The 72,089-nt window shown below is 37.8% G+C and overlaps 2 protein-coding genes and 1 long non-coding RNA gene across 3 annotated transcripts; all 3 read left to right on the top strand.

Annotated features, from left to right (window-relative positions):
• The first annotated feature begins 14,206 nt into the window (after window positions 1-14,206).
• LOC131165306 (uncharacterized) lies at window positions 14,207-20,939 on the top strand. The gene is made up of 2 exons (XR_009139531.1): window positions 14,207-14,356; window positions 20,871-20,939. It is a non-coding gene; the product is annotated as an uncharacterized LOC131165306 (long non-coding RNA).
• Window positions 14,250-17,565, top strand: LOC131165305 (scarecrow-like protein 14). The gene is made up of 2 exons (XM_058122965.1): window positions 14,250-17,076; window positions 17,161-17,565. The coding sequence occupies exon 1, from the start codon at window positions 14,700-14,702 to the stop codon at window positions 16,947-16,949; it is 2,250 nt and encodes a 749-aa protein (XP_057978948.1). The 5' UTR covers window positions 14,250-14,699; the 3' UTR covers window positions 16,950-17,076; window positions 17,161-17,565.
• Window positions 20,940-28,366: 7,427 nt separating the features above from the next.
• Window positions 28,367-53,211, top strand: LOC131166490 (scarecrow-like protein 30). Its single transcript, XM_058125091.1, has 5 exons — window positions 28,367-28,560; window positions 45,304-45,451; window positions 49,318-49,447; window positions 50,537-50,624; window positions 51,177-53,211. The coding sequence occupies exons 1-5, from the start codon at window positions 28,367-28,369 to the stop codon at window positions 53,209-53,211; spliced, it is 2,595 nt and encodes an 864-aa protein (XP_057981074.1).
• The last annotated feature ends 18,878 nt before the right edge of the window (window positions 53,212-72,089 follow it).

Below are 72,089 nucleotides of genomic sequence, written 5' to 3'. Positions count from 1 at the left end.
ATCATGAAAAATGTACTCATAACTATATATATATATATATATATATATATATATATATATGAGACACCTCTCAGTTAAGAGATACATTATTATATCATGTGTTGGTAACATGAGTTTTAATGTATCATAACACATTCATTAAATAATTAATTTAATTGAAAAATCATGAAAAATGTACTCATAACTATATATATACATATTTGAAACCATATATTTTTCTCAAAATAATGCTCGTGCTCAATAAGTTTCTTTGTGTATGAATTACAATGTCTATTAATGTAGAATTATCATGTTTGTAATGAGGAATCAACTTGAGTGGACATTCTTATATCACCATCATGTAATAACCCCACATGACTGGGCTGTGCAGCCTGAAAGCGGGACTTAATGGCTGGCCTACTAGGCTAAGTCAAATTGTACGCGTCTGTAGTACGATTGACCTACCGCAGCCTAGTCCGGACCCAGGGGCTATCTACATCTTTCCGCCAGCCCATCGATTCCATACCCAAACCACTTCTCCCTAGTAGTATTCGGTTGCCACTCATTCACCAGCAATGACGTACCGTGCTCTCTGTACATCAGTGCCGTCCATCAGGGTTCTCAATTTCTACATCTCAGTTATAAAACGGTTATTTCTATCATTTCATTCCCGATATACATACTGTATCACATATCTTAGTATAAAAAATTTCATAGCTCTGTATTGCGCCGTATAAAACGTTTCATCCACATATTCTTAATTATTAAAATCATATTTTATCATTTCACAATATCTGCCATATTTTCAATATTTCCCATAAACCAGTATAAATCACATTTTATCATAAAATATTCCCACATGTTTATTGTACAGTAACAAAACCATTTCTCACGTCACACAAATTTTAAGTAATATTTTATAATATAATAATTGCCCAGAAAAATATAAATATCTGTCTGTATATACATTGTAATTCATAATTCTGTAAAATCTGATGAAACATATTTCTGCATAACTACTGTAAATAATAGTAATCTGAAAACTGTAGGATTTCTGTACTGATCTGATATTGTCTTATGCCATACAACTAAATAAATAAATATTCCATATTCTGAAGACTGTATCTTCTAATATATGAATAATTTGCGTACTGGATAATAATCTGGAAAAATATATAATTTACTGATAAACATTCCAAAATTTCTAGCACAGCATATTTTCCTTACTTATCTGACTGGGAGGTTTGCCTCTAATTCAATCCTCACGCCCTCGGCGTACCAACCTCAAAATCTTGTAATTATATATATACAAATTTCCCAGTAAAACACTAAATTTCCCAGAAAATCGTCATACTCACATTTCCTAAATCTACCTATTTGTAATTTCCTAAATTATAATTTACTTGGGTTCCTGGAAAAATAACCGCTGAGGTCCTCAACCCATGCCTGCAGAGTCCCAAAAACACTCTAATCCTGAAATCATAACACCCTAATTTTACTCCACAAAATACTAGTATATTCTCATACAACACAAAATCTGGGCACAGATAAACCTGGTAATACTGGAAATACCAAAATAATCTACTTACCCTGAAATTGGGATGATGCCTAAACTTCTCAAATCAACATTCTACTCCGATTAGGTTGTAGAGAATCTCCCCAGGAACACCGTGGTAGCTTCTGATAGTCAAACTAGGGAGAAACGAAGCTGGAAATCTAGAGAGAAGGAGCAAGCACTGAATTCTAGTGAGAGAAAGGGGAAGAAGACGAATTTTTTGCTGAAAAAGTGAATTTTTTGCTATATATAGATGGTTGGCCATGCGGCTTGTCGACGAACCACGTTGTCTCCTTGACGAGACCAAGAAAGAGGTTCGTCTACGAACACATAACCCTCGTCGACGAATCTCAGGCCTTGAAATTAGCCCTCTCGGTAAATTCTCATTGACGAGACACATGTCCCTCTCGACATGCCCAAGAAGAATGCTTGTCGACGAACGCTCTGCACTTCGTCGACGAGACCTTGCTGAGTCCCCCCTTTGAAATTTCCTTTTCTTTCTTTCCTTTTATTATTTAATTGCAATAATTCTTTGGGTCTCTACATTTGTCGTTCAGGATTTCTTCTTCGACAATGCCTGAACTTCATTGATGAAACACAGAAGGGCGTTCGTCGACAAAAACAGGGGATTTGTTGGCGAAGCCTATTGTTCTGCCCTCTTTAAATTCCTTTACTTATTTTCTTATATATATCTTTTATTTTATGGGTTCGGGTTTCTATAGTGGTGAATAAGTTTCTCTCTAATCCAGGAAGACATCATTGGGAAGCCGTCAACTAGATTTTCAAATACTTACGGGGTACATTGGGATATGACATCATGTTCAGAAAGCAGCATGGTTGTCCTTCAATTATAGGGTTTGTTAATGCTGATTATGTTGGAGATATGGATGACAGAAGGTATACAACGGGTTATGTCTTTACCCTTGTAGGAGGACCTATATGTTGGAGATGCATGGTTTAATCTCTGGTAGGGTTGTCTACAGCTGAGGCGGAATATATGGCAGTTGCTGAAACTGCAAAGGAAGCCTTATGACTTATCGATTTAGTCAAAAAGCTGGGATTGTAGCAAGATGGAGTGGTGCTGCAATGTGATAGTTAGAGTGCCATTTACGTGGTGAAGAATCAGGTATACCATGCTAAAACTAAACATATTGATGTGAGGTTCCACAGAGTTCGAGAGTTGATTACTTCATATGAACATGTGTTGGAGAAGGTTCACACTTCTAAAAATGCAGCTGATATGTTGACAAAATCGATTACTTCTAAGAAGTTTAAGCATTACTTGGACTTACTCCATGTCTCCAATTGATATAAGAGAGACAAACCCAACGGAGTGGTTCAAGTTCAAGGTGGAGCAGTTAGACATGTTTTTCGGGATTCTCCTAAGGGGCGTATAATTGCCAAGGTGGAGATTGTTGCTTATAGTATGACTCTTATACTTCATGGGTTTATCAACAAAGGGAGGAAAAACATGTGGATGGTTCTTGGTGCAGAGTAGCAGCAGGGACTCGTCGACGAATCCCCTGTCCTCGTTGACGAGGAGATCTAGAGAGCAAGAAAAACTTAGAGTTTCTGAGATATCGAAAGCAGAAAAATGGGTTTGTCGACAAGTGGACAAACTAGTCGACGAGTGTCCTTTGTCTCGTCGATGAATCCTCTGTTCTCGTCAATGAGTAGTTCTGGGCTGCGAGCAGTTTTTTGAATTTTGAATTTGAACATTGGGGTGGTTGGGTAATTGGAGGAAAAACTCCGAGGGATTGTTATATACGTTATTCTGGGCGTGTATTGACAGAGAGAGTGATCATTTGTGAAGTGTATTGTGTATTATGATATTTTCTTAGTGAAATTCTTGTGTCATTACTTTTGTGGATGTAGGCTTTGCCGAACCACGTAAATCTTATTGTCGTGCTTGTTATTTCTTGTTTACTAGTTGTGATTGATTTTCTTGTTGCGTTTTTATTTAGTTGTACATCCTTTATCCGATCCTTATTTACAACATCATGATTAAAATAAAAAAAAAAAAGTACAAAATAATACAAATTAAAAGTACTATCATAAATATAAGAATTTTTATAATTATTTTATTTAATTATTATATTTCAAAATTCACGAACACTTTTATTGTATGTGATAATTGAAAATTAGTAAAAGTATTTTGTGATATTATTTTTTAATATTTAAAATTATATAAATATTTTATTTTTAATTATATTAGTTTGATTATTTTAATTTAATTTTAATTAGGAAGAATGTATAAAATAAATGACTTAATAAAAATAGTTAACTTTGAATATTAAAATATTCAATCGACAGATTGTCAAAATAACTGAAAATAATAAAGTTAAATTTTAAAATTTTGACGAACATTTAAAAATAAATAATAAAAAAATAAGTAATGTAAATAATAAATTTTATAATTTATATTTTCATTGTAAATAAACTAATTGAAAATTAAAAATAAAAACGTTACCAAACAGACTCTAATTAAGGGCGGCACCTCCTAACTTTATTATAAAATCCCTTATTTATGGCAGAAGAATACCGTGATTCAAATCTTGAGACTTTGGGACAAAAAAATCAAACTCTAAGACCCTAGAACTAACTTAACCAACATAATCAAAACCAATAAACCAATGATCAGCAATCGAACAAAAAACTAAGAACTAAACAACTATAAGTGGAAAACAAACAAAATTCCGAAAGATAACACAAAACATCACGAGCACAAATAAGGAAATCCCAACAAATTCAATCAAATCATTCCCCTGATTTGCTGTGGAAGATCTTCCTGACAACTATATGATCGAAAAATACCAAATTCACCCTATTTGGCAAAGAAATCTGTACTTTTATTTGTCTCCCTGTAAACATGTTCCACTTTGAACTGTATGCCTCTCAATGTTAGCATAAGCTCTTCCCACAATTCCCATAAGTTCCAAACTGAGTACTTCCCAGAATTTTTCCATTGAACCAACAAAGCAGAGTCACATGCAATTTTTACTTGATCAAATCTGAGATCTTTACACAGATTAATCCCTAAAATGGTTGCCTTCAGTTCAGCCATGTTATTTGTTCCATAACTCAATAATGAGGAAAAACTGCTTTAAATAAACCTTTTTCATCTCTTGTCATGCCTCCACTACCGCAATTACCTGGGTTACCTCTACAGCTCCCATCCACATTCAACTTAACCCAACCTATCCCAAGTTTGCACCATCTGACTACACGAGGAAGATGAACCCTCACATTTTTTTACTTGAATATCCAAATCACGAAGGACTGGAATATCTGTGTAAGAAGCAGGTGCACATTTATTTAATTTGTCCAAAATGGATCTCAGCCAATATTTAATATCAAGCCACACAGTTCTCACCAAATCATAAATTGATTCCATCCTGGCTCTACATCGACGAGTCTAGAGTCTCCAAATGATGAGACTAGGTATGAGACCTACTAAAATGCCTAATTGTGAGGCCCATCTTGCACAACTAAACCAGACATTAACTTTGCCTTTCAATGTACTCGTTGCCATACAACTAACACCCAATGCCACTGCTGCTTGTTTCCAAACCTCCTGAGCAAAAGATCTAGTGCAAAACACATGGTCTAGAGATTCAATCTTGGCATTTGAACAACAATCACATCGAGAGGCCATCTGAACACTTATTTCTTTAATACGAGTATCAACCGGAAGACAAGCGAACCAAGACTTCCACATACAAATTGACACCCTTTTTGGCAACATAGGATGCCAGATCCATTTTGCAACTGAGAATTCCTCTTTACGCTCCCTTATAATTTCCCAAGCACTTGCCTTGGTGAATTTTCCATCTGTTGAAGGTTTCCAAATTACTATATCTGGACCCTCCTTGCAAGAAATAGTAGAGTTCATTACTTCCTCAGCTTGATCTTCACCCAACAGATCCACTAATAAATCAACATTCCACTCATCTCTATCCCAATAATCTCGTGTTCGTAGCTTATGGTTATTGATTTCCTGAACCTTAGCACAAAGGGGACCGAAGTCTAACCATCGATCAAACTAGAAAGAAGCTGACCCTTCTTTAATTTGAACACGGACATGCTCTAAAACTTCAGGAATCACATGAACAAACAATCTCCAAAATCTGGTTCCTTTATCTAGTTTCATTTCTCTCAAGTGGTGTTTCTTATACAAATACTTGGCTTTAAAGAATTGAGTCCACAGATTATCCATAGTTAACAATCTCCACACAAACTTCATATACAATGATTTTTTTACCTCCCCCAAATCCTTAATACCCAAACCACCCTCACAAACAAGCTTACATGTATTCGATTAGGAACACCAATTCCTTTTCTTACTACACTCCAAAAAAAATTCGATAACATAGATTTTATCTTTGTGAAGAAAGTATTAGGAATGTCCAATATCGCCAATTAATGAACCGCCATTGATGATAATACATGCTTAATTAAAATTAGGCGGCCCCCTTGAGATAAAAGCTTAAATTTCCAAGCCGCTATCTTTTTCCTCAATTTCTCAATTAAGGGCTCTAAAATACGGGTCGTAAGATGACCCGATACCAAAGGAATACCCAATTATGTAGCAGGGAAATCTCCTTCCGCAAAGCCAGTCGTCCTTAACAAAGATCTCTTCCGAGCATAAGAAATTCTCTTTGACAAAAAAATACTTGACTTTTCTTTATTTATCAATTGACTAGACCAATCCTCATATTTCTTCAGTCTTAATAAGCATTCGAATGGAACTTCTCTTACCATTGGAAAAAATAAGAATGTCATCCGCATAGAGAAGGTGAGATACCAAAGGTGCCCCACGAGGATGATAGTAAGCCCCTATCTTATTCTCTATAAAATTTTTCTTGAGAAGCCGAGAGAGAACTTCCTATAAAATAATAAATAGATAAGGAGATAGAGGATCTCCTTGGCAAAGCCCTTGAGAAGGTTTAAAGAAACCTTTATAAGTGTCATTCATCATAATGGAGAACCAAGGAGAGGAAACACATTTCGCCACTAAACCACATAATCTTCGTGAGAATCCAAAGTTTTTCAGAACCAAGTTTAAAAAATCCCAATCGACCCTATCATATGCCTTAGCCATGTCCATTTGATCATTACATTTCCACAATTAGATTTCTTATACAGAGAATGAACCATTTCTTGAGTCAAAGAAATATTTTCAAATATACTTCTACCAGGAATGAAAGCTCTCTATTCTGGAGAAATCAATGCAGACAATAAACCTGTCATCCTTGCAACAATAATTTTTGAAAAATTTTTGTAGATAACACTACAAAGACTAATAGGCCTAAACTTGTCAAAACCCTGAGGGTTCTGAACTTTTGGGATTAGAACAATGTAAGATGTCGAATAAAATCTAGGAAAATGAGACCCTGCAAAAAAATCTATAGCTGCATCGATCACGTCTTCTTTTATAATATCCCAGCAATGATGGAAAAAAGCCGAACCAAAACCATCCGGACCTGAGCTACTATTTCTCGGGATAGAAAGAATAGCGTCCCTTACCTCCACCTCGGACGGATCAGGAAAAGATCAATATTCTCCTCTTCAGAAACCATATGAGATATTATATCAATAAGGTTAGCTGTTCGACTGGGGCCTACACCTATTAAGAAAGTTCGAAAATACCTTACTGCATCCTCATGAACAACCTCTATAGAATCCAACACTTCTCCATTCGGAAGTTTCAATGAACGAATCATAGTCTTCTTCCTCCTTTGGTTCACAAATGCATGAAAGAACTTTGTATTGTTATCCCCCGCCTCCAACCATTTCTTTTTGGCTAACTAAGAAATACGAATCTCCTCCCTCTTTTCCCATGCTTCCAAATTGAGTTTAGTAAGGAAAAAATCTTCCTCCATTTCTGGCGAATATCCTTCCTGAAGTTGAGCCTCTAGAACCTCCATACTTTCCTCCAAATTTTTAATGTTCTGTTGTACATGTCCAAAAACCTGTTTGTTCCAATTTCAAATTGCAACTTTCGTATGTTTCAATTTACCAGCAAGTCTAACTATACCCGAGCCATGAGACTCCTCCCTCCAGGATTTTTCACGCAAGACTTAAAAGACTGGTGCAAGTTCCACATATTCTGATACTTGAAGGGAGAAGGACCATACCGATGCAAATTTCTATGAAGTCGAATAATCAATGGGTTATGATATGAAGTCCTCCTCTTTCCATACTCAAAATAAATATTTGGAAAAACTTGGAGAAGATTCAAATTATAGAGCACCCTATCCAATTTTGGCCAACTCCGAGAATTCCCACTGTGACCATTACACCAAAACATGTTACTGCCAATACCAACCAAATCCATAAGACCACAGTTGTCCAAGCAAGTATTAAATTCCTCCATAGCCGATAACGGCCTCATATGACCACCAATACATTCTGAATCTGAACAGATGATATTAAAATCTCCCGCCACTAACCAAGGGAAATTATCCCTCTTTACAAACTCCAAATCATTCCAAAGTTCCCGGCGATCTGTTTAACGACATTTAGCATAAACAAATGAAACCAAGAAAATCTGGTCCACAGAACAAAAAAAACCCGAAATAACTTGAGTAGACATATGTTGTAACTCAAAATGCACTTCCTCTTCCCAAAACATCCAAATTTTACCCCCCCCCAACTGAAGCATTTGCACAAAAATTTGAAAAATTTAAAAAGTCAGCCTATTGTGACATCAGACTTTCATCAGAAAATGGCTATGAAAGAACCAAAATAGAAGGCGAAAATGTCCTCATTAACTTATGTAAACAATTTTTTGAAATGCCTAAACCCCGTAGGTTCCACACTAGAATTGTATTAATCATAAATCAAGTTTCTTTGGACGGGTAATAAATAAAAAATAATAAATAAAATAGTTAATCCAAACCCATGGGTAACGAGAACACCTGTCATACACAACGGAACCTAGGCAGCAGTAAATGTAAATCATCATTCTCATAACCACAAAATATATAATACCAGAGTTAACTATATTCCAAAACACTGTATTTATATTCAATCTCCTAAAAATACAAAAATATCACTAGGATCCCACACCAAAAGTCTTCTGACCCTAGTTCAAACTTACCCTCCTAACAAGGTAGCACAATAGACTCAACGGCAGCCACAGTCCACCGGTCTTTCTAGGTTTCCTGAAAATTTTTTAAGTTTGAGGGTAAGACACTTCTCGGTAAGGGAAAATAAACTAAATGTAGCTGTGTGACAATAAGAATATTTAGTGCTATAATACATATACAGTACATTTCATGAGTTGAAAAACATTCATCATAACATACTGAATAATCGTATACTTTCATAGTTTCTAATAATTCATACTGATCATGAAATATCTGATATAACTGTAATACTGAAAATTTACCCAGGATGTATAGCTAGCTTATGTCATGTATTACCTCTCATGATGGGTTGTGTAGCCCTAAGGCGGGACCCGACAATGGCTGGTTTACCACTGCCGAATAAAAAATGTCTGTAAGTACGATGAGCCTGCCACACCCTGGTCCAGACTGCTAGGTGGACGTCTACAACTCTACACTGAAAGTCACATCGACTATCCATCTCCCACCCCCTTGTGGGGTGGTTAGCACAAGTCTGAACATAGATATCTGATCTGTATAGCAACGGTATTGTGCCCCTGTAACTGAACTGCATCTAGGTTCTAATAATACATAATACATGATAATATACAGTTTAACGTAAATAGATTGATAGTATGATCTGTAACAACATAAAAACATACGACCTCGAATCGTTTACTTTTACATCTATGGCCTTGCGCCAAAATTATACATATGGCCTTGCGCCGAAATCATATATCATACATGGCCTTGCACCGTCTATCAATCACGGCCTTGCGCCGAACATTTCATAAATATCGTTTTGAATAAATAATTCATTTATCATTTATTTGAAATCATAATGTACTGCATTATCTCATAATCTATAAAAACATGCTTTATTCGTAAAATTTCCGTAACATAATACTTTTCAGGTAAAATAATATTCATGCCATACAATGCTGAATAAACCGTACATTCCATTCTAAAAATCATATTTCTTGGCATATCACTCTAATATATATACTTTTTAATATAATAACAGTATTTTTCCAAACATACATTATTATCAATCACTTCATATATATTATACATGCTTCCTGAAAATAAATTTGTTTATAAATAATAATAATATAGTTTGCATGAAAAATAACTGCTTTAGTTTATTCCCCTACCTGACACTAAGAAGAAATCCTCCTAAAAATCCACTCGTCCTACACCCGCAGGGTTCCCCGTTCAACACCCTGAATCCAACAATTCTCAAAACAAAACTTTGGAATTTTTTTGTGAATAACATTTCATATAACTACGGTAAGACCAAATTTTGCATAAAAAGCCTTACCTTAACTCAGGGATGAATTTCAACTCAGTCCCACCAACGATCCGTTCCGGTAGATTTGAAGAGAACTTCCCAGGAGCATCGTGGTGGCCTCAGATCGTCGATCTGGCGAACAACGGAGCCGAAATCGAAGAGAGAGGAGAGAGAAACAGTAGGGAGGAGAGAGAGTGAGGTTTTTATGATTTTTCTACGTAAAAATCTAAGGTTTGGGCTATTTATACTATGGGCTTTGTCGACAAGCCATGTCACCTCGTCAACGAGGTCAAGAGGCAATTCGTCGACGAACTCTCCCCTTCGTTGACGAAATTCAGAGTCGCCCAAAACATCTCTTAGTATCTTCTCATCAATGAGACGCACCCTCGTTAACGTGCCCAAGTGCAACGTCATCGACGAACACTTCGCCTGCTGCCTCCTTCTGTTTCTGCTTCCCATTTCCCTTTCTCTTATTATTTAAATACCATTATTCTTCAAGTCATTACAACATGGATCTATCAATTCTCTCTGAACTTCCTTATAGAGACCCAAAATCGAAATAAGCTGGGTTTGTCGACGAAGGAGTCACGTTCGTCGACGAGCTGTGTAGCGGATTCGTTGACGAAGACTCCACCTCGTCGACGAGTTGGACTTGGTCAAAGGCCCTATAAATATCCATTTTGGTTGCTTAGAAGTTAAGTTTCTTCCCTAAGGCTCTCTCTCTCTCTCTCTACCAACGAAATTTCTCTCTCTCTCTCTCTCTCTCTCTCTCTCTCTAAGAATCTTCGCCATTCGATGCCCATTTCTAAAAATAGAAGTTCCTGTGCGGATTAGAGGAGGAAGTTCTACAACTTTAGCAGATCAGATCGTTATTTTGAGGATTTTTGGGTTTTCCCAAAAATCGGGGTAAGGATTTGATTTCAATTTTGATTGAATATTTGGATAGTAGTCGAAATTATAGTAAAATTATATTTTGTGGTTTTTAGGTTTTAAGGATCCCGGGTTGTCAGTTTGGATAGTTTCGTATGAAGTTTCGTTTCGAGGTTAAGGTAAGGGGAAATTGATTACAACAACAATTTTTTGGAAAACTAAACCGCTAAAAAGCTAGTTTATACTTATATATATATGATTTAACTGCTTATTTGCTAAATTCTACCGAGTAGAAATGCCGGTTTTACGATTTTTCAGTTTTTGGTAAAAACAAGGATTTCGGCGTATGATCTCCAAACTTTACAAAAATCACTTATTTGCATTTAAACTGTAGTAGGAGACACTTAAATCTTTTACTTTTCCATTTAAATGGTGGTTACTGAACTTTTTATCATTTAGCGGGTTTTGGATTAAACTTGTGTGATATATATTGAAATGGAAATGTATAAACATTTTATACTTCATATATATGAGATATGGGAATGGAGTTCCAATTTTTTATATTAAGAATGTGGAAAACAGAGGCCGGTGATACACCGAACTGTATCAGTAAACAAAAAGGGGTAAACTGAGTGGATATGCACTGGTTTGAACCCGATGTGATTATCTGAATTTGCGAAAATACTAGAATTGCACAGGTTACTATATTTTGCTATAAATTGTATATATGATACTGGAACCACAACTTGTGACCAAAAGAAGTCGAAAGAAACTTCAGTAAAAGGGGTTAAAAGATACTCCAGTGCCGGGGTTGAAATAAACTCCTAGGGCTAGGTACCGATGCTGACAGTACATTGCAACCATACATGAGAAATCAGTATGGGTACGTTAGATGGTCGACCTGCGAGGAGTTAGTAAGCTGCTGGTAAAAATAAACCAGGGGGCGGTCGGACTATAAAAGATGCTTGACTTTTTCTGCACGAACAGGACACTGTCAGAGGGAATCAATGCACAACTCGTGCCACGGGGTAAATAGGCAAATTGTCATATCAAGCTGGAGGTGTTCTAATAATCATATGCATGATTTAAATACTTGATGTGCAGATAAATGTTATATTTTACAGTATTATAAACAAATGTTTCAAGCGTATGAGTTTGTATGAAAATATGCATATATGCAGTCACATACTATTGTAACACTTTCTTCCTTACTAAGAGGTGTCTCACCCTATTATACAATCTTTGTTTTTAGGTCCATTAGTACGTCGGTCCTAGTAACTAAAGGGACTGGGGAGGTTGTATTTTGGTTTAACTTACGTAAGCATTTGAATCATGTATTAAACTTAGATGAAGGTCCTTTTTGGAGGATTGTCATAACATGATTTATTCTATGTCTGGATTTATGTTCTTGTGGATGTATTAGTAAGCTCTGGTATAAGTCTAGTAAAAATCCCAATGAGTGTTTATGTTTTTCCGCAATATTTACATTGTAATTATGTATGGTTTACACCCGTAGGTCCCTATTTAGGGCGGGTTGTCTATGTATCTTGAACAAGTACATGTATTTGGTATTTGAGTTAACGGTGCTGGTCTGTATAAAGAGTCGGGTCGTTACATCCTTCCCTTTATCCAATTTCTTCACATGCCAAACTTCTTGTCGATTTTCTTGTCTACCATTTTCCATATCCTTACTTCTATCCCTAATTTTCTATTTCTTTTCACCCCCTCGGCATACCACCTTTGAATGCCCCTATCTATAACATTTCTCACAATAAAATCCTTGCTTTTCGTACCTCACTTCTTGCCAAATTTTATAATTTGCAGAAACAACAATTGGGAAAACATCCACTTGATTTTCCAATAAATCCATCTCCACACACATTCTCGCACCCGTAGCCCTAGTTTGATTAAGCATAGCATTGTCAGTTCCCAGGTATCGACCAAACCTCGTGGCTAGAATTTGTAAACAATCAGGCCTGTACATGTGCATCAGAAGACCAGAGAGAAATAACCATTAAGGGGCCAAGGATGGTTCCTGCTTCAGGTTGAAATCCTTTGTCCATTGAAAAAAACGAAACAGAAATCCAGACAAAATCCTTCCTTCACGAGACCATCCATGAAGAAAATCTCGTTCATTCTTCATCTAAACTAGTACGTGAAAATCATCCATGAAACTAAAAGAAGGGATCTCCAAAAGGCCCCATGACTTTATGATATTCAAACGGACAACGTCAATGGATGGTCTAGAGCACAAAAATTTCAAAACCAACACAAACCAAAAATCTTCCGCCGCTTTGTTCATCTCAGTCTCAGAGAATATAAAACCAATATCTCCATCTACATCAACTGGATATCTCATGGCTAGTTTGAAAAAGGAAGATGATAGGTTAACAGCATGAGGACGTGATACTACATGGGCATACGACAAAGGTCTTGAACCACCTTTCGAAAGAGGCCCCACTGGTGGAGAATCCCCCAAAGTGCTGGCAGGCACCGCCATCGACTCCTAGACAGTAGGCGACTTACTTCAAAGAAAACTGAAGAGAGACATACCTGATAATGTTTCAGAGTACCGGTAGAAGAAAGCTTACCGAAATTCAAAGTCCTGGAAAACCAGCAGGCGGCGAAGTGGCTTCAAAATAGACTTGATAAAGTAGTTTGGGTCGGATAATCCGTGATGGATTAGATGAATTATTGGGTGAGAATATTACAATTCATATTCGACTTATTTAAGTTGCAGATTTATGACGGTTCAAATTAAATAATTCATGGTGGATGACAGATAATTCGTCATTCTCATCCCTTATATAATTTTTTTTTACCATCTGATAAACACTTTATTTTTTAACATAATAACTGAAGTTATTTTAAAATTATAATTTGATAAAATATTAAACATTTAATAACTAATCAAAAAATTATATATACTTTTTATTTTTCAAAACATGAATTTAGAAACTTTTATTTTGATAACAAAGCTAAGTATTTAGATTTGAATTTGAATGTGGGCATAGGGTAGAATTAAGAGATGCATACAATGGTGCAAAAGTTGAGAATGTGAGACTAGACATCAATCAATAGAGTTTATGTTAATTGAATTGATGCCTAATAAGCATTAGCATATATAATTATCAATAATTTTAAATATTAGTTGTTAGCGTATAGGTCCCAACTAATAAAACTTATGCTAATTGAATTGATATCTAATAAGCATGAGTATACGAGATTATCAATAAATTTAAACATTAGTTGTTCACAAATTGCAATATATATAAGATAAAATTTTAAATTCGCGCCAACTGATTTATTTAGAGACAAATAAGAAGTTTAAACTTATTTAATATGCGAATGGCTATAAATTAATTTAAGCGGATAATTAACAATTTTAATCCACTGGGTCTACTTCAATTCTTCAAAAGAGGAGGCAATGGAGCGAGCGGGCCTTGTGCCGAACGCGCTCTCTCACTCTCTCTCAGGTTTGGGGTAGCGGTCCGGCATTTTATCATCACAATCGTCGTCATCGTGTTCTTCTTCTTCTCCAAACTGCGTTAAGTACGTATATTCAGAGTTTGAATATATTGATTTGCTTTCTGTATATGCTTAGAGCCCTATAAAACAGTGATGGTTTCTATTTGCACTTCAGTGGCCTCTGATAAAATCTGCTGCTTGAAGATTCAATTTTTTTTATTTCCTAAATTCACTTGTACCACGATGCACTTTAGTTCTTGCACTGTATAATTGTTGGTGGTTGTTGTTGATGATGCATGAAGAGAGCTAGCATTTGCGATTGCCTTTGTTGACTGTTGAAAATGATGTAAAATTGGGAGAGGATTCGTGTTGATTTTCACAGTTTAGGATTTGGGTTTTGTCATTCTGAGAAATTTTTACAAAACAAATGGCCATGGATCCAAAGTTTAGGATATGTAATGGGTCTATGAGTGGAGCCAATTTTAATGACGATACCATTTCGGTTCTCTCTGATGTGAATCATGTAAACGGGTTCACACTCGAACATACTTCAATAGATAGAAACTTAGTGGATCCTCCTCTGTTTTCCCCTGATCCAAATCCTAGTAATTTAGTCACGGGTCTGGTCAGCCATCAGGGAGAATTTTGTGAGGATAGTGACTTTAATGATGTAGTACTCAACTACATAGACCAGATCCTCATGGAGGAAGACATGGAGGAGAAGAATTGCATGTTTCAGGAGTCTTGGGCGGCGCTTCAAGCTGCTGAGAAATCATTCTATGAGGTTATTGGCGAGAAGTATCCTCCTTCACCCAAAGACCAGTTCACGTATGATCAAAATTTTGAGAGCCCAGACGAAAACTATGGTGGGAATTACAGTGAATGCAACACTAGTAGCTGTTATGGCAGTAACAACTCGGAAGATCCTTGGTGGAATTGCAATTTTGGTGAAGATACATCTGGGTCTGCAGAGAATACCCCTGCTGACTGGACTTTGCAATCATCGTTCAGTTTGCTGCGAAGCAGTGAGCCCAATATTGCAGATGGGTTTGTGGATTCTCAAGCAAACTGTTTATGGGATACTGATGTTTTTAGTCAGAGCGAGACTGGTCAGGGATTAAGTGGAGGGGTTGATGAAGCAAGCAATTTCCTTCCAAGTGCAGGTGGGGCTTTTGCTAATTTGAATGAAAATGTGTTGTTGCATAGTGAGCCAATTGAAGAAGCTGAGAATGTGGTAGTGGACGCAGAGAAGCATGGGAGTGGGTACTCCATGGAAGGGTCTAAGGGAAGGAAGAACCTTCATCTTGAGGACGTGGATTTAGAGTCTGAGAGGAGTACCAAGCAATCGGCTGTTTATACTGAATCAACTGTGAGAACTGAAATGTTTGATATGATGTTGTTAGGCATCCGAGAGAATGGTATAGCCATTCTACGTGATGCCTTGCAGAATAGAATAAGCAAGAATATGCAGCAGAATGGTCAGCTGAAAGCATCTAATGGTAGAAAGAACCATGGTAAGAAACGGGGAGTTAGGAGGAATGTGGTGGACTTGAGAACTCTTTTAATGCTCTGTGCTCAAGCTTTCGCAGCTGATGATCGAAGAACTGCAGATGAGCTACTAGTGCAGATCAGACAGCATTCTTCTCCCACTGGGGATGGGATGCAGAGATTGGCCTACTATTTTGCTAATGGCCTCGAGACACGAATAGCTGGCTCTAGAACTCAGTTCAATGCTGTCCCGTTTGGCAGGGCATCAGCTGCTGACATCTTGAAAGCTCACTATCTATTTCTTGCTGTGTGCCCATATTCTAAACTTGCAAGCTTCTTCTCAAATAAGACAATTATGCAGGTGGCTGAGAAAGCAACAAGGCTCCACATTATTGATTTTGGAATCTCATATGGTTTCCAATGGCCTTCCTTCATAGAACAGCTCTCATCTAGACCTGGTGGACCTCCAAAGCTACGTATTACTGGGGTTGATTTTCCCTTACCTGGTTTCAAACCAGCAGAAAAGATTGAGGAGACAGGGCATCGCTTAGCCAATTATGCACAAAGTTTCAAAGTTCCGTTTGAGTTCAACGCCTTAGCCAAAAAATGGGAAACAATTCAGATGGATGATATCAAGTTTGACACTGATGAGGTGCTTGTCGTGAATTGTCTATTTCGATTAAAATGCCTACTAGATGAGAGCGTGATGTTGGAGAGTCCAAAGGATATTGTTCTTAGACTAATCAGGAAGATGAATCCAAATGTTTTCATACTGGGTATTGTGAATGCTGCCTATGGCGTTCCCTTCTTTGGCACGCGATTTCGAGAGGCTCTGTTCCACTATTCTGCTCTGTTTGATATGTTTGAAACTATTGTGCCCCGCGACATTCCAGAGAGAATGCTGGTTGAGAAGGAGATGCAGGGGGTGGAGATAATGAATATCCTTGCATGCGAAGGATCAGCAAGGATTGAGAGGCCAGAGACGTATAAGCAGTGGCAGATCCGAAATCAGAGAGCTGGGTTTAGGCAGCTCCCTTTGAACAAGGAGATCGTTAGGATTGGAAAGGAGTGGGTAACGTCGTCAGGCTATCACAAGGATTTTGTAGTTGATGTAGATGGCCAGTGGTTACTGCAAGGATGGAAGGGTCGAATTATGAATGGGCTGTCTTCTTGGGAGCCTGTTCATTAATCTAATACCTGTTCATTGTTACTTGTGTAGGGCAAGATCATGATTTATCCTCATGGCAGATTTCCTCCTTTTCGTGCTCTATATGAGCTGCGGAGCTGGCATAGACTTGCTCTTTTGTGCATTTGTGGTATTGAGTTCTCTCTCTCTCTCTCTCTCTCTCTCTCTCTCTCTCTTATCCTGCTGCTGTACTCATTTAAGAACTTCTCACTAGGCTCAGTGGGAGAGGATTTTTGCTGCTGCAGTGGCGCCTTGTCGATCATCTGTGAAGAACCATGTTTTCCATATTATGGGGGCTGTGGCATACATGGGTCCGTTGGAAGAAAGATGAATTTCTCTATCTAATTTTTGTATGTCGGAAGATGGGAGATGATGGTATTGGGAAAAAAATGGGCGTCATTGGCATTTTGACACCTGCATTGTAGAACTAGTGATCATTCGTAGTGAGTCTGTGGAAATGTAAACAAAGCTTTGAGGAATTCTCACAGCTGAATGCACAGCTTAAGAAATTTTCAGTTTATGGCTTTATGCTGCTAGTTGGTGTTATGGCAGCACTGTTGCCCTGCCTTTGGATGGGCATGGGATTAATGTGATGACTGACTAGTGCTTAGTGTGTGTTTCCTCCTAATTGTTTCCTCCTTTTTTCTTTTGTTTGTTCATTCCCCGGTTGGGTAGGCGTGCTCCTTGCTCTATTTAGGAGTGGTAAAACGGGTCAAAACTAAACAGGTGACCTGTGATCCATCTGTCTAAACCGGGTTTGAGTTTAATACAAGTTGATCCGTTTATAAATAGATCAATCTGGACCCAACTTGTTCATTAAATGGGTTAGGCGGACTCGGGTCGGGTATGCGTTTATCTTACAATATATATATATTTAAATGAATCCTATCACAATGTCCCGGAGAAGGGTCTGGAATGATGAGAGATAATAGATATTGAAATATGAATAAATTCGCCACTAACCTATTATTTACCTTGGTGCGGTTAGAACCCTTATTTACTACTCATTGATTGGTCTCTAAACTATTCTTAGGCCAAGGAACCAGTAGTCTCAATTTGCTTTACCAGAATCGAGATCGGGAGTTCGGTTATGTGAGGGGAAGACACTAGCACCTACACACCTATTCTACGAACGGTACCTATTTAATTATGTATTATCCCTAATTTGAATTTGATGGCCTTTAATTAACTCCCATTTAAATAAATAATTAAATTAATAAATAAACAAATAAACAAATAATCAAATAAAATAAATAAATAAATACTATTTTTTAAAAAAAAAAAGAAAAAAGAAAAATCAAAATGCGATTTAAGAATGTCTAATACAACCTCCAAACGAGGGGATCTTGTTAGATAAACCCCTCTTAGAGCTAATACAGGTGAAGTTTGAAATGTCTCTTTACTCTTTTTGAAATTATTGGGATGCACCCACACAAAAACAAGTAAAGTCATCAACTTTACGAGGCCTACTTATGAGCTCGTCGACGAACTCCCTGTGTTGTCGATGAGGCCCTGTATAAAACTTCCGGGTTATTACGTCTAAAGTGTAACGTTGTCGACGAAGCCTGCTGCCTCCTTCTGTTTCCATTTCCCTCCCTCTTATTATTTAAATATCATTCTTCTTCGAGTCGTTACAGTCCTACCAATCCTTATGGGTTAGATCAAACCCCCTCAGGCTACACCTAGAATACAATCAGTGAGTATGAAATTTTACGTACAATTCAAGTGCTTCTGAACTAAGCAACTATGTATCGATTCAGCACAGTATAATCGATGCACACCAATAATGTAAGAACTATAAGTTCAGTGCTTTATGGGTGCAATCAACACTCAATATAATGTCTATGTTCAATCAAGTGCAATAAGTGTATCAATAAGCTAATCTTTGAAACTATGTATAGATGTAAATGTCAATCATAGTTTAGGGTTTCAAAGATTTCTACCAAGAGTAATCAAAATACCTCTAAAAATATTTTCTCAATATTCACGTACAAGAGATACTAAAAAAAATTAACTTGTGAAAAGATTTTTGCACACCCAAAAATAGAGTCTTGCAATAATGATGCAAAGACTCACTAGTTAAGAGATTTTCCTACACACAAATTTATTAAATAAAATCGGAGGAAAAACCTTATGCTCAGCTCTCAATCCAAAAATCAAACATACAACACAATGAGAGTTTCTTAGCAAATGTGAACGAAATTGCGTACTAAGGATATACTGTTAGTGAAGGTACTGTGGCGGAATCACGCAATAGAGGAGGCTTCTTGGGAGTTAGATACAAAATTACATTAGAAATACCCATAGCTTTTCAGAGAGGTTTAACCCCAGATAGATCAGTAGGCAACACAGGTAAGTGTTAGTTTTATTTGCAGGTCAGATAAGGTAGGTGTGTTTAGTTTGTTAGTGGTTTATGGTTTCTGTATATGAATGGCCTTGGGGGAGTTTGGTATGATATTGTAATCTCCCAAGACATTATATGTAATCATGGTATTCCTCCACCATAAATGAGGATATTTAAAAAACTTGGGATGAGACCGCTATGTGGGTGGTTACCGACTCTTTTGTAAAAATGGGTTGTGAGTTAAGGATGTGATTGGTGGTAGTTAGCAAATTTCAAGGACAAAATTTTTATAAAGGAGGGGGGGGGGGGAGGAATTGTAGAAACCCGAACCCAAAAAATAAGGAAATAAATAAGAAAATAAGTAAGGAAATTTTTTTAAAGACAAATAGCAGGATTTGTCGACGAAGTCCCTTTTGCATGTCATCGACGAAATTCAGGTGTCATCGACAAGGAAATGTCGAGAGGAATTTCAGGCTTAGGGATCGTCGACAAACCCCTCCTTTCGTTGACGAACATCCTTCTACAGTTCGTCGACGAAGGCACCATTTCGTCGATGAATGTGACCGGGTCAACGGTCTACAAATAAGAATTTTCATTTCTTCTTCATTAAGAAATCATATTTCTCTTTCTCTCTCTCTCTAGATTGGCGCCCCTCACTCTCTCTCTAGGATTCTTCGTCATTCGTCGCTCGAATTGACGATCGGAGGTTACCACGAGGATCTGGGGGAAATTCTTTACAAGTCTCGGGGAATGGATTATTGAACGGGGTCTGTAAGAACCCAAAATATGAAAAATGGGTTTAAATATTAAGAGAGGGGCAAAATTGGAAATTGCCCAAGTTAAAGGGCTATAAAAGGAAATTCTCTTTTCTTCAAAGCTAAGCAAACTTAGATTTTTATTTCTCTCTCTCTAAACCTCTCCCTACTCCTTCTCTTTAGAATTCTTCGCCGATCGTTGACGGAATCAGAAAATGGAAGCTACCACGAGGATTGTAGAAGGATTCTCTGCAACTTCTACAAATCGAAATCTCGTTTCGGAGATTTTCGAGTTTCGAGGTAAAATCAAGGTAAGGCTCGGTTTTCAATTCTGATCCGGTAGATTTGTAGGTAGCTGTCTTGTGAACATATTCTATACTGTGATTTGTAGGTTTTAAAACTCGGTTAGCTATTTAAGGACCTTGGAGTTTGGGATTTGCTTACGGGGTTAAGGTAAGGGGAACTATGTTTATATTGGTTATTTTTGAAATCGGACTCGGTGGAACTGTGGTCCACAGTCCTATGTGTGTTTTGGTTACTCATTTGGGGGGGATCTAACGGGAAAAATTATGAGTTTTTCATTATTACAGTTTTGGGAAAAATGGGGCGACGGGCTGAATCCCGGGTTTTGTTGAAAATCGAGTATATGTGTGATTTATACTGTGATATTGGGATGACTGTGCCTTGACTTTGTTTAAACTGTATTTTTTTGGAAAACCATGATTTAGATTACCGAATGAGTGTGGTTTGTTGGGTTATATGAGCATGCATGTGTGTGTGATATGTTGAAATGCTAATAAGAACGCGGTTCCGAAATTGTTCCAGGTACTAAGAGTATCCGGCTCTATATCCGAGGGCGTGAGCCTATTCCGGAAGATCAGGCCAAAGGGTGTGGATCCACCAGTTTAGCGCCGGTACGATGTCATGGGAGTCGGGGACTAGCCATGTGCCGGTGGCGCTGTGTTCACGGGTTGGTTACGGGCCAACGCCGTATGTAGCAGGTTTGCTTTGGGTCGAAGAGTGTGACGACACTGAGGATTACTGATCATGTGTATGTATTGTGACAGTGCTGTGTATAAATGGCCTCCGTATGTGTGCATGTATGCACTGTGTAAATTAGTATTGGAATGCATTTAACTGCGTGTATGTTGTATCATGATAACACTCAAATGCCACACACCGATATAATCTGTATTCTTCCTTACTGAGAGGTGTCTCACCCCTGCTGTACGTACATTTTTACAGGTCGTTTAGGTAACCGGAACTAGCTTCCTGGTGTAGGGAGTGTAGTGGCCGGTGTACCGCGTTTAGCGCTAGGTAAGTGCTAGGACTGTAATTTTGGTGGGTTGCCATTTTGGGATGTGTTGGGCACCCGTTTGTACGTTTTTGATAGAGCATTGTGTCTGCTCTTGTATAGACTCTGGTATGGTACTACATATGTATATAGATGACCTTTTTTCACTGCGTATATGATTGTGTTTGGATGTGTTTAGGGTGCCTAGGAATCCCACTGGGTCGGACCCTCATCTTTTGTACTGTATCTGTGGTGATTTGTATGATACAGGGACAGGTTAGATTACATTTTCACCCCTGGGTCCTATTTCGGGGTTCGGGGCGTGACAGGGTCTTTCCAGGTATCACCCCAAAGTTGAGCTAAGGGTAGAAATGAGTTGTTTATCTAGCGTATAATTGTTTAAATGGGGTGTATGGGCCTGGGGGTGTTTAATGGCTATTGTTTTGGGGAAATGTGTTTTCAGGGTTTTGGAGGCCGTGTTGCCGTGGGTTGGGCTTAGGATCATTGTAGGAACTCTCTTAGTAAACATGTAAGGGGATTAAGTTAAGTAAGGAGTTTTATTAAAGTTGAACAGATTAAAATGCTATATATGTATATTTATGTTTTTAGTTGTTATTTCGAAAACCAACTGTTCAAAATGGACTTTTCAAACCTAGGATATATAATATGGTATTTTGAGTAAAAATGAACAGTGGAAAGTTGGTTTGGCATTATAAACTAAATATATTGTGTTTCTCTGTTGTCTACGGGCTATGTTTAAAATACTGAAAGTGTGTGGCAAGTAAAAGATTTTATGGTTTATTGTAAAACTGAATTTGGGAATGATTGTGAAATATACTGGAACTGCTTGTGAAATACTAGAACTGTTTGTGAAAATGCAGGGATTTGATATAGCGGTTGTGAACTGGGTTTTATATAACGACTGGGGACCGGGATGTGATATAGCGGCTATGAGCTGAGTTTTAAATGAAGGTCGAGGGCCGAGATTATGTTCAGTGGCTATGAGCTGAGATGTATATGATGGTCGGGGGCCGAGTTTTATAATATGACTGATTTTTTTACGTAATGAGTTTGAAATACAGTTTTTATTACTTAAATTGCATGATATGTTTTAAGAACCCTAAGGACCAGTTATGTTATGAGCACGGTACCGTTGCTAGAGATTCAGTATTTGACCATGTGCGCTCACACTGTTCTGGATAGAAGTGTAGGATGGTCTCAGCCGATTGGCTTTAGTAGAGGGTGTACCTTCCCTGGCAATCTGAACCAGAAAATGGTAAGGCAATCGGACCCGCAAACAAGTTACGAATGCATGCAGTCGGTGTTAGCAACAGATAAATGATTTTGTCTGGGTTGATCCCTCAAGGCTCAGTCGAGCCTTCGGGCGGCACAACTCGTTCCGTGGGGGAAGTAAATGGTATTTAGTCTCAGGGAGTTTCTTTCATGCATATTTGTAGATTTATGTAAATTATGTTATTTATTTACTGAATTGTTTATACCATGGAAACGAAATGAATATTTTCAACTGTGTAAAGTGAGTATAAAGTAAATAACTATTTTCGGTGAAATGGAGGATAAATGTTTTCTGTAAACACTAAATGCATGTTGATCACACACTGATATTAACTTAATCTGCCTTACTAAGAAGTGTCTCATCCCAATATACAAATTATCTTTTCAGAATCATCTCGAGGTCGAGTTTAGTGAACTCCAGGACGGATTGATAGCCAATTAGTTTTTGTGAGTTTCAGTAAGAACTCTTTTGTATCTAAGTTGGGTTTGAAGTCCTAAGTATGTATTATAGATGTATGGACTGACTGAACCATATAACCTAGATTTGAACTCCCTAGAAATGAATAGCTGACTTCAACAAACATTTATACCATAGGCTTTATGGTTTGTATTATGACCATCGGAAGACTCTGATGTATATTAGTAACATAATACTCTGGTAATGGATTATGGAGACTATTTTATTTATTTCTACTGCATTTATACTATTAATTATGGTATTAGGTACACAAACGTCACTAAAGTAGCACCCCAAGCTCACGTGGCGAGTTGGGGCGCTACAAAAATGTTGCCTTATTTTTTAATTTTTAAAATTTATATATAAATGTCATTTTAAAAAATATTTTTTCATTGTTTTCTAGAATTTTGACTTTTTACTATACCTATGGGAGCATGGATACAAATCTTGGACTTTAATTTGTGTTGTTTATGATAAAATATAAAATTATATTGTATTAAGCTTGTTCCACAAGGGGACAAATTTAAATCCAATCTACAAAATCAATAATTGGAAAAACTACCTTATATAATGTTTGGAAAATTAAAATGATAAGTCTTTTTTTGTATTTATTTTAAAGTTTAGAAATAAAAAAAAAAATTGTTTTACACAACTAAACAGACTCTTCATTTTTCTACATTTTTAATACTAATTTTGAAAAGCTAAAAGATAAGTTAAATTTTTAGCTAATTTTTTGAAAAATAAATATGAAAAAATGGAAAATATTTTTCTCAACTAAACAGGTATGAGCCCTTAAGTTTTTTAAGAAAATACTGAATGGAATAACATAACAAAATTATTCCATTACCCTTGATTTGTCACGTTATTTTTTGCAACGTCATGCTTATTCAATCACTGTCAATATAATACATATATGTAATATAAGTTTACAGCCTGTACACGTAGACTTGTATTTATGCTTGGAGTAATTCCTTAGCTAATTGAACATTTGACTTTTTGGATGTCATGCAGTCAGAACTTAGTGAAGATTCACTTGCAATGAACGATTCTATCGATTATAATAAAAAAGAAGTCACAAAACGGTTTTCAAAAGTAGAAGAGGTCTTCGTTTGTCTTGTTTTGTAGTATTTTTAACTTTAAAATTTTTTTAAACATATATATTGTTTTCTTCAATTATTTTTTTTGAATTACAATCCGGATTTCCACATCTCCGTTTTACGATCCTCTTTATTACTATGGAAAGAGATGACATTATACAATTAATATTATTAAAAAACAATGAAGAAATTTTTTTTCAATACTTATTTATAATCAAAAGATTTTTCCTATTGAATAGTGACTTAAATATTGTAGTTATTTACCTGTTAATAACGAAGGCACATGACTCGATAATTACAGCAATTCAAACAATAATTAGTATACGACACTGATAAGTTATTAAATAAATAATTTTCATAAATTGATCTATTCAACATTATATAATTAATGACAAGCAATTTCCTATAAAAATTAGTCACTAAGGTAATAAGTACTGTTTAATTAGTCAATTTATTATTTTTGTTTATTATTTGCCCCACTGTCCTCTGGATGGAAATTAGTCAACTTGGTAACTCGTTTATTATTTTTGTTTATTATTTGCTCCACTGTCCTCCGGATGGAAATTAGTCAACTTGGAAACTCGTTATCAGATTATTTTCTTACTTTTTACTTGTTTCCTGGGAAAGTGACAAATTTACCACTTTATATTACAAGTGGTGTTTGATTTTTAGATAATCATTTGACTATTTCTCATGATGTTACTATTGCTTTGTTATTGGGTAAATAAGTACTCGGTTAAAACACTATTTCTAGGAGTATTTTTTTCCATTCTAAGTTGGTAAAAAATAAAAATATGATAATAGTGTTTGGAAATATGAATTTTAAATTTTAAATTTTTAAAAATAATTTATATTATTTTTTTGGTCTAAAATTCACATAATTTATGTTATTTTTTTGCTATCTTTTCTTTTTTATCTGATATGATTAAGGTCTTTAATGACATAACAACTTTTATATAACAGAGAAAAATTTGTAGAGGACAATCCTTTCATGCCAAATTTGAAATCTTCCAATCACAATATATTGTATTAATATTTGAACTCACTAAAGCGGTGCTAGACTCACATCATTAGGACCCACATAATATACCATGTTGTAATTAGAGGATTTCAAATCTTATGTACAAGGATAGTTGCAAGTTTTTTTTTTTTTTTATAATGAAAATCCCAACTTTATTGATAGCCCTCACTTATGGTAGAGGAAAATCGTAGTTACAAATATGTCACAAGGGATATACAAATAACTAACAAAACTGTTATCTTTGAAAACTTTGTAAAAAAAAAAATCAACATGAAATCTCTTTTCATAATCTAAATTGGTGTTACCAACTTTAGTTGTATCAGAAGCAACTCAATGATTTATGTGTTTTGTCAAAGTTAGCAACATTCATTTTGAATGTTTTGGGGTTGAAGTTTGGGATAGGTGAAAGGAATATGAAATTGAAAATGTGTACAACATTATATCTCGTTGTGTCATTTAGGCTCACTATAAACCTCTGATTGATCCAAAAAAAAAAAAAAATGCTATGCCAAACTTAACTTCTTCTATCTTTGCATAAGATTGATTAAAATAAGTCTATATTCGTAAGCATAATCTATTCACATTTATCTTGTAATCATTGTTAGCCTTACTCTTATTTCCCCAAAATACCTTTTTTTTTCTCTCTATTTTTCAGTAATAGTTACATGCGTGGTATGTGGCCCAGGAGAATGGGAAACGTGCTGTCTTTTATGTTTGCGTGAAAAAAAGAAAATTAAAAAAGAATGTATTGGAAAACGAAATTTACCATAGGAAACAGTTGTCTTCTTCGCCGCAAAGAGCCCAGATGTCCCTTCTTTCTCTGTTCTTTGCCTGAAATTCAGAAAATTGGAGATGACGAAGAAAACTTTTTGAACCCGGCATTTGCGAGGAAGCTCTACCGTTTTTTTATTTTTTGTATCTTTTTTCTTCAGGGAATGCCATCGGTCGCCGATTTGATGCAACGGCAGGCGAAGCACCAGACATCTGCGCTCTTAGCACCGTCGTTGACGACCTTAATCCTGTCGCAGCACATGGACAGCAGCACCGTCCCAATACCCAATTTGCCGGCAACACATGTTTTTAAAAAAGACAGAAGATGGGATGAGCAGAACTTTGGTTTCATATCTACACTTGCCAACAAAACATCATTTGGGGGGTTAATATCTGTAAAAATTAAGCTATATATATATATATATTTTCTGGAGCCCTTAAATGCATCAAACAGGATGAACACCTACCCTAAACCCAAGCTTCAGAGATTTTTTATGCAACACTAAAGTAAAATTTAAAATGAGATACCTTAAACTCTTCTCTAAATTTCAATTTGTAATGATAGAGTTTGACCCAAAGATATTGTGTCATTTATTAGTGAATTATGGCGCAAGCGTAAATCGCTCCGATTGTTATAATGTTGGCATAGATTGCTCTAGTCATCATAGAGCTAGCATCAATTGTTCTACCTGAGCAGTTGACTTAGGTGGTAATTGCCCTCATCAATGTTGGGTTCTAGTCTCCTTTAGATTTATAGTAAGTGATATATTTGGGGTATATCAGTTGTCCCCCCCTTCAGTTTCGAATTTTTGAAACTAACTTCCAAAGTTAGAAAGTTGTATTATTATTATTTTTTTTAGTCAAGCAGCTCTTCTTGAGGCATTTTGGGCTGCTTGTGGCTTCATGAGTTGTGCTATTCTTTTTTATCATTTCTGACCTAATGAGCTGTGCTCATATTTTGGACCGTTTCTGGGCCTCACGAGCGTTGCTCATCAGTTGAGCCGATTCTTCTTTGTCTAATGAGTTGTGCTCATTTTTTGGGCAGTCTTCTGGCCTCACGAGCATTGCTCGTCAGTTGGACCGATTCTTATTTGTTTAATGAGATGTGTTCATTTTTTTGGCAGTCTTTTGGCCTCACGAGCGTTACTCGTCAGTTAGGCCGATTCTTCCTTACCTAATGAGTCATGCTCATTTTTTTAGCAGTCTTCTGACCTCACAAGCGTTGCTCATCAGTTGGGATGATTTTTCTTTGCCTAATGAGTTATGCTCATTTTTTGGGCAGTCTTCTAGCCTCACGAGCATGAGCTGTGCTCATTTTTTGGGCTATATTTTCAGTAACATTTTGATAATTTATGATGCCGGGATGGTTGTTCAATTCGACAGGTTCTTGCAGTTTTGATTTCATTGGGGGTTAAAGATGTGAGTTCTGGTATTTTCAATATCAGTTAGGATTCTTAATCAGTTCGGGATGGATTTGTTTCAAAGGGTTTGAATGTGTATGCACCAAGTGTTCGATCATTCGTGGCAAAGGGAACTGCAAGTAAGCGTGCAATGTTATAGATTTCGCAGACTATTTTTGTGTTGTCTATGTCATATGTAGAGTCTATAAACTGAGATTATTCGATTGTATCCCAGTTGATTCGTGAGTCCCATGTTGGATGGGGTTGTGAGTGCAGTGACAGATTGAAGTTTAAGATTGAGATCAGCGAGATGTCTACCATTGACGACGGTGATTTTGTTACTGTTTATTTTGATTACGGTGTGGATTATTCAGCTGATTGGGCTCCAGGTGCTTGACTGAATGTCAATAAGAAGCTCAGTTTTGCTATTTGGGGTTTTGTCGATTACAGTTGCTACAATTACACAATTTCCGTGTGCATTGCAATTTCAACTCAAATTTCCAATTGTAATTTCAAATTCACTATTTAGAGCACTGTTCAGTGCACATGAATATGCAAGAGTCATTATTGCAGACCCCATGGTGCATGCAGCTAACCCATTGGAATTTTAAAGCTTGACTTTATTTATTTGACTAGTAGTGTAGCTATCATGACCCCACTATGTATTTAGTGCATAGGTCACTGTTCAATCAATTAAATATCTTGAACATCCTATTAATTATTATTAGCCATTAAGGCGGAACTCTTCAAGCATTGAAACTGTGGCATCTATTTATTTTATTTTTTTTAGAATTATTATTGTATGATGGAGAAAAATTCATACCTTGAGAATGGGCACGTTGGCTACATAAATCTTGTGCATAGAAACATCAATTGTAGTCAGATTCGTATTAGATCCGGAATTTCCCAATATCGCAAGCTGGGTCTTGGTTATTCGTCTGTTAATTTTCTTACTTGGTTTCTTCAACACGAGTAAAGTGCCATTGACATGCTTGAACGTAATAAACTCGTACCCTTTACTTTTCCCAATGACCTTACTAAGAATCGCGACGGCCTCTTCGAGGTCACTATAGGTGGAGGAGAGATTGTGAAGGTTCTTGATGGCAGTGTCCCATCCAATTCCGCGAATGAAGAGTTTGCACTGGGTAGGGTCCTAATTGGCGATGGATCGGACGGTGTCGAGTACGTCTAGGTGTCGGACGGTGGCATTTCGAACGATCTTAATTGAGCCCATGGCATCGACCTTCAATTATCTGATGTAGTCATGATCAAGGATTGAAAGAGAAAACCTCTCAAGAAGTTCCCACAGACGACGCTAACTGTTACAGCCAAAAATTGAACGATCTTCACGATCCCTGATCACGACCACCTGAAAAGAGATAAATAAGTAAGGCTTGGAGGACCCGGGGTGTACTTCGGGGGATCGCTCCGATGCCTAAGTCAGGAATTGACTTGGGAGGTTTTTTATGCAACAGTAAAGTAGAGTTTAGAATGAGATACCTTAATCTTTTCTTCGAATCCCAATTTATAGTGATAGGGTTTGACCTAAGGGTATTGCGTCATTTATTAGCGGATTATGGCGCAAGTGTGAATCGCTCTGATTGTTATAACATTGGCGTAGATTACTCTAATCATCATCGAGTTGGCGTCAATTGATTTGTCTAAGCAGTTGACTTAGGTGGTAATTGCCCTTATCAATGCTGGACTCTAGTCTCCTTTAGATTTATGGTGAGTGACATATTTGGGGTATATCATTCTTTTTCTCCAATTTTCTGAATTTCAAATCTGCGCTATTAGTAGGGAAGAAGATAACAACTATTTGCTATGGTGAATTTTTTTTTTTTTATGTAAACACAAGACACGAGTTTTTTTTTATTATTTTATAATAATATATTAAATAATATTTGTTTAAGAAATTTTTTTTCAATTTAAATAGTTTAGCTATTTGTTTCAGCGAAATTTAAATAACGAGAGACATTCCCTAAATGACACGTGCCACCCATATTTCATTGGACCATCTAGATTTACATGGACGTGTTTTTGCTCTCCCTCGGCGACGTATTTTTCTTTGACTGCTGAATTGAATTAGTCTCCACTTTCTTTGTTGTGTCACCACAAATAGCATTCCTTTCCTTTCATTGCAGCCCATTTTTTCTCTCAAATTTAATTCTAAACTAAATGTTTATTTCTGAGTTACCCACTTGGATCATTGGTGGTGAACTCACCAGAGATCAATCTGGAGGCCGTCAACGGCATCCCTCCGCAATGCCGCCCCCCCACAACCACCGTCGCGAACCCTGTTTGAGCAAAGTCGCCACCGCTGCTGCGAATAATTACGTTCTTCTGGCCAATTGCTTGCTACGGTGGCGGATGTTTTCAACGCGGTTCCAACGGTGGAGGATCGCAATGCATTGTCGTTTAAGGGAGGAAATAATTTTCTTCTCTGGTTGCGACTCCAATGCCGGTGGAAATTCTTTATATTACATTTTTTTAATTTTGGAAATTCTTTCATACATGTGTGCAGATTGATTCTTTCATGTCTAGCTCTCCCCAATGCAGCAAAACTCACCAGAAGGTGTACACATATATTGCAAGCTCTTCAAAGATGGGATTGAATACTTTGAACTAAATTTAAGCTGAGATTAAAGAAGTTTTATTCATTAATACATCAAGAAGGTGAACACAAATATTGCAAGCTCTTTTTTTTTTTTCTTCAGTAAAAGAGGGCAGCCCCTCATTTCTTAATTTTATTAATAATTCTCACTTATGGCGGAGGAATACTATGGAAACAAAATGACACTTGGAGCTTACATAATAACCAAATAAAAGACACCTCATGCATCAAACTAAACAAAAGAAGAAAATAAACCTATACTAATACCAAAAGGAAACCCACTAAACATACCTAATATAAACCGTACCTATCTTATCCAAGCTGTAATGCCCCAGCCCGTTATACGGCTCAGAGTGCTACTACACCAGTTTAATACACATGTCTTTGATAAACATACATATACTGTAACAACCCTGCCCTTTACATGGACCCAGGTGGTTACCAAACATACGGAATACCTGTATTTGATAAACATGCACGAACAACCCGCCCTAAACAAGGACAAACGAGTGTAACACATATACAATTGGGATATAAATGTTGCGAAAAAGCATAAACATCCATCGGGATTTCTTATTAGACATATACCAAAATTTTCTAACTGTAACGTCAAATACAAACGTACACACTTAGAATATCACTAGTTCTTACAATCTCCCAAAAAGGTACTCCAAATAAGTCTATTACACAAACAAAATACTTACGTAATCAAAACTCAAAACAAACTCCCCAGTCCTTCCAAGCTACTAGGACTGACTTCTAGAAGGACCTGAAAACAATGGTTGTATAATGGGGTGAGACACTTCTCAGTAAGGCGGAAGATATTACAATCAGTATGTGACCATGTTCTGTATTCAATTTAAAACCGATACATTAAATTAACATTTTCAATACTGAAATGCGAAAGATATAACAACATAAATCACATGAATTTCTCATAATAGCTTTTAAATCATGTATATGAGTGTTAGAACAACGTCCAGCTTGGTATGATATAGTATGCCTATTTTACCCCATGGCACAAGTTGTGCACTCATAACTCTAACAATGCCTTATTTGTGCAGACGCTGTTAAGTATCTAATATATAGTCCGACTGCCCCCATCTAGTTTATTATTTCACCAGTGGTTTCATTACGCCTGCTAGCCGACTATCTGTGTACCCACACTGATTTACATGTGTGGTTGCATTGTACCCTTCCAGCTGAGGAATATTCTCTACAATTGGGGGTTATCTTTCAACCCCATAACTGAAGTTTTTTCAACTTCTAACTGGAGTATCTTTCAACTCCTATTGCAGAAGTATCTTTCAACTTCTTTGGTGGCAAGTTGTGGTTCCATTCATCATATATACAATTTATAATAAAACAAACAACCTGTGCAATTTCAGTATTTTCGCAAACTCATACAATTGCATCGAGTATAAACTGGCACATACCCTCTCGGTTTAACCCCTTTTTCGTATATAGCTCGGTATTTAACCGACACCTATTTTCCACAGTTTTAGATAGTATAATGGAACCTTAGTTCCTACAGTTCATATCAGTATATACCACTGCATTATAAGTCCGTTTAACAGCATATATCACGTTTGTTTCGTCAAAAACTGCTTTAAGGAGTAATCGGTTCAAAAAGTCATTTAAATGAAAAATGAGGGTTCAAGCATCTCCTACTAGTAGTTTAAAGCAATTAGGTAAGTTTTTAAAACGTTTGGAGATCATAAGAAAAATCCCTAAATTTACCAAAACCTTAAAAATAATTAAACTAACACTTTTACCCAGTAGAATTTTGCAAACGAACAATCATAACGTACATAATAGTATAGACTACAGTTTTACCGATTTAATTTTCAAAATAAACTGATGTAAACAAATCCCCTTACCTTAAACCCGGAAATGAAGACACGAATGGTTTGGTCCAAAACAACGACCTTGGATCCTCGAAACCTAAAAACCACAGAAAATTACCTCATTGCAATCCCGACTACTATACAAATACCTAATCGAAATCGGAATCAGATCCTTACCTTGATTTTTGGGGAAAACTTGAAAATTTTCAAAACGACGATTTGATCCGCTATAGTTGTAGAGTTTCTTCTTCTGATCCACACAGGAACCTTCAATCGTCGAAACGGACGGCGAAGGATCTTAGAGAGAGAGAGAGAGAGAGAGGAGAGAGAGAGAGAGAGAGAGAGAGAGAGAGAGATAGAGAGAGAGAGAATGAGAGAATTAATAGAATAAAACCTAACTTAACCTTTAAGTAATCTAAATAAATATCTCCTCCAAGATATTTATATACATATATCTCAAAATATCTCCTTTCAAAATATATTCTCCAAAATATCTCTTTATTTATTTATTATTATTATTTTTTTCGGGGTCGGGTTACTACATATACAACCTGCCCTGAATATGGACATACGAGTATTTCATACTGATCTGCAATCTCATGCACAACGGAAAACATAAACATCCATATGGGAATCTAAAAGACATACCAAAGTTTTCTAACTGTATCCTCAAATACATACATTCATACTTAAAACATAATCAGTTCTTACAACCCCAAAAACGTTTTGAACTAAGTTTGTTGCATATACAAAAAAACTTACGTAAGCTAAAGACAAAACGACCCTTTCAGGTTCCTCTAGCAACTAGGACCGACGTCCTGTAGGATCTGAAACAAAGGTTGTATGTTGGGGTGAGACACTTCTCAGTAAGGTGGAAGATATTACATCAGTATGTGATCACATGCGTTTATTTTAATTGAAAGAAGATACATATGAGAAATATTCTCAATACTGTAATATAGGAGATATATAGACATAATTCCTATGTTAGATGATTTAGCATCATAACATGCAAGAGTTCCCGAGGTTAGAGTAGAGTACAAACCCATACACTGTACGATCTCTCCGCCCGGTACTCAAACCTGTGACTTTGCCCATTTTAGTTTTCAAATCATAAATATGCATATTTAGAACACTGTCCAGCTTAGATATGATAATAAAAAATGCCAACACGTTACCCCTTGGCTTCAGGTTATGCAACTTACTATAGTCCGACTAGTACTACCTGGTCCATTAATCCACCAGTGGCCACTCCAATATCTAGCCAACTATCTTGATACCCACACTGAAAATCATATGTGTGGTTGCACTGTATCCAATATATATAAAGCAACAGGGTTGCGCTTAATGTTGACCTTTTTAAGGCTCTCTTATAACGGTGAGCTTTTTAGGGCTCATATAATGGTGAGCTTTTTAAGGCTTTGATATAACGATGAGCTTTTTTAAGGCTCTAATAGTAATAAGTTGCGGTTTCAAATATCATACATACAATTTATAATAAAACAAATTAACTTTTTTCACATTCACAAATCACATGTACAGTTCCAGTATTTTCACAAACTCATTCAATCGTACTGGTGGCATAAACCGACACACAACCTCTCGGTTTAACCCTTTTTACGTATATAGCTCGGTATATAACCGACACCTATTTTTTCACATTTTTCACACAGTAAAATGGAACTCCGGTTCCCATAGTTCATATAAGTATTAAAACAGATTCACATATTCCATTTCATATCATATATCACACTCATTTGATCAAAAATTTGCTATATAATATATAACTCGATAAATATCATTTAAATGGAAAATAAAGGGTTCTAGCATCTCCTACGTTAAGATTAATGTAAATAAAGAAGTTTTTGAACAATTTGGAGATCAAACGTCAAAACCCTCATTTTTACCAAAATCGTAAAATCGTACAACCAACATTTCTACCCAATGAAACTTCGCAAATAAGCAGTCATATCATACATATAAACATAAGCTAACTTTTTAGCAATTTAGTTTTCTAAAAAAATACTGATCTAAACAAATCCCCTTACCTAAATCCCGAATTTCAAAACACGAACGGATCAATCCAAAACAACGACTCGGGATCCCTGAAACCTAAAAACTGAAGAACAATACTTTACTATAATCTTGACTACTATATAACTACTGAATCAGAAACGGAATCAGATCCTTACCTCGATTTTAGGGAAAAACCAAAAAATCCTCAGATCGAAAATCTGATCCGCTATAATTGTAGAGATTCTCCTCCTAATCCATGCAGAAACCTTCGATTGTAGAAATAGAGAGAGAGAGAGAGAGAGAGAGAGAGAGAGAGAGAGAGAGAGAGAGAGAGAACTCACTGATTCTAGAGAGAGATAACTTTTGGGTTTTCTTCACCCTTAAGCAACCAAAAATGATATTTATGAGTCTTTGACCAAATCAAATTCGTCGATGAAGCAGCGTCTTCTTCGACGAACCAGCCATTTAGTTTGTGGACGAAGCTATACCTTCGTCGACAAACAATATTTTCCTTGGTTCACTCGGTATTTCTTTGTCGACGACGCTCTGAATTTCGGCGATGAAGAACTGAAGGGACTTCGTCTACGAATATACTGACTTCGTCGACTAACCCTACTGAAATTCCCTTTTTACCTTTTTCTTATTTATTTTCCTTATTTACGGGTTCGGGTCTCTACACAATCTATATAAACCTTTGATAACTTTAGAAAGTTGACTACTATTTGTAAACAAACTATTTCTCCCCATGGCACCTTCTTGAGCTAATGCATCTGCCATTTTATTTCCTTCTCTATAGAAATGATTTATAGAAAAATCTACTCACTCCAATACACCAATAAGCTACTCCCAAAAATTCCACAAATACCATACAGAGCATTTACTGGATCTTATCCAATTTACTACAATATTCAAATCACATTCAATGTCAATACTGGTATGGTCCAATTGTTTGCAAAACTTTATTCCTTCCATCACTACTCTCAATTCATCTTCATTATTAGAACAAGAACCAAAATATTTTAAAAAACGAAAAATAAAAGAATCTATACAGTCTCTAAGGATGCCACCACCACCCGCCGGCTCTGGGTTCCCCAAGCTGCTTTCATCCAAATTTGGTTTCAACCTCCCTTACCTCGGTTTTAGCCATCTCACAACTTGCATAGCTTTATTCTTTTTATTCACAATTTGCACCTCCAAATTCTGCAAGATCCGAACATTAGCATCATTCAAATGAGTCATAACTATCATGTTCTCACTTAAAACCCCTCACCCAATTCTTAATTGCAAGCTCTTCTTGATTGAACACACACAAACACACACACACATAAATGTTCATTTGTAGAAGTAGTCTATTGGCTTGGCCTAGCTTGGATCCCACCAGCACGCATCATGGGTATTTGCATGACCCAGTAGCTGCACTAGCACAACTTGTGAAACGACCTGCTAATAAAATAAATTATTTTTCCCTAATTTTAGATCCAAACATTAACCTAAACAGAGGAAATGCAATCATATAAAATAAATCCACACATAATACAATACCAAAGTGTCAAATTAATCCACAATATACAATCATCACTATTATCTCGAAACTACCCTTACTGATACCAAAGGTTTACAAAAACATGCCACCCAAAAATACTCACTTTCAAAAAGGGCAGTACAATAGCCCCTCTACGTGTGAGCCTACTCCACTCACCTAATTGGTTCACCTGAAAAATAATTCAACACTGGGATGAGCCAACGCTCAGTAAAACGAAACATGCTATTACTAGTGTGTGGCTACTGAGTTATATCTCTATATTAATAATCTGATTTAGAAATAATTTCATGGATAACTGAAATTGTAAATACTAGTATAAATAACATATATTAAAACTGTATAAATTTACTTTTCATAATACTACTACTATTTCTAGAAATCTACTTATACTTATAATATCTGAGAAACTTTCCCTAGATGGCTGTATGTCAAGATTTAACCCCTCATGACAGGGTTGTGAGGCTCGAAGGCAAGACCTATCCTGGCTAGCCTACCAGGGTAAGTCAACAGAACTTCGACAGTCTAATTGACCCCTTCAATCCATATATGATGGAGAGCCTATCCCGACGTGGGCACGATCGATCTCATACCACTTACTATCTGAGTAAAGTGGTTGCACTCTAAACTGAATATCTATAGCTACGGTATCGTGCTCTGCTGTCTGATCCATCAGGGTCTGATACTATATAGGTAACTGATATCTGCAATATACTGTTTTTATTGTGGTTTCTAAAATAACCATAACCACATAGAATTTATTTAAAATTATGAATAAACTGACTAAAAATTTGATTTTTGTATAACTGAACTGCTGTCTGAATATCTATATATCGAGGCGTTATGGTACTGAAAAACATGTTATTCTGAAATTACTGAAAATGCATATTTCTGAGTATACTGTACACTGAAAATTTCGTTATTCTATAAACATGCAAATATCATGGTATTTCTATTAATAACTATAAATATGGTATTCATAAGTTCTATAAATATAGTACTGCTCTGTTATCAACTCAAGCCACACAAATAAATATTAATATTATCAGGTTCTGGAAATTGTAAATATATATATTGTAATGACCTATTTAATTAACTGATTTTTTTTTTACACTGTAACAATTAATATACTCTGATACCACAATATTAACCTAAGCAGCGAGAAGCAGAATCATATAAACATAACCATAACTATTATATACAATATAGAACCAATATCACTCAATACCAGAGTACTACATGTTTTCCCCATATACACATATATCTGAACTTCCCAAAATACCCTCAACTAGTTAGGGTAATACAAAAATGCTCCCAAAATGATACTCACTCTCTGACAGGGCATTACTGACGCCCCTCTATTTGCGAGCCTGGTCTGCTCGCCTACCTGGATCACCTAAAAAATATATCAATTCTAGGATGAGCCAATGCTCAATAAGAAGAAATATACCATTACTAATGTGTGGCAAATGAGCTAACAATATTATGCAAAATCTGATTTTATATAAACATGTATAACTGGATATGTTAAGTACAGTATAAGTAAGAAAATGCATCCCCTTTCCATGTTTCTTAACATAACAGTATTGTAAGTTATAACTCAAAATACTTCTAGTGTACATAAGCAGGGTCCCCGAACCCGTAAATTCATACGTATGTAATGATAACTGAAACTGTTCCATGTGGCTATCTGTGTCATGACATGCCCCCTTATGACAAGGTTGTGCGGCCCGTAGGCTGGATTTACCCTGGCTGGCCAACTAGGAATAGGTGGTTGCACTCGTAAAGTAACATAGTATCTGTAGCAACGGTACCGTGCTCTGTAGCTGCAAGTCCAACTGGGTCTGATATCATATAATATATTTCTATACATAACTAACTGATTTACCATGATTCTAAAGTAATGAAATAACCATGATGCTGTATAACGTACTGAAATCTGAATAATCATAACATGAAACTGCATATTCGTAATACTGGAATTCGTATAATCATGGTACTGAGATTCATAAAATTATGGTACTGAAATATCGTAATATCATGGTACTGAAATCCATAAAATCATGGTATTGAAGTTCGTATAACCATAATACTGGAATTCATAAAATCAGGAAACTAAGTTCGTAAAACATATCCCTGTACTATATACATATTCACAAGCCACACCATACTAAATACATAATTTTCATAATTAAATAAACTGTATCATATTTTATGAAATGCCTAACATAGCATATTTTCCTTACCTGACTACTGAAAAGCCCTTAGGGAATACAAGCCTAACACCCGCAAGACCTTCTACAAAACACCCTGAAACCAACATACGCTAGAACATAATATCAGTATTTTCCTGCCTACATCATTTTCTATAACTGCCAGGAAGTCAAAAACTGAATAAAAGTCCTTACCCTGAATTTGGGATGAAATCCAACTTCGTTTTCCTGACGATCTGCTCTGGTAGTCTTGCAGAGAACTCCGCCAGGAGCGTCGTGGTAGCTTCGGATCGTCGATCCGACAACTGGTGGGGCCAAAAACGAAGAGAGAAGGGAGAGAGTCGTAGAAGAGAGAGAGGAGAGAGAGAGCGGCGAGACAAATGAGAAATATCCCGATTTTCCTTTTTAAATACTGCCAGATTCATCTACGAGACACGTCACTTCATCGACGATTCCTTCAGTAAATTCATTAACGAAATCCTTAAGGCCTTTGTCGACGAAACCCTGTGTTCGTTGACGAAGCTTGGCAAATTCTCTGAAATTATGATTATTTACTATTATCTCCAAAATGCAATGTCATCGACGAACGCTCCGCGTTCATCGACGAAGTCTACGGCCTCCTTCTGTTTCTATTTCTATTTTCTCTCCCTCTTTAATATTTAAAATGCTATTATTCCTCGAATCACTACATTCTCCCTTCCTTATAAAATTTCGTCCTCGAAATTTACTATCTGAATCTCTATCTATATTTCCATCATTCCATAAAGAAAAGGGTCTACTTATTTTATTACCTGCCCTCACTTATGGCGTAGGAATATCGTGGTTACATGGGTGGTTCTGGGAGATTACATACACCAAAAGAAAATTTCTACTAGAACAAAATATTATCTACTAACCATAATCAATACATGTACCTGCAAAAGAAAACTTATCTAACCATTATACTTTACCTGAGTATCTCTATACCTTCGGGAACAACTGTGGGTATCTCTGTCTAATCTGCTCCTCAAGCTCCCAAGAAGCTTCCTCTATGCCGTGATTCCTCCACAAAACTTTAACTAACTGTATCTCTTTAGTGTGTAAAGTCTGAACCTTTCTGTCCAAAATCTGTACTGGTATTTCTTCATATGCTAAAGAATCCTTAAGCTCTATCTCTGCATAGCTAATGATGTGGGATAGGTCTGGGACGTATTTCCATAACATGGCAACATGAAACACGTCATGAATACGAGCCAAAGCTGGCGACAAAGCTAGCTTGTAGGCAACTGACCCTATTATCTCAAGTATTTCAAAAGGGCCAATATACCTAGGGCTCAACTTGCCCTTCTTTCCAAACCTCATAACTCCTTTCAGAGGAGCTATCTTCAATAATACTTATCTCTGACATCAAATTCCAACTCTCGGGGGCGAGTATCTGCATAACTTTTCTGCCAATTCTGTGCTGCACTGATCCTATCTCGAATAAGTCGGACTTTATCACACATCTGCTAAATTATCTCGGGACCTTGAACTCGCCTTTCGCCAACTTCATCCCAGAAAAGAGGAGATCTACATCTCCTACCATATAATGCTTCATAGGGTGCCATGCCGATGCTAGCCTGATGACTGTTATTATAAGCAAATTCAACTAGCAGCAAAAACTGAATCTAGTTACCTCCAAAGTCTAGCACATAAGCACGAAGCATATCTTCCAATACCTGGATGGTTCTCTCAGTCAGACCATCGGTCTGAGGGTGGAAAGCTGTGCTAAATGCTAGCTGAGTCCCTAGTGCCTCTTGCAAACTCCTCCAAAACCGTGACGTAAAATGTGGATCACAGTCCAAGACTATGAATACCGGCACTCCATGGGATCGAACAATTTCCTGTATGTAAATCTCTGCTAACCAGTTCATAGGGTAGCTGACTTTAATAGGTAGAAAGTGCGCTGTCTTCGTCAATCTATCAACTATCACCCATATGGCATTCTGACCATGCAACGCCGGCGGCAGCCCAGTAACAAAATCCATGGATACATGGTCCCACTTCCACTCGGGAATGAAAAGTGGCTGAAATTTACCAGCTGGCCTCTGGTGCTCAGCCTTAACCTACTGGCATGTCAAACACTGCCGCACAAACTCTGCTATTTCCCTCTTCATGCCACTCCACCAAAAAGAATCTGACAAATCCCTATACAATTTCGTACTGCCAGGATGAACAGTGTATAGGGACCTGTGTGCCTTCTCTAAAATCATCCTCCTGAAGCTATCATCTACAGGCGCACACAATCTGGTGCAAAATCTCAGAGCCCCATCGTCAGAAATACTAAACTCCTCCCCTTGACCGTCCTGAACTCTGGCTATCACCTCCACCAACTCTGGATCAACTCTCTGAGCAGCTTTAATCTTCTCATTCAACATGGGTTGTACAACCAAACTGGCCATAAATGCCTGAGGATCATCCTCCACTAACTCTACACCAAGTCTCTCTAAGTCCATCTGAATTGGATGCTGAACTATCGTTGCTAATTGTGCTGTGTCTCCTGATTTATAGCTCAGAGCATTACCCACTACATTTGCTTTAATTGGGTGGTAATTGATGGTACAGTCGTAATCCTTGATAAGTTCCAACCACCTCCTCTGCCGTATATTCAACTCTTTATGTGTAAAAATGTATTTCAAGCTTTTATGATCAGAGAATATCTCACTCCTCTCACCATAAAGGTAATGCCTCCAGATTTTCAGTGCATGTACCAATACAGCTAACTCCAGATCGTGAGTAGGGTAGTTCTTCTCATATTCTTTCAACTGCCTGGATGCATATGCCACCACCCTACCATGCTGCATCAGCACACAACCAAGCCCTTTCAGGGACGTGTCACTGTAAATAACATAACCATCGCCTCCCGATGGAATGGTAAGAACTGGTGCAGTGATGAGTCGCTACTTTAATTCTTGGAAGCTCTGTTCACACTCTTCATCCACAAATCTGGCATTTTTCCTAGTCAACCGTGTGAGAGGACCTGACAAGGCTGAAAACCCCTCAATAAAACGACGGTAATAACCTGCCAGTCCTAAGAAACTCCTGACTTCCTGCACATTTCTCGGCCTAGCCCAATCTACTACTGCGTCAATCTTGCGGGGATCCACTGAAATACCATCTCCTAAGATCACATGGCCTAAAAATGCCCCCCTCTCTAGCCAGAACTCACACTTGCCAAACTTAGCATAAAACTTCTCCTTCCTAAGAGTCTGCAACACCTGCCTCAAATGCACCTCATGATCCTCAAAACTCTTCGAATACACCAGTATATCATCAATGAAAACTACCACAAACTGATCTAGATACTGGTGGAAAACTCTGTTCATCAAATCCATAAACACGGTCGGGGCATTCGTCAAACCAAACGGCATAACGAGAAATTCATAGTGCCCGTACCTGGTCTTGAAGGCTGTTTTCGCGACGTCTTTCGTTTTCACTCTTACTTGATGATACCCAGATCTGGGGTCGATCTTGGAATATACCCATATACCTTAGAGCTGATCAAACAAATCGTCTATACGGGGTAGAAGATATTTATTCTTGATAGTAATTTTGTTGATTTCTCTGTAATCGATACATATCCTCATGGACTTGTCATTCTTCTTTACAAGCAGAACTGGAGCTCCCCACGTTGATACACTAGGTCATATAAACCCCTTGTTCAACAAATCCTGCAACTGTTCCTTTAATTCTCCCAATTTAGTTAGGGCCATACGGTACGAGACCTTAGAGATCGGCGCAGTCCCTGGAGGTAAATCTATAAGAAAATCTACCTCGCGCACAGGAGGCATGTAAAAACCCCAAAAAGAGATATAAAAGATTAATAGAATGATTCCAAAAAAATAAAAAATAAAAATAAAAATTTTAAATAATTTAAATTAAAAAAATATTAATTAATTAATTAATTAATTAAATGAATTTAAAAAAAAAGAAAAAAATTAATTAATTAATTATTATTATTATTATTATTATTATTATTATTATTATTATTATCCTCCTGAAGCTTGTTGAAGCTTCAGGAGATTCAAACTTATATATATATATATATTGTTATTATTATTATTATTATTATTATTCTTCTTCTTCTTTTCTTCTCTGCAACTCTCTGAACTCTCTTTCTCTCCTCACGTTGTCTCTCCTCGATTTCATGACGGATTTTTGCCCGATCGAAAATTCGAAGATACCACTGAACTCCATTCACCGCTGCCGTCATTTTACCGGAGCGGATTGGTGGTAGGAGCGGCGAAAGCATATTCCCTAGGGTAAGCCATTTTCCCATTTTTCTTTAATTTCTTACAAAATATAAGCCCAATTGATGAACGGACACCACCACGAGAATCTAGGGATATCTACAAGTCTAGTGGGACGAAATTCTCGTGGGGGTGTCGGGCCAAAACCCCAAATTTGGGGTGTGGGGATTATTAAGGGGCTTATTTTTAATTAATTAGCATTAATTTAGAAATGTTAAAATATTGAGCATTTTGGGCTGAAGTAAGATTTCTGGAATTTAGGGTCCGGGTGAGCACCGCGGGTGTACTTTTGGGACCCGCACGAAAAATTTAGAAAATTAAGTGGGTGTTTTAAATAATAGTTTAAATATTAATTTGAGGTATATGAGGCCCTAAGGAAGGCTAGATGGGTATTATTTTGGAGAAATAGATTAATTAATTTAGAAAAAATGTAAATTGCAAGAATTAAATTTTGGACGCCAAGGGCATGAAATTTTGGATTCTAGCGAGACTCTCAATAAGCCACGTAAGGGGAATAAATTATAGCAGTGTTTTTAGAATTATTATTTGAATTAATATATGAAAATCAGCATATGATATTTTATTTGAAAATTATTATGATATAAATATCAGATAAATTGTGTGGCATTTGAGTGGTGTTAAATTGTGGCATTTTGGAGTGTAAAATATAACGATAAGTAAATTCTAAGAAAATATTGAAATGAGAATTACTTATGTGATTAGTGAAAAATAATGTAATATGGTATTATTATATGAGTAGAAATGTTTTGCCTGGAAAATGGGATTTTGTGAATTATTGATATTGGAAAATAATGAAATGTGGTATTTATTTGTGAGTGGAAATTATTTACATGAGAAATGAGTATTTTGGGAAAATGTGAAAAATACATAAAATATGATATATGATATTATGAGATGATGAAATGTGCACAGAAAATGATGAGAATATTTATATTGAACTGAATTGTGATATACTGGAATATAATTAATGAAATGCTAATACCGCATAATGATTGCAGGTATGTGGTGGTAAATCCTATTGGATGGTTATGATATTTAGCACGATACAGTTGTGAGTGGTGTTAGTGCAACGACACAGACTCTTGGAGTGTGGCGTGACAGTCGACTGTGCCATTGTGTAGGGTTGTTGGGCCCCCTGAGTCCGAATCAGAGTATTAGGCTGGCCAGTCGTACTACAGACGCTATATGTGATATGATATTTGATCTAACCGGGTCAGCCAACCGCGGTTAGATCCAGCCTTCGGGCCGCACAACCTTGACCATGAGGGGAAGCATGGCGTGTATAGAAAGATCCTCAGGGTGGCCATGAGTTATAGACGCGATGTTGGTATTTGATACCGAGAATACTCATGAGCCTAAAGTAAAGTGGAAATGAAAAGTGAAAGAATGATTAAATTGGCTAAAATGAGAAATGAAAGAAAGAATAGAAATTGAGAAATAAAGAATGATAAAATTGAGAAATGGAACAGTGTGAGTTAATAATATAAATAATTAAGGCGAAATGAAACTCTCCGCCTGAGGGCTTACTGAGTAAGGTGAGTGCCCTGATGGGTATCAGATGTGGCCATACCCGGCTGCATAATGTGTTAGGGCAGAGGGAAGCTACCTATATGGGCGGGTAATCTTCCTGATTCTCAGGAACTTCGTGTGTAAATATGTATTGGAAATCATTGAATTTGATAAATGATTTTAAAGCCTATAAAAGCTTGTCTTGTATATCTATATGATTATGTGTATGTGAATATCAGTGTATTTTCTCAGATGAAATGGTGATTTGAAAAGTAAAGTGTATTATAATTGTACTCATTTGGCCACACACTATAAATAATCTATTCCTTCTTACTAAAATGTGTCTCACCCAAATTATCTAAATTTTTCAAGGGACATAGGCCAGGTGGTAGAGCTTTGTGATCATAGGGAGCTGGGACCCTGAGATACAGGGTGAGTTTTGACTAGGGAGGTGTGGTTCCCTAGGGTTGTATTATTTTTGGGTATGAGATAGTGTTGTGTATTTATATATGATGATACTCTGGGTACTGTATTTTGACTGATGTGTATATACTGTCTTCCGTTGTTAGGTTGTTTAATAAAATATTTTTTTCCAGTACTCAATGCGGGTTAGGTCGCATGAATGATAATAGGATTGTTGACGTGGCCGATTAATGGATTTATGATATGATTATTTATTTATTATTTAAAAAAAATTGTATGAAAATCGGGGCGTCACAAGGCAACCTTGGTAGCTCCTCTGGAAAAACATCTAGAAATTCTCGTACCACTAGGGTGCTGTCAATCTTCAAATCATTTTTAGATGCTTCTTTAACAAATGATATAAACCCTTGACCTCCATCCAAGAGTAATCTGCCCACCTGCACGGCGGACGCCAGCTGTGTTGGAGCACGTACCCGTGAACCAACGAAACTGAATTCCTGCTCTCCAGGAGGTCTAAAAATTACTTCTTTCTAAAAGCAATCAATGCTAGCATGATTAACAGCCAACCAGTTCATACCCAGTATTATATCGAACCCACATATATCAAACACAATAAAATCTGCTGGTAATACTTTTCCATGAATCTCTATCTGATAGCCTCTAAGTACCCTCTAACATCTGATCACTGACCCTGATGGTGTAGCTACCGACAGTGCTATATCTAATGACTGGATCTCATTCTCAGATGATTTAACATAAGATATGGAAATAAAAGAATGAGTAGCACCCGAGTCAAAGAGAACAATAACTGGATATGATGAAACAGTAAATGTACCCGTCACCACATCCGTAGCAGTCTTTGCATCTCCTGGCGTCAGAGCGTATACTCATGCTGAGGTCATATTCCTCTGCTGACCACCGCGAGGTGCCTGACACCTCCCCGAGCTGCCTGATGTCCTCCCTGATAGGGCCTGGGTGTTGGGACCTGATCCTGCTGACCTGGGCAATCACGCATCACGTGACCGGGTCTCCCACAATGATAACATACGCCTCTACTTGCCTAGCACTCTCCCAAATGATGTCTCCTACATGTCTGACACATCAGGTAAGTTTGTGCACCCTAGTTCCCACGAGGTCCTGCCATCTGTCTCTGGTTACCCCTATCGCGACCACCTCTCCATAGACCCCTATTGGAGCCAGTATGAAAACCCTGAGGCATAGGCCTCTTCCTCTGACTTTGAGCTGCTACACCCCTCTGAATGCCACTCTCAATAATCGAAGCTCTGCCTACAACCTCTTTGAATGTCTGAGCCCTGAAACCAATCACCTGCTCAAACAAGTTCTGCCTCAATCTCTCTTCAAACTTCTTCGCCTTATTCTCTTCATCGGGTGCTAGATGTGGAGCAAAACGCGACAACTCGACAAACCGAGCAGCATACTGAGATATAGTCATTTGCCCCTGTACCAAATGCAGGAACTCTGCTGCCTTCGCACTTCGAACATTAGCATGGAAATACCGCTCGAAGAACATGTCCTTGAATCTGTCCCACGTTATTGGAACTAGAATCAGACTCTGCTCCTCTATAAGAAGTGCTGCTCTCCACCAACGCTTCGCCTCCCCTGTCAGTTTAAAGTGGCAAATGCTACCTTCTGCTCATCTGTACATGGAAGCACTGCCAACATCTCCTCGATATCCTGGACCCAATTCTCAGCTACAGTCAAGTCATCTCCTCCAACAAAGGATGGGGGCTTCATACGCGTAAACTGCTCAATCAAACAGCCACGCTTCCCGGAACTCCTGGCCATCTCAGCCATCAATTTTTGAAGGTCCTGGCCTATCCTCCCCAGCATTCGTGCCACTGCTTCCTGGATCCATCCTGAAAACAAGAAACACACTTAAACACTTTATTTCCTATACAAACCTATCTTATACTAGCTCACAATTAATTACCTTCCCTGACTTCAACCCAATATCTAGTTCTGTCACCTAGACACATGACCCGACAATAGTTTACTATGATTTTCCTAAAATTGTCACCCCAGGAAAAGCACAAAAACCACTACGAAAATCCTGTACCCAGACACAAAACAAACCTTAAATCCTTTTTCCTATACTCTGGTATTGCTTCTGCTGCACTCTAAAGTCTACAAAACCTAGTAAACCTAGGCTCTGATACCAAACTGTAATGACCTGATTAATTAATAGATTTATTTTTTTTTACACTATAACAGTTAATATACTCTGATACCACAATATTAACCTAAGCAGCGAGAAGCAGAATCATATAAACATAACAATAACTATTATATACAATATAGAACCAATATCACTCAATACCAGAGTACTACATGTTTTCCCCATATACACATATATCTGAATTTCCCAAAATACCTTCAACAAGCTAGGGTAATACAAAAATGCTCCCAAAATGATATTCACTCTCTAACAGGGCACTATTGACGCCCCTCTATTTGTGAGCCTGGTCTGCTCGCCTACCTGGATCACCTGAAAAATATATCAACTCTGGGATGAGCCAACGCTTAGTAAGAAGAAATATGCTATTACTAGTGTGTGGCAAATGAGCTAACAATATTATACTAAATCTGATTTCATATAAACATGTATAACTGGATATGTTAAGTGCAGTATAAGTAAGAAAATGCATCCGCTTTCCATGTTGCTTAACATAACAGTATTGTAAGTTATAACTTAAAATACTTCTAGTGTACATAAGTAGGGTCCCCGAACCCTTAAATTCATACGTATGTAATAATAACTGAAACTGTTCCCTGTGGCTATCTGTGTCATGACATGCTCCCTCATGACAAGGTTGTGCGGCCCGTAGGCTGGATTTACCCTGGCTGACCAACTAGGAATAAATCGCTGAACTCCGTCAGTTGACCTGCCCACCTCATCCCATATCTAAATGGGGAGCCTAACCTTTTCAAGGGCCTAGGTGGTCGACTTTACCACGTATATCTGAATAGGTGGTTACACTCATAAAGTAACATAGTATCTGTAGCAACGGTACCGTGCTCTGTAGCTGCAAGTCCAACAGGGTCTGATATCATATAATATATTTCTATACATAACTAACTGATTTACCATGATTCTGAAGTACTGAAATAACTATGATGCTGCATAACGTACTGAAATCTGAATAATCATAACATGGAACTGCATATTCGTAATACTGGAATTCGTATAATCATGGTACTGAGATTCATAAAATCATGGTATTGAAATATCGTAAAATTATGGTTCTGAAATCCATAAAATCACGGTACTGACGTTCATATAACCATAATACTGGAATTCATAAAATCAGGAAACTAAGTTCGTAAAACATATCCCTATACCATATACATATTCACAAGCCACACCATACTAAATACATAATTTTTGTAATTAAACAAACTGTATCATATTTTATGAAATGTCTAGCATAACATATTTCCCTTACCTGACTACTGGAAAGCCCCTAGGGAATACAAGCCTAACACCAGCAGGGCCTTTTACAAAACACCTTAAAACCAACATACGCCAAAACATAATATCAGTATTTTCCTGCCTACATCATTTCCTATAACTTTCAGGAAGTCAAAAACTGGATAAAAGTCCTTACCCTGAATTTAGGATGAAATCTAACTTTATTTTCCTGACGATCTGCTCCGGCAGTCTTGCAGAAAACTCCGCCAGGAGTGTCGTGGTAGCTTCAGATCATCGATTCGGTGACTGGTGGGGCTGGAAATGAAGAGAGAAGGGAGAGAGAGTCGTAGGAGAGAGAGAGAGGAGAGAGAAAGCGGCGAAACAAATGAGAAATATCCTGATTTTCCTCTTTAAATACTGCCAGATTTGTCGACGAGACACGTCACTTCGTCAACGAATCCTTCAGTAAATTCGTCGACGAAATTTAGACCACCCCGGACCCTCTCTTGGTATTTTCTCGTCGACGAAGCCCTGTATTCATTGACGAAATCCTTAAGGCCTTCGTCGACGAAACCCTGTGTTCATCGATGAAGCTTGGCAAATTCTCTGAAATTATGATTATTTAATATTATCTCCAAAATGCAATGTCGTCGACGAACGTTCCGCGTTCATCGATGAAGTCTACGACCTCCTTCTATTTCTATTTCTATTTTCTCTCCCTCTTTAATATTTAAAATGCTATTATTCTTCAGATCACTACATATATAATTTGAATAATAATTTGATAAAAACATATAGTTCGTATTGAAATTGTAAAAGAGTTTCTTAACATAGCATATTTCCCTTACCTGACTACTGGAAAGCCCCTATGGTATACTGATCCAACACCCACAGGGCTTCCTACTCAACACCCTGAAAACAACATTCGCCAGAACAAAATATCATTATTTCTTTCTCTCCATCGTTTCCTACAACTACTCGAAGGCCAAAAACTGAATAAAATGCCTCACCTTGATTTTGGGAAGAAATTCAACTCGATCCCACCGACAATCCGCCCCGGTAAACTTGGAGAGAACTTCACCAAGAGCGTCGTGGTGGCCTCAGATCGTCGATATGGTGACTAACGGGGCCGAAATCCAAGAGAGAAGAGGGAAGGACCGTTGGAGAGAGAGGAGGGGGAGTTTGCGTTGATTTTTCTATGATTAAACTAAGTTTAGGACTATTTATACTGCGACCTTTGTCGACGAGTCACGTCATCTCGTTGATGAGTCTAACAGGAAATTTGTCGACAAACTCTCCCCTTCGTCGACGAAATTCAGAATCACCCAAAACATTCTCTCAGTTTCTTCTCGTCAATGAAACATGCCCTGGTCAACGAGACCCTTTTGTACCCTCGTCGACGAATCCCCTGTTGATGAGGCCATAAGAAAATTCCTTGGGTTATTATATCCAAAATGCAACGTAGTCTGCTGCCTCATTCTATTTCTGTTCCCATTTTTCTCCCTCTTTATTATTTAAATAACATTATTTTTTAGGTTGTTACAACTTGGATCCCATCAACACTCATCATGGGTATTTGCATGACCTAGTAGCTGCACCAGCACAAAGAATTAAACAAAGGCACACACAGGCCATGAACTCCATTTGGACCTTCACCACCTCCCAGGTGAAGTCAAAACGGAGAAGAAGTTGTAATTGTAAAGTTGTTAGATTTCTTTTTGTTCCGCAACTCTAATGCATTTACACATACATCTCATGTTTTTTTCCATCTTTTTCCACATTTGCGGTCGTAGGTTGCTATTGCTGCGGCTGTCACTGCAATGACACAAATTTCCTTCACACTTTTTTTTTTTCCACTTCAATCTTCATTTCTCCATTAGTCAAGTGTATATACATTGGCGGTTCATTTTGATACAAATTCTGGGCCACACTGCAATTTATAAATCCAAACCATCTTCTCCCCGGAGAAGGTGACCTTGGGACCACCGGCAGGGAATCTGAGAATTGAACCTTTGGTGAGTCGAACATCATATCGCATCGAAAATCCGGCGAATTCAGGATCTTAACTCTTCTAGTGATGGCAGCGAAAGTATTGAAGAAGTGCCAGAAGGATGTCCTGTCAACTACGGAGTGGTTAATGGTGCAGCCGACGAAGAGCCCATCGATGAGCTTCGTAACTTGAACGCAGGCAAGTGGCTTGAGAGTCTTAATTTTGGAATTGTGGTCTGGGGGAGACGGTGAGTTTGGAGACGATGACGAGGGAGGAAGAAGTAGAAGATATTTTTTTTTTCTTCCTAAGAATTAAGTTGGGGGTTGCTCTGTTTTCGTGCGGAGTGAACTGAGAAAGAATAGAGAGATGGATATGCAAAGTGGCGACGAGGATTCGACGAGGACGGTGGAAGAAGGCTCGCGGTGGCTAAGACTCACGGCAGCGGTGACACCCTACTATAGAAACGGGCAGTGGCTAAGGGGAGAGGATAAAACTCGTCATCGAGAGAGAGGAAAAACACGTTCATGCAAATATCGTTGGATGGTCCAACGAGATTTGCTTAAATCTCGCTATACCATCCAATGAGATTTAGGTGCCCTGTGTTAGTGAGGGAACCCTCTCGTCGTTTAAAACTCATTGGATGGTTCATTAAGATTTGTTTAAATCTCATTGGACCAAGAAACGAGATTAGGTAAGAGTCAAATTGAGAAAAAAATTTTAAAAAAAATATTATTTAATATATTATTATAAAATAATAATAAAATGGAAAAAAAACTCCATAAGAGACAACATTTATTAACGCTTCCCATTCAGCTAGTCCCATATACCATGCATCATTATTTGAAATGATAGGCGGTTTCTTATAATTTTCCCTTATATATTCATCATTTATTCATGATCTTCTCACAAGAGTATTTAACATCTCCAAATTATTCATTTAAACTTTTCTTTATTTAATTTTAGCAAAAAGATTTAATTTGTAGGAGTCTGATGTATATATAAATTTTTGGGTGTTGAATAAATTATAATAAATTTAACTTATTTTTGTAGATATGAGTTGTAAAGGATGGGGGGAGTAAATGTAATTAATTAAATAAGTTTGACTTTGATTTCCGCTTCTAACGCTACAAAATGGATTTGATGTTAATAAAATAAAATGGTCAAGAGATCGTCGGCAAATCATTCCAATCGGACGGTTGGTAGCCGTTGAGGTACAGACGGCTCAGATTTACCGCCAAAAATAAATAAAAATAGAAAATGCCTTTCTCTCCAATTTCAAATGTTCAGCGAGGCCGCTTGCACCCACCATCTCCGTCTCTCTGTCTGAGCTTCTCTGTTCGCCATTTCCTCATCATCGTCTTCTTCTTGTAAAAAGGTATGTTTGTCCATTCGTTTATTGATTTTCTCTCTCTCTCTCTATGCTTGGAACCTTGTAGAACACTGATTTGCTTCTGTCGATTCTTCTAGAGTTTCTGTCTTCTGATGTATTATGTCAATCCAATTTTTTCTCGTTACCCAGGTTCATAAGCTACGAAGCACTTTAGGGTTTGCGATGTTTAATTAATTTGTTGCTGTTGCTGACGTTGATGTGATGCGTGAAGAGAGCTAATGCATCATGCATGTCGCAGTATTTTAATCTGGGAAAAGCTTGAAATTGGGAGAGAATTAGTTGCTGAAATTAATATTTTCAAGACGTCGGTATCCATATTGTTTCAAGCAGTTTGAACTTTAGATGAAATTATAAAACAAATGGTTATGGATCCTTTGAGTGGAAGTAAACATAATGATGATACCATTTCGATTCTCTCGGATGTGAATCTTGTTGACGAGTTCAAACTTGAAAATCCGTTAATAGATACAGACTCTTTGGATCCTCCTCTCTTTCCCACTGATCCAAATCTAAGTAATTTGGTCACAAGTGCGATAGCCATCAGCGAGAATTGTGTGAGGACGTTGATTTTAGTGATGCAGTACTCAAGTACATAAGCCAGATGCTTATGGAGGAAGATACGGAAGAGAAAATTTGCATGTTTCAGGAGTCTGCACTTCAATCTGCGGAGAAATCATTCTATGAGGTTCTTGGGGAGAAGTACCCTCCTTCACCCAAGCACCATCGCCCACCTTTTTTGGATCAAAATATTGAGAGCCAAGACGAAATCCAGACTGGGAATTATAGCGAATGCAATGATTGTGGCTGGAATGTTATTAACAACTTGGAAGATCCTTGGTGGGATTGCAAATCTAATGGATACGTGCCCTGCTATTCAGAGAGTACTCCCGTGGACTGGACATCACAATCATCATTCAGCATGACAAACAGCGGGGCTAAAATATTAGATGGTTTTTTTGATTGTCCAGGAAGTAGACATGGGCTTCTTGATTGTGAGAGCAAATCTATTATGCAATTCAGGAGAGAGATTGATGAAGCAAGCAAGTTTCTCCCGAAAGACAATAATTTGTGTGCTAATTTCAGTAGTAGTCAGTTCACGTTGCCCAATGAGCCAGAGGAAGAAGCTAACGCTGTGGTAGTGGAGGTTGAGAAGCATGGGGATCAGTACTCCTTTGATGGGTCACGGGGAAGGAAGCATCCTCTTCGTGAGGACGGGGATTTGGAGATGGAGGGGAGCACCAAGCTGTCAGCTGTTTGTACTGAATCAACTGTGAGAACAGAAATGCTTGATATGATGTTATTGTCTATTAGAGAGAAAGGTATGGCTGCACTCCGTGTAGCCTTGCAGGATAGACTGTTGAAAAATATGCTTCCAAATGGCCGACTAAAGGGATCTAATGGTAGAAAGGGTCAGAAAATGAAACGAGGAGCAGAGACGGTGGATTTGAAAACTCTTCTAATCCTCTGTGCAGAAGCAGTCACAATTAATGATCGAAAGAGGGCAAATGAGCTACTGAAACATATCAGAGAACACTCTTCTGCTACTGGAGACGGGATGCAGAGACTCGCCACCTATTTTGCAAATGGCCTTGAAGCACGCTTAACTGGTTCCGGAAGTCAGATTTATGCTATATTTTTTGCCAGGAAACCAACAACTGCTGAGATCTTGAAAGCTTACTATCTGCTTTTAGCCGTGTGCCCATTTTGGAAGCTCAACAATTTCTTCTCAAGCAAGAACATTTTGCATGCAGCTGAGAAAGCAACAAGGCTCCACATTATTGATTTTGGAATTTCCTATGGTTTTCAGTGGCCTTCCTTCATAGAACAGCTCTCAGCTAGAGTGGGTGGGCCTCCAAAGTTACGGATTACCGGGATTGATCTTCCACCACCGGGTTTCAAAGCAGCAGAAATGATTGAGGAGACAGGGCGTCGCTTAGCAAATTATGCAGAGAGTTTTAATGTTCCGTTTGAGTTCAATGCTATCGCGAAAAAATTGGAAATGGTTCAAATGGATGATATCAAGATTGACAGGGATGAGGTGCTCGTGGTGAACTGGAAATTTCCATGTAAATGCCTACTAGATGAGACTGTTATGTTTGAGAGCCCAAGGGATATGGTTCTTAACCTAATAAGGAAGATGAATCCAGATGTATTTATACATGCAGTTTTGAATGCTAACCATGGTGCTCCCTTCTTCCTCACGCGATTTCGAGAGGCTCTCTTCCACTATTCTGCTTTGTTTGATATGTGTGAAAGTACTATGCCCCGGGAGATTCCAGAGAGGATGCTGCTTGAAAGGGATCTATTTGGGCTAGAGGCAATGAATGTCATTGCGTGTGAGGGCTTTGAGAGGATAGCAAGGCCAGAAACATATAAACAGTGGCAAATCCGAAATATTAGAGCTGGGTTTAGGCAGCTCCCTTTGAACGAGGAGAGCATTAGGGTAGCAAAGGACTTTGTGACTTCAGGTTACCACAAGGATTTTGTATTTGACGTAGATGCCCAGTGGTTGCTGCAAGGATGGAAGGGTCGAATTCTAAGTGCTTTGTCTGCTTGGAAGCCTCTTCAATAATCTAGCACATGTTCATTGCTACTTGTGGTAGGGTAAGATCATGGTTTCCTCATGGCCGATTTCCTCCTATTTTTTGCTATGTGAGTTAATCATAGACTTGCTTTCTACTGCAATTATGGTTCTGCGCTCTCGAGCGAGCGAACATGCACACATACATACACACAGACACCCTTAAAATATTTAAGGAGCTTGTTATATGAGTAAACCTAACATACATGCTAATGATATTTTCATCCAGGTTCATCCTAAATGCTTCATATTCGCTTGTGAGCATGTCGATTCTACTATCTCTAACATCATCAGTTCTTTCATAAGTTACCTCTAGTTTGTCCCATATTTCTTTGATTGATTTACATGTCATGACCCTATTGAATTCATTTACATCAAGAGCACAATATAAAACATTCATAACACTTGAATTTACTAGTAACCTTTTAAGATCATTGTCGGTCATTTGTTTTTCTTCCTTAGGTATTTCTTTATCATCTATGGTTTTAGTGGAGATAAGGTCACCATGTGTGACAACCTTCCATGCTTTCCAATCTATAGTTTGTAAATAAATTCTCATTCGTTGTTTCCAAAAAGTATAGTTGACACTGCAAAAGAGGGGTGGTCTATACAAGGATTGACCCTCGGCAAAGGGAGATGCACCTAGGTGTGCCATTGAGATCTTTATGTAGTTTCTAGGTTAAGATTTACTACAACCCCGCTCTGATATCAATTGAAAAGTAAGGTGTACTCTTAAGAGGGGGGGGTGAATTGGGTTTTAAAATTTTCTTTGCAAACTCTAAGTTCCTTTAGTTAAGTATTAACCCCTTATTAAAATTAAGTTGATTTGTGATGCCCCAATTTTCATACCATTATATGTATAAAATCAATAGTACTCAAACATCGGCCACGTCAAAACTCTAATACCATTTATACATAACTCGACCCGAAGCAGGTACTGGATAATCGGTCAAACTTATATAAACAACCCTAACGGCGGAAGTCAATAATTACAAACCATCTAGAATACAAATACCCAGAGTACTATACATCCATATATATACACACACACACGTATCTAACACATTCCCAAAATCAACCAAAAACTCTAGGGAAAACATACATCCCTAACTCAAAAAACTCACTTTGTCTATCAGGGTACCAGCTCCCTTCTATCTCGGAGTTCTATCTCCTAGTCTATCACGGTTCCTTGAAATATTTAAATATTTGGGTGAGATACATCTCAGTAAGACGGAATAAATTATTTACAGTGTGTGGCAGTAAGAGTTTCGATATGTCATAGTATTCTTATTTCAATGATAATACCATCTAAGAAAAATATACTAATTATACTCATAATCATATAGATATAAAATACGAGCTTTTATAAGCTTTAATTCCATTTTTCAACTTATTCACATGCAACCCATATTTAACTGTGAAGATTCCCGAGGATAGGGGAGGTTACACACCCATACATGTAGCTCCCCTATGCTCTGATATCGTTTGTAACCCTGTTAGATTAACTTGGGTATAGCTACAACTGATACTTATCAAGGCACTCATCTTACTTAGTAAGCCCTCAGGTGGAAAGTTTTACTTTGCATTATTTATTTATGTTATAATTAAACTCACACTCTTTCTTTTCTCTGTCATTTCCATTTCATCATCTAGCACATGAGTGTCCTTGATAACCAATACATGCGCGTCTGTAACTCATGGCTGCGTCTGTAACTCCACGCTATACTTCCCCCCATGGTCAAGCTTGTGCGGCTCGAAGGCTGGATCTAAACCGCGGTTATCCGACCCGATTAGATCAAAATAAGAACTCTACCTATCCGTCTATAGTACAATTGGCCTGCCGCAGCCTGGTCCGGACCTAGGGGTAGTCAACATCTCTCTGAAGGCCCAATCGACTGTCACACCACACTCTCCACAAGATCGTGTGGTTGCACTAACACCTCACTAGCAGTGGTACCGTGCTCTTTATCAACAATCCATCCATTAGGGTTCTCATTTCCACATTTCATTATTCACATTGTAGTATTCTCATTGCAATATTCACATTTCTTGTATTCACATTTCACATTGAAGTATTCACATTGCAATATTCATATTTCAGTATTCACATTTTACATTGTAGTATTCACATTACAATATTCATATTTTCATATTCGTATTTTAATATTCACATTTCAACATTCTCATTGTAGTATTCACATTGCAATATTCACATTTTTAATCTCTTATTGGTATATATCACATTTTAATATTCGCATCATTTTCTGTTTCTTTCACATCTTTTCAATACCCATTCCATTCTCATAATAGTATATACATATAAATCTCATTTTGTGAATTTCCACATTTCTCAATAAAACATATCATATTCTCATATTTCCCCATTTATTATAGAAAACATTTCTATAATCATATTTCATATTACAAAAGTTCACAATTCAGTATTATGCATATGCCACAATTTTATTTGATATTCGTATTATAATAATTTCAAGCAAAATATCTTATTCTCATTTTCACGTATTAATTCAACCAAAAATTCTCAAAATGACTATTATAATTTATTCCTCTTACCTGACTTACTGAGAGGTCTGTTAAAAGCCCAAATCCTACGCCCACGGCGTCTGAAACTCAAAATCCTAAAAAATCACATTTTTCCCAGATTAATCAAATCATCTCCCAAAATAATTCTCATTTAACACTTCATAGGCTCTATATACTCCAAATAAACATTTAATGTAACGACTCGAAGAATAAAGGTATTTAAATAATAAAGAGGGATAGAAATGGAAACAGTAACAGAAGGAGGCAGTAGCATTCGTCAACGACGTTGCACTTTGGATGTGATAATCCTAAGAAATTTTTCAAGCCTCGTAGACGAACACAGGGGTTTCGTCGACGAGGGTTCTTCAGGCCCTCGTTGATGAGGTCCCATATCGTCGACGAGAAGATACCGAGAGAGGATTTTTGGGAAGTCTAAAATTCGTCAACGAGGGTGTAGATTCGTTGACGAACTTTCTACAGGACTCGTCGGCGAGATGACGTGGCTCGTCGATGAATTCCACAGTATAAATAGGCTAAAACTGGGTTAAATGCATAAATTTTCAGCAAAATTCACTCTCTCTCTCTCTCTCTCTCCTACCACTCCACCTCCATCTCTCTTCGATTTTGGCCCCATCGTTCGCCGGATCGACGATCTGAGGCTACGACAACGCTCCTGGGGAATTTCTCCCTAAGTTTGCTGGAGCAGATCGTCAGTGAGACGAAGTTGAATTTCATCCCAGATTTAGGGTAAGGTCTTTTATTCGAAATTAGACTTTTCGGTAGTTGTAGGAAGTGTAGAAGACTTAGAAATAATGATGTTTTGTTTTAAGATTTATGGTTTTTAAGGTATTGAGTGGAGAACCCTACGAGTGTAAGACCCGCTACAGTAGGGGGATTTTAGTAGAAATCAGATAAGGGAAACATGTTATGCTGGGTAATACTAGTATGATTTCAGTATGAATTATATGTTTTTATCAGATTATTATTTCACAGCAGGAATTTATACAGTTTATCAAATACGTTTAAAATGTTTTAAATTACTGTGTGGCATGAGAATATAGATATAGTACAGAAACATGTTTTTACAGTATTTTCAGGATTATGTTTTACATATTATACAGACAAGGAATATGTTTCATAGTATTTTCAGAATACCATGATTATACAGTTTTCAGTACCATGACATATAGTTTTACTATTTATTTCAGAAATACTGTAAGAACCCGAACCGTGATAATGTGTTTATATATATATAAGAGAGGGGCAAAAGACAGAATTCTGATGACTTCGTCGACAAAGCCATAATTCGTCGACGAAGGTAGAAGGATTTTCGTTGACGAAATTCAGAGGTTCGTCGACGAAGAAAAGCCGAGAGGCGAAAATTGGAAATATCAGGCTTCATCGAAGAAATCTTCGATTGCTCGACGAAATCCTTGACTTTTCGTCAACGAAGGTACCATTTTGTCGACGAAATCAAGCCGGGTCAAAGGGCTATAAAAGGAAATTTCCTTTACTTTTTCATTAAGTTACTTTAAGTTTATCTCTCTCTCTCTAAACTCTCCCTACTCTCTCTCTCTCTCTAGATTTCTTTCGCTGATCGTTGACGAAATCGGAAAACAAAAGTTACCACGAGGATCGTGGAAGGATTCTCTACAACTTCTACGGATTGGAATCTCGTTTCGAAGATTTTTGGGCTTTGGCGTAAAATCGAGGTAAGACTCAGTTTTCAATTTTGATCTGGTAGTTTTGTAGGTATCAGTCTTGTGAACATATTCTGTACTGTGATTTGTAGATTTTGGAACTCGGTTTGCTGTTTAGGGACCTTGGAGTTTAGGATTTGCTTACGGGGTTAAGGTAAGTGGAACTATGTTTATATTGGTTATTTTTGAAATCGGACTCGGTAGAACTGTGGTCCACGGTCCTGTATGTGTTTTGGCTACTCATTTGGGGGGATCAAACGGGAAAAACTATGGGTTTTTCATTATTATAGTTTTAGGAAAAAGGGGGCGACGGGTTGAATCCCGAGATTTGTTGAAAATTGAGTATATGTTTGATTTATACTGTGATATTGGGATGGCCATGCCTTGACTTTGTTTAAACTGTATTTTTTTGGAAAACCATGTGTTAGCTTTGGTGCAATCTCAAGAGGGGGGGTGAATTGGGTATTTAAAATTTATCGCCTAGGTTAAACTAGATAAACAATATTACTTAACTTAGGGCCTGTCTATACAAATGTAAACCTAATCATTCACAATATAACATACACGTGCAGTAAGAAAATTGCGGAAATGTAAATGAATATGCACGATATGTTATCGAGGTTCGGCCAACAGTGCCTACGTTCCCGCCTTGGCCACACCAGCACAAGGATTACCACTATAATGCTCACTTAAATGGGTGGAGCGGCACCTAATACAACCAGGTCAATTCACAGGGCTGACCTCAACCGACACGCCTTAACAGGACGACGCACCTAGCTTTCCTAACCGGGTCTAAGCCAATCCGGGACTATTTCAGGGCTAGTCTCTCTCTTCAGGTCCGTGCTTGGAAATACAATAGATGTGTATAAAATTTGTACATGGAAATATGCTTCTAGAAAAGCAGATGTATGCACCAATATAGCTCAATCAATAATGCAAGCACGAATGATATGTAGATATGCTCAGTGCTCTAATGTGTGTTAAACACTCAGTCACGTATAAGTTTTCAGTTCAGATCTAGAGTGTATACCCAAGCAATATTTGAAACACACTATGTGAATGATACCATATCAGATCAGGGTTTCAAAATATGCTAACCAAGTTCAAACAAACAAACTTAATACAATATTCTAATATTCAAAGCACACTAGAGTTGTTTAAAGTACTAGCTATTGAAAAAGATTTTTGCACACAAAATCTAGGTTTAGGTATCTTGCAATAATAATGCAAGAACCACAACCCTCAGAGTTTTTCCATGTAACGACCCGAATTTAAAATGGAAACTTGAGTAATAAGAGAGAGGGAAATAGAAACAGAAACAGAAGGAGGCCGTAGACTTTCGCGTTCGTCGACGACATTGCAATTTTGGAAGGGAAAAAAAAAGGAATGGAAACAAAATAAAATAAAGAAGGAAGCTGCCAAGCTTCATTGACGAACATCGTCGACGAAGTCTTAAAGGATTTCGTCAACGAACACAGGGCTTCATCGATGAGAAAATACCAAGAGGGGTTCTGAGGCAGCCTGAATTTCATCAACGAATACAGGGTCTCGTCAACGAAGGTCGGGCTCGTCGACGAATCTCGCTGTTTTATAAGTATGAAAATCCGGGGAAAAATATCATTTTTAAGAAGCCTCTCTCTCTCTCTCCTCTCTCCCCCCTTCGGCTCTCTCACTCTCTCTCTTCGATTTTGGGCTGGTTTTACACCGGATCGAAGATCTAAGGCTACCACGATGCTCTTGGCAAAGTTCTCTGCAAGTTTGCCAGAGCGGATCGTTAAGAAAACGGAGTTGAAAATCATCCCTGAGTTGAGGTAAGGCTTTGTAAGCCAAATTAGATTTTGTGATAGTTATAGAAATTGACGTACGCATGAAAATACTGATGTTTAGTACTAGTGGTTTTGAGTTTCAGGGTGTTGAGTAGGAAATCCTATGGGGGTCAGGCTAGGAAATTTGAGGGGCTTTCTTAGTAACTAGGTAAGGGAGTAAACTAAAGCAGTTCTTTCCCATGCAAACTATTATTGATTATGAGTAAATTTATTTTCAGAAAAGCTTATGATATATCTGTTTATTATGAATGATATGTATGATTGGGAAAATACAACTATGATGAGTAAAATGTATATGTTTGAATGAGATGTCAGAAAATCATGATTTTAAAATATGAAGTAAGACTTTTAATAAAGCATGTATGGCATGAATATTATTTTACGTAAAATGAGATATGATATGAATGCTTTTACGAGTAAAATACATTTTCAGGTATTGTGGAAAGATGGGTTATGTTATATTAAGTTGACGAATATATGATAAATGAGTTATTTTCAAATGTAAATTACTGAAATGTATTTGGCCCAAGGCCATATTTATGTTATCAGCACGAGGCCGTATTTATTATGCTATCGGCGCGAGGCCGTATTATTATGTTATCGGCACAAGGCTGTATTTATATGATTTTGGCACGAGGCCATATATTTATGTTATCGGCACGAGACCGTATTGATATTATTGGCGCGAGGCTATATTTACTATGATTTTGGCACTAGGCCATACTTATATTATCGGCGCAAGGCCATATTTACTATGATTTTGGCATGAGGCCATATGTATGATTTCGGCGCGAGGTCGTATCTGTGTTTTCGGCACGAGGCCGTGACGATGATATGTATGTTCATTATATGTTATTGCAACCAGGATGTTAGTTTAGTTCAGACCAGGAGCTCGGTACCGTAGCTACGGGTAGATCATATTTGGTACGAGGCCGTATTAGTGCTAACCGTCCCACGAGGGGATGGGAGATGGATAGTCGATGTGGCTTTCAGTAGAGTGTAAACGTCCACCTGGAAGTCCGGACCAAGGTGTGGCGGGCCCATCATACTTACAGACATATTTGATCCAGTAGTGGTCGGCCACCCATTGTCGGGTCCCGCCTTCAGGCTACACAACCCGTTATGGGGGGTAATACATGACATTAGCTAGTTATACATCCTGGGTATATTTCCAGTATTATGAGTTATAACAGGTGTTTATGTATGTTATGATTTATTAACGAATATGAAAATACATGATTGTCCAGCATGATATTATGATTAATTTCAGAGTTATGAAATGTACTGTATATGTATAAGCACTTTAAATATTCATGTTGCCACACAACTGTATTTAGTTTACTTTCCCTTACTAAAAAGTGTCTCACCCCCAACATTATTAAATTTTTCAGGAGCCCCAGAGAGGCCGGTGGGTCAAGGCCGCCGTTGAGTTAGTGAGATTACCCGTGAGAAGGGTAAGATTTTGTACTAGGGTTAGAGTTATTTTGTGTGACCCTAGAGATATTTTGATGTATATGGATATGTACAGAAGAACAGTATATTGATGTTAATAGAAAACTCTGGTATTATGTTTTATGGATGAATGTATGGGTTTTTATGTTTACTGCTGCTAGGTTTTCCGCTGTGTATGACAAGTGTCCCCGTTATTCACGGGTACGGGTCAACCATTTCATTTATTATGTGATATTTTATGTTAAGAAATTGAGGGACGTTACATTCCAGACTAAATTTATCAAATGAAATTGGTGGAAAAACCTTGATGCTAAACTCTCACAGAAAATCAATCAAACAATAATGTAACTGAGAGTTTTAGCTACAAAGATCAAGCACAATAGCCTTAGAAAATACTCACAATGTTTATAGAAATCAAGAATGAGGAGTATGTGAGTGTTTACAAGAAGTATTTAGCCAATATAGGGTTTTGAGAGTTGAGAGAGTTTTTTCCTTAATCAAGTTTGCTAATCACCACTAATTATGACAAATGAACAAGTATTTATAGGCAAGGAGGATTTTTTGACCGTTGGGGACACAATGGGTATAATTAGAAAATATTAATGATATTTCAAATATTTTAACCTTGTTTTAAAAAATGTTTAACTGCGGTAAAAATCAGGGCAACTTGAGAGGTTCGATCGACTAGAAAGGTTTCGGTCGACCAAGTCACATATGGTTCGGTCGACCAGGGGACTTTTGAACTGAGGGCTCGGTCGACCAAGAGAGGGTGATTTCTTAATTTTTCGAGGTTCGGTCGACCAAGCCATTTTGATCTGGCTGGTTCGGTAAACCAAACCGCTAGGATTTCTCCCGAGGACCCTCCGATCGACCAAGTAGTTGGAGTACAAAAAGGGTCGGTCAACCAGATGGTCAAATTTTTTACCTAGGGAGGTTTCGGTCAACCAGGGCTTTTTGAACTACTTGATTTGGTCGACTAGATGGTCAAACTTTTGACCCAGGGTGGTTTCAGTCGACCAGGACTTTTTGAACTACTTGGTTCGGTCGACTAGATGGTTAAACTTTTGACCTAGGGAGGTTTTGGTTGACCAGAGCTTTTTGAACTACTTGGTTCGGTTAACCAGATGGTCAAACTTTTGACCCAGGGAGTTTCGGTCGACCAGGCCAAAATGAACTGACTGGGCTGATCGACCGAAAGTGGACCAAGTGTGCATTTTGGTCCCGTTTCAAAACATACAAGCCCTATTCAAGTGCCTAACAAGTATGTGTAAATGTATGTGTCCTAGGGTCACTTGGGGTCCAATTTGAAGACACCGAAAAATTTCGGTGTCGGTTGACCTTCCCTAAGGTCTTTCTATGGTCCATGTAAGTACCTAAAGTCCAGTTAAGGTCGATTTGAGTATACCTACCTATCATGCATGATGCAAATTATTACAAGCCATATGGGTGTACAGTCCATAATAAAATTACATCCCAGAATGAAGAAACTGAATAATAAATACAAATGCAGCACAAGATTCTTCATTCATCCACACGAACACCGCACGCCATCATAATAAGTCTTTTAGTCCTGAAGCGCACACAAGGTGAACCTGTATGCAGTTCTCAGTACAACCATTAGTACCAAGAGTATTTTTCATAATCAAAACAGGGCGTGACCAATCAGGTCAACACCATGATTTAGATTACCAAATGAGTGTGGTTTGTTTGGTTATATGAGCATGCATGTGTGTGTGATATGTTGAAATGCTAGTAGGAATGCGGTTTCGAAATTGTTCCAGGTACTAAGAGTGTCCGGCTCTATATCCGAGGGCGTGTTATCGCCTGCCATGTAGGCAAGAGTGTCCGATTCTATATCCGAGGGCGTGAGCCTATTCTGGCAGATCAGGCCGAAGGGTGTGGATCCACTAGTTTAGCACCGGTACGATGCCATGGGAGTCGAGGACTAGCCATGTGCCAGTGGTGTCGTGTTCACAGGTTGGCTACAGGCTAACGTCGTATGTTGCGGGCCGACTTCAAACCGAAGAGTGTGACAACACTGAGGATTACTGATCATGTGTATGTATTGTGACGGGGCTGCGTATAAATGGCCTCCGTATGTGTGCGTATATGCATTATGTAAATTAGTACTGGAATGCATTTAACTGCGTGTATGTTGTATCATGATAACACTCAAATGCCATGTACCGATATAACCTATGTTCTTCCTTACTAAGAGGTGTCTTACCCCTACTGTACGTTCATTTTTACAGGTTCTTCATAGAGGTGGCAAAACGGGCGGGCGGGCCGGGTCTGGGCGGGTCACCAGCGGGCCGGGTCGTAAACGGATCGGGTCTTTAACGGGTCGAGGTTAAACGGGTGCCAATCATATAAACCCTAACCCGCCCGTTTAATAAACGGGCGGATCGCGGGTTACCCATTTATATATATATATATATATATATATTATTTTAAAATTTTAAAACCCCAGCACATCTCTCTTATTTATTTAAAAAATTAAAATCCCAAATTTCAGCACATCTCACTCTCAGTCTCTCACGGCTGAAGGGGTATCATTGTATCAAGCTTCCTCACTCAGTCTCTTTCAGAGGCTCTCTCTCTCACGGCTTCCTCACTCAGATTCAAACAAAATCAGTAAACTAAGCAAGTAAAGCCTGAATGACCACGAGTCAGTTGGATACGGAGATGAAGACGGAGACGAAGATTGGGATGGAGACGACGGCAAGTCCCGAGAATGACCAGATCTGTTCTGGCAGATCAGACCAGACATGAGTGGAGAACTGCGGAGTCAAAGTTCGAACTGACCTATCACCTGCGAGGCTGTGAGGTTGCGATTGCGAGAGTAAAGAGCGAGAGTCGAGGGCTTGAGAGGCGAGAGGATATGCCGTAGGAGAGGAGACTATTTGCGAGAGAGGCGAAGCCATGGAGTTGAGATTGGGATTTTGTGGGAGAGGGAAGGATATTGTAAATTTGTAACTGTGCAAGTCTGCAGCCGGATGATGATTGATGAAGATGGCCGCCCATCTCCCACGCGACGAAGCAGAAGGGACGACTGGACGAGGGTAGTGAAACCCAGCAGGAGGCAGCCGCGGCTACAAGGAAATTTAGGGTTTAAGGTTTATGTGTAATATATATATAGGAATAGGAGCCAAATAAACGGGTCACCCGTTGGGTGACCCGGTCCAAACCCGGTTGACCAATGTATAAACGGGTCAACCCGTGACCCGCCCATTTATTAAATGGGTTGACTTTCTTAAACCCGAACCCGTTTAAAAAGAACGGGTCCGGGTGACCCAACGGGTTATGACCCGTTTTGCCACCCCTAGTTCTTCAGGTAACCGGAACTAGCGTCCTAGTGTAGGGAGCGTAGTGGCCAGTGTACTGCGTTAGCACTTGGGTAAGTGCTAGGACTGTAGTTTTGTTGGGTTGCCATTTTGAGTTGTATTTGGGCACCCAGTTTGTACGTTTTTTATAGAGCATTGTGTCTGCTTTTGTATAGACTTTGGTATGGTACTGCATATGTATATAGATGACCTTTTTCCGCTGCGTATATGATTGTGTTTGGATATGTTTAGGGTGCCTAGGAACCCCACAAGGTCGGACCCTCATCCTTTCTACTGTATATGTGGTGATTTGTATGATATAGGGACAGGTTAGATTACATTTTCACCCCTGGGTCCCATTTCGGGGTTCGAGGCATGACAAATACAGTTGATACAGATACAATTTATCATAGTGTCATGGTTAATATAGATATTATAGAATCATGGTAAAACAAATAAATCATATATAGTAATGTATTATTTAGTATCAGACCCTGATGGATCAGATTCAGCAGAGCACGGTATCGTTGCTATATACAAATATTCAGTATAGAGTGCAATCACCTATTTAGATAATACGTGGTAAGTAGGTCGATTAAATGCTCAAGAGCGGACAGGCTCCCCATCAGATATGGGTTGAGGAGGGCTGATCAGACTAATGGAGTATAATGGTTTATCCTAGTGGGCCAGCCAGGGTGGATCTCGCCTTCGGGCCGCACAACCCTGTCATGGGGGGTTAAATCATGACATACAACCATCCAGGGAAGTTTTCAGTTATTATTATGTATGTACAGTTTCACAGAAATATGGAATATATGTTTATATATATATATATATATATATATATATATTAAAAGTATTATGTATAGAAACCTATAAAAACAAATATATTAAGCAACATGGGTATAGGTGGTGGTTTTATATGTTATTTGTACTCGTATTCTTATATTCAATTATACATGATTATATAGAAACAAATTTTTAAAGAATTGTAACTCATTTGCCACACACTAGCAATAACATATTTCGTCTTACTGAGCGTTGGCTCATCCCATTACTTTAACATTTTTCAAGTGATCCAGGTAGGCGACCAGATCAGGCTCGCAGATTGAGGGGCCTCAGTACTGCCCTATCAGTAAAGTGAGTATTTTTTAGAGTATTTATGTATAGCCTTAGCCCAGTTTAGGGTATTTAGGGAAACAGTCTTATATGTTTATTTTGGGGACACATTTTAGCACTCTGGTATTGTATATTTTCTTGATGGTGTTTATATGGATTCCACTTCTCATTGCTTAGGTTGATGGTTTGATTTAATTTAGTAGGTATCAAAGCATTATAAATTTTACAATATATATATAACTCTAGTTAAATGGCAGGTCGTTATATTAAAACCCTAAAATACCTTACTTACCCTGATTTTGGAGTGGTGCCCAAGAACTCCAAACCAACAATCTGCTCCTGTTAAGTTGTGGAGAATCTCCCCACAAACCTCGTGGTGACTTTTGATAGTCAAAACGGGGCTTTAACGAAGCCGAAATTGAAGAGAGAGAGAGAGAGAGAGAAGCAAAATCGTAGGGTAAAGATAGAGGAGAGAGAAATTAACGCTGAAAAATAATGGTTTCCCTATTTATAGGCCAGGCTTCGTCGACGAGTTAAAGTGATTCGTTGACGAGCCCACAAAAGCACTTCATCGACGAGGAGGTTGGTTCATTGACGAACCTAGAATTCTATGAAATTCCTAGACTCTCGGTATCTTCTCGTCGTTAATGAGACCCAGAGGGACATTCGTCGACAAAGACTTTGGGTTCGTCGACAAACCCCTGCTGATGCTCCTTTTTAAATTTCTTTTCCTTTCTCTTTCCTTTATTTTATTATTTTTCATGAATAAATTTTTCGTATCTCTATATTCTCCTCTCTTTATAAAATTCTGTCCTCGAAATTGCTATTCATCACTTTTTCATCCTTACATAAAACATCCTAATTTTATAAATTACCCTCACTTATGGTGGAGGAATACCGTGGTTACATTTACGGTTCTGGGAGATTACAATAACCCAAAAATACTCTCCAAAACCATTCTTATCCTAAAACCAAGAATACTATCTATCTTATATTACACTATACAAACCAACATACATACCTCGTTATTTACTGTTGACTTTTTGAGTCCAATCCCTATTTTGATGTTGACAAGTATAAGTATCTTACTTATGCATTGAGCTTATGAACAAGGTTAATTCTTTGTACGCACGAATAGTAAGGACACAAGGAAGCCATAAGGACTACAAAGATCATACTTTGTGATGGCATAACCGGAGGGAAAAAGAATGAAAACATTTTTGTGTTGTATTGTAATGCATTTAATTTTATTTGGTTTGTAATTTATTATGGTCTGTATTAACTGCATCATACATGATAGGTTTATATGCTCAAGACCATAGTTTGACCGTAGGGATAATCCAAATTTTTTTTGGTTAGCTAAAATGACCTTAGATAGACCTTAGGTCCTTGCACGTCACTTGGACAAATCTCCTCTACTTTATAAGTCACATCTATGTTAATAAGGGTAAACTTTAAACTCAAAACAGGACCTAATCTTAAGTATGAAAGGGTTTTGGGTGACCGAACATGGCATGTTAAAAACGCCTTGGTCGACCAAATGGTAGAAAGTCAACATATTGACTGAGGCCTCGGCGATTGAACCCAAAATGAACTAAATGTCATTGGTCGACCGAACGTAAAGGTTGTGACGCCCCGATTTTCGTACAAATTTTTTTAATAATAAATAAATAATCACACGTCATCCATAACATTCACAAATCGGCCACGTCAACAATCCCACTATCATTCGTACAACCCGACCCACATTGGGTACCGGGTAAAAAGTTATTTTATTATACAACCTAACAGCGGAAGACAGTATACACATATCAGTCAGAATACAATACCCAGAGTATCAATATACACAAATATACAATACTGTCTCATACCCAAAAACAATACAACCCTAGTCTAAACTCAGCCTGTATATTAGGGTTCCAACTCCCTACTATCATAGAGCTCTATCACTTGGTCTATCTGTAATGCCCCAACCTGGGTCTGTCAGGGAACATTGCGTCTCTCCTCCTCCACTTGGACCAGACAACAGGGTGGCGGGCCTTATTGGACTAATGACTGGTCCCACAAACCAACACATGTCCTTTTTAGTGTGTTTTGTCCTCGTTCACACACTTCCTGAGAAAACTTCCCAGGTGGTCACCTATCCCAAGATTGCTCCAAGCCAAGCACGCTTAACTATGGAGTTCTTATGGGAAAGTTTCCGAAAAGAAAGATGCATTTTGTTGATATAGGTAGTAACATCTCATCTTTTTAAGTCTTTCATCTATGGGGTATCACATTCTCCCCCACTTATAGAACGCAACGTCCTCGTTGCAAACCCACATTTCCAAACCCAGGCGATGTGAATCTCATCACACTTCCGGCTGGGTGTTGGTTCTGATACTATTTGTAACGCCTCAACCTGGGTCTGTCAGGGAGCCATGTGTCTCTCCTCCTCCACCTAGACTAGACAACAGGGTGGCAGGCCTTATCAGACCAATGACTTACCCCACAAACTAACATGTGTCCTTTTTAGTGTGTTTTGTCCTCACTCACACACTTCCTGAGAAAACTTCCCAGGTGGTCAGCCATCCCAAGATTGCTCCAAGCCAAACACGCTTAACTATGGAGTTCTTATGGGAAAGCTCCCGAAAAGAAAGATACACCTCGTTGATATGGGTAGTAACATCTAATCTTTTTAAGTCTTTCATCTATGGGGTATCACACTATCCCTGTTCCCTAAAAAATTTAGATAATTTGGGTGAGACACATCTCAGTAAGAAGGAATAAATTATTTAAAGTGTGTGGTCATATGAGTTCAATTATAATACACACTTTTTAAATCATCGTTTCATATGAGAAAATACACTGATATACACATTCTCATAATCATATAGATATACAACACAAGCTTTTATAAGCTTTAAAATCATTTCTCAAATTCAATAATTTCTAACACATATTTACCGCGAAGTTTCTGAGAATAGGGAAGATTACCCGCCCATACAGGTAGCTTCCCTCTGCTCTAACACATTATGCAACCATGTATGACCACATCTGATACCTATCAGGGCACTCACCTTACTCAGCAAGCCCTCAGGCAGAGAGTTTCACTTCGCCTCAAATATGTATATTATCAACTCACACGGTTCCATTTCTCAATTTTATCATTCTTTATTTCTTAATCTCTATTCTTTCTTTCATTTCTCATTTTAGCCAATGTTATCATTCTTTTACTTTTGGTTTCCATTTTACTTTCTGGCTCATGAGTATCCTTGGTATCAAATACCAACATCGCGTCTGTAACTCATGGCCACCCTAAGGATCTTTCTATCCATGCCATGCTTCCCCCCATGGTCAAGGTTGTGCAGCCCGAAAGCTGGATCTAACCGTGGTTGGCCGACCTGGTTAGATCAAATATCATATCACATAGCGCGTCTGTAGTACGACTGGGCGGCCTATAACCTTGATCCGAACTCAAGGGGCCCAACAACCCTACAAAATGGCACAATCGACTGTCACGCCACGCGCTCTAAGAGTCCATGTGGTTGCACTAACACCACTAGCAACGGTACCGTGCTCAATATCTTAACCATCCAACAGGGTTTACTACCACATACCCATAATCATTATGCGGTGTTGGTATTTTATCATTCATATTTCACGTATTTCCACATTTCTCATTTTCATATTGCAGAATTAACATTGCAATATTTTCATTTCACATATTCACATTTCAATATCCGTATTCTCAACACATTTCATCATTTAAATGATATTTTTTCAGATTATAATTCATCTCATCTTATATTATCATATACATATCTTATTTCACAATTACTCAATATTTCTCAAAACACATTTCCATATTTCACATTTCTTCATTTTCTTAGAGAATACATTTCTTACACATTTCACTTTCATCATTTTCCCACATTTCAATTCTCATATTAAAACACATTTCAGTATCACGTATTTCACAGGATAAATCATCTAATTCAGTTTAAACATTTCTCAATATAAATTATATGTCACACAAATTTCATCTGATATTTATATCATAATAAATTTCAGGTAAAATAACATACGTCATTTTCACATATTTCTCAACCCATAATTTTCATAAAAAGACTATTATAATTTATTTCCCTTACCTGACTTACTGAGAGTCTCGCTAGAATCTCAAATCTTATGCCTTTTGCGCCCGAAATTCAACTCCTGCAATTTACATTTTTCCCAGATTAATTAATCTATTTCTCCAAAATAATACTCATCTTGCTTTCCCTAGGCTCCATATACCTCAAATTAATATTTATACTATTATTTAACACCCCCACTTAATTTTCTGAATTTTGCTTGTGGGTCCCAAAATTACACCCGCGGCACTCACCTGGGCCCTAAATTCTAGAAATCCTACTTTAGCCCCAGATGCTCAATATTTTAGCATTTCTAAATTAATGTTAATTAATTAAAAATAAACACCTTAATAACTCCCATATCTCAAATTTGGGGTTTTGCCCCGACACCCCCACGAGAATTTCGTCCCACTAGACTTGTAGAGAATCATCCCTAGATTCTCGTGGTGGTGTCCGTTCATCAATTGGACTTATAATTTGTAAGAAATTAAAGAAAAAAAAAAAGAGAAATTGGCTTACCCTAGGGGATACGCCTACGCCGCTCCTACCACCGATCCGCTCCGATAGAAATGACGGCAGCGGAGAATGGAGTCCAGCTGGTATCTTCGGATTTTTGATTGGGCGAAAATCCATCACGAAATCGAGGAGAGAGGAAGAGAGAATGAGAGGAGAGACAGAGAGTATACAGAGAATCTGGGGGGGTGTTGTGAAGGCAAGAAGAAGAATTTGAAAAAAAATTCATCTTGAAGCTTCTTTGAAGCTTCAGGATGTTAATAATAATAATAATAATAATAATAATAATAATAATAATAATAATAATAATAATGAATAATAATAGTAATATATTTTATTAAGAAAAATAAATATAAATTTTAATTATTTTTTATTTTTTTATTAATTAATTATTTATTTATTTTTAAAATTTTTTAAATTTTCAATTTTAATTTTTTTGGAATAACTCTACTAATCTTCTATAACCCTTTTTGGAGTTATTACAAAGGTTGACACTGTCATGCCTCGAACCCGGAAATGGGACCCGGGGGTGAAAATTGTAACCTAACCTATCCCTGTATCATATAAATCATCACAGATACAGTACACTGGATGAGGGTCCGACCCTGTAGGGTTCTCAGGCACCTTAAACACATCCAATCATAATCATTTACGTAGCGGAAAAAGTCATTCTATATCAACATATGCAGTACCATACCAGAGTCTATACAAGAGCAGAACATGGCTCTAACAAAACAGACAAATTGGGTGCCCAAATACAACTCAAAATGGCAACCCAACAAAACTACAGTCCTAGCACTTACCCAAGCGCTAACGTAGTATACGGGCCACTATGCTCCCTACACCAGGACGCTAGTTCCGGTTACCCGAAGGACCTGTAAAAATGTACGTACAGTAGGGGTGAAACACCTCTCAGTAAGGAAGAACACATGTTATATCAGTGTGTGGGATTTGAGTGTTATCATGATACAACATACACGCAGTTAAATGCATTCCAATACTAATTTATACAGTGCATACACGCACACATATGAAGGTCATTTATACGCAGCCCCGTCACAATACACACACATGATCAGTAACCCGATGTCGTCACACCCATCGACCAGAAGCCGATCCGGCATTCCGACGTTGGCCCGTACCCAACTCGCGAAGCACGGTGCCACCGGCACATGCCTAGTCCTCGACTCCCATGGCATCGTACCGACGCTAACTGGTGGATCCACACCCTTCAGCCTGATCTGCCAGAATAAGCTCACGCCCTCAGATATAGAGCCGGCCACTCTTGCCAACGTGGCTGGCGATACACACGCCCTCGGATATAGAGCCGACCACTCTCAGTACTTGGAATAATTTTGGAACCGCGTTCCTACTAGCGCTTCAACATATCACACACACATGCATGCTCATATAACCAAACAAACCACACTCATTTGGTAATCTAAATCATGGTTTTCCAAACAAATACAATTTAAACGAAGTCAAGACACGGTCATCCCAATATTATAGTATAAATCACACATATACTCGGTTTTCAACAAAACCCGGGATTCAATCCGTCGCCCCCCCTTTTTTCCAAAATTGTAATAATGAAAAACTCATAGTTTTCCCCGTTAGATCCCCCTAAATGAGTAGTCAAAACACACACAGGACCGTGGACCATAGTTCCACCGAATTTAATTTCAAAAATAACCAATATAAACATAGTTCCCCTTACCTTAACCCCATAAGCAAATCCTGAACTCCAAGGTCCCTAAACAGCGAACCGAGTTTCTAAACCTACAAATCATAGTACAGAATATACTCACAAGACTGATATTTACAAAACTACTGGATCAGAATTAAAAACTGAGTCTTACCTCGATTTTACGCCGAAACCCAAAGATCTCCGAAACGAGATTCCGATCCATAGAAGTTGTAGAGAATCCTTCCACGATCCTCATGGTAGCTTCCGTTTTTCGATTCTGTCAACGATCGACGAAGAATTCTAGAGAGAAGGAGAGACTAGAGAGAGTTTAGAGAGAGAGAGAGAGAGAGATATTTGAGATTTCTTAATGAGTAAGCAAAGGAAATTTCCTTTTATAGCCCTTAGACCTAGAATTTCCAATTTTGCCCCTCTCTTTATATTTAAACCCATTTTTCATATTTTAACCAGGCTGACCTCTAGGGAGCGACTGAGCCGTAATGGTTTCTAAGCACTCGTTAAGACAAAGTCTTTCTTAGGCATCAAACATGGAATCAAGGATCCTATAGAAAAACACTTCTATATTGATATTA

This window comes from Malania oleifera, chromosome 10 (genome assembly GCF_029873635.1).
Source record: "Malania oleifera isolate guangnan ecotype guangnan chromosome 10, ASM2987363v1, whole genome shotgun sequence".
NCBI lineage: Eukaryota > Viridiplantae > Streptophyta > Magnoliopsida > Santalales > Ximeniaceae > Malania > Malania oleifera.
This window is presented reverse-complemented; position numbering and strand designations above follow the sequence as displayed.

Excerpts from the sequence above, each read along its gene's own strand:
- LOC131165305 (XM_058122965.1), top strand. The coding sequence starts at position 14,700 with ATGGCCATGGATCCAAAGTTTAGGATATGTAATGGGTCTATGAGTGGA.
- LOC131166490 (XM_058125091.1), top strand. The coding sequence starts at position 28,367 with ATGCTTGAACGTAATAAACTCGTACCCTTTACTTTTCCCAATGACCTT. Across the intron at positions 45,452-49,317 it reads ACCAACGCTTCGCCTCCCCT|GATCTTAACTCTTCTAGTGA; the intron begins GTCAGTTTAAAG and ends CGGCGAATTCAG. Across the intron at positions 49,448-50,536 it reads GCTTCGTAACTTGAACGCAG|CGAGGCCGCTTGCACCCACC; the intron begins GCAAGTGGCTTG and ends TCAAATGTTCAG.